A 72,089-nucleotide genomic window follows, 5' to 3' on the forward strand; every position below is an offset into this window, starting at 1 on the left:
TCGAAGTTGGGAGACGTGGAATACTTTGTGTACGTTCCCAAAGTTGGGTGGTATTGCCAAGCGATATGCTACTGGGCCCACTTCCTCCAGAATCTCATAGAGGCCAATAAATTATGGTTTTAGCTTACCCTTGAGTCCAAATCTGGTTATCCCTTTGGAAGGGGATACTTTCAAAAAGACCTTCTCTCCGATGTTAAATTTCAATTCGGTTCGACATTCGTCGGCGTAGGAATTTTTTTTTTTTGCCGGTCTTGCGCTTCCTTGATTCGACTCCGGATTTGTCTCACGAAGTCGTATTGTGTTGTATCGCAGTTGACATTAATATCACTTTTGGCATTGCTACTCCAATTCCAAAAGTTCTATCGCAATTCTTTGCTTGTTCTTTCCCCGTTTCTAGGTCATTTCCCGTTCGTTCTCGGTTGTCAAACCTTCTTTCATGTCATCATTGTAGTATAGATCTTAATTAGTTCGATTACATGAGCAATTTGGTTCATCACAAACTCTCACCGATAGCTTGCAACAAATGTTTTCATGAAGTGCAAAGACTAGGCTCAATTGAGCTCATTATGCTCACTCCCATAAAAGAAAAGATACAACTTCAAAGGGCTTGAGCTATACCCATAGAACTTGAGAATTTCATTGTGGGAAGAGCTTGCCAGATGAAATAAATTGCGAAAGTGAGGGTATGATGAAAAGAATGTAGATGTCAACAATAGGTTGCCAATAATATAATCAAAACGAACAGTCAAATAAAAAAAAGGTTTCGAGTATCCCAGATGATAACAGTAAGACCTGAGATGGTTGGTTACAATTGGATTTGAGAAAGATTAGGAAAAACAAACAATTGCAATTTGCTCGACAACACTGTGATAGAATATCATATCAACAAAATTTTTAGAGTTTATAAGCAATTCAGGGAAACTAACTAATAAAGAGGGCAACAAGAGGAAACTAGCCAAGGAAGAAGCAATATGCCAGCTTTAAATATAGAGCTGTAGAAAAGCTCAAATCAAGAGACAACAGTCATATTTGAATTTAGAAGATGAGAGTACTCATATAAAACAAAGAACTTGTCAATAAGTATGTCTTAAAACACAAAGGGTCAAATTAAAAGGTTTAAGGTCTCACCAGATGGCTGTTCCAATATAGTAAGAGTGAAAATAACTGGTCTCAAGTGGATTTGAGAAAGAAGAATAACAAGGAACTACCCTTTTGGGTCAACAACATCGTGATACTATATCACGTTAATGAATTCACAAAGTTTTTAACCAAATCACGGAAATTAACTAGTAGAAAAGACAATCAGAGCAAACTAGTTCAGGAAGATAGCAAATTACTTTAGACTTGGAGTTGCTAAAGAGCTCAAAGCATGATGGAATAATTTTTAGTGGAATTAAGAAGAGGTTACTACTCATATAAAATAAAGAGCTTGTCAAGAAGCACTTTTGAAAATAAAAAAGTCCACTAATGATCTTTGAAGAATATTATCATTGAAGAGACAATAGTTTAGGGAAACATGTTCATTCTGAAGGCTATAAATAAAGCAGCTCCGAGTATAAGAGTTTGCTGGCAAGAATTCAGAGAGTCAAAGTATTGCTTTTATGCAGAATGAGTAAAGAAGGACCGTAGTCACTGGAGGTTATCAGAAAACATGAGGGAGTAAGCTCAAAACTGAAAGTGATTCACAATCTTGACATAGAAGAGGGAAAGTAATGGCACATTACCTTGCAAAAGAAGTCATTTAAGTTCTTAATTCAACAAAAGGTATTTTGATCAAGAGGGGTGCGAGAAAAATGGAATTCATGGGAATCCAAGTAAGCGTTGTTGATGAATCTTTTTGGTTAACTACAATGGTGATACTCCGTTGTTTAACTCTTTATAGAGGATGGTAAATGAGTTATGGGAAACTTTGGTCACAAGCTACTTTCACCTTACGATCACGCCAGATGACCATATGTGGGGATTAAGACTCTTTGGTACTCTCGGTTCGTCAGAACGCCCATCCTCGTAACACGCCGTTTCTTTAGTCTTGTTCTATGTTGGATTGCTTTTCTCGTGACGAAGTTTATTTCTTATCGCGTCCTTTTCTTTTCATCGCTCGGGAAAGTGAGAAATGTTCATACTGTACTTCTAAGTTCGAGATCATATTGTGTTCTAGAAGGAACGCATAACTAAGTATTCTAAGTTCTTTGGAAATTTCGATTTCCCTATACTAACAACATGATTCAATTACTAACTCAAAAATAGATATCATTTCACCAACTCAAAAAGAGATATCATTTCAACAATTGGTACCATACTCATATACTTTATACTTTCATATTCCAGTACCTTTTTCCATTTAGGAAAGTTACTTCTTTTATTCATGCATTCACAGTCTTTAGCCAAGAAAAGACATATTAACTCTTTCTTTAAGCACGTTACTCAATCAAGAAACATCAACTCTTTCTTTGAACTTAATATTTTCATCTGTTCACTCAAATTAACTGCATGCGTTATTTCTCAATTTCAAACTTTCAAACATCTTGACTTTCTTGTGAAAAAGAACAAGTTACCTTTTTCCTCATTGAGCGAGATTGGTGGGAGTGCTAAGAGCATTTTCATCGATTAGACTATCTAGTGGAACAAGGCTTGACAAAAAAGATTTTCAAAGAAGACTCTCGGGTTCAGAGCGAGAAAGAATGCTCTGACACCACTTTGTCACGACCGCATTTTCTAAGGATAGAAAACACGGTTGATCGCGACTAGGGGAGGATTAAAGAAGCGGGGAAGAAAGGGGAAAACACAAATCGGCCATAGCTCGAAATAAAATCAGAGTTTTGAACAAAATAGACTTGAGTCTTTTAAGATGCACAACGGAAACAAATGAACGTGGTTCCATGTATGAAGACATGAACCTCCGAGAGTCAAAATCTGACTTAATTAAATGTCTTGTCTCAATAGCACTTCCTCCACCATTTCGCTGCTCAACCTGCACAATTTAGAAATATATGCAGGGCTGAGTACAAAAAGTACTCGGTGAACACATTGCCGACAATTACACATATACATTTGAAAATATTGTCAAGCCATCATCACAGTAACACTCGGGGTGTTGTTGAAAGACCCGAGCTTACTAAAAATATCACATTGGACTGCAGTCCCTTTTTTTTCTGTACTTAGCCATATCTGATCACATTGTGCCGTCGAGATGGTGTTCTCGCACGGTCACCTTCTCTGCCCAACATGTCAGAGGTATTCTTGTACCGGGAAGGTGGCTACCTTCCTCGGTCACCTGCTCTGCCCAACATGCAGAGGGAGCTTGTGTACACTAGTCCGAGTGGGGACACCACCCTTACTGGGACCCGAATTCGACCTATATCATCATTCATAATTCACTTGGCCGTAGCCAACAGATAGGCATCATACACAAAAACATTTATGGCAAGACAACATCTTTAAAAATCACGAACATGAATCATTCGTTTCGACTTTACTTGCGGACGTACCCTGGATCATAAAATCACGAACATGAATCATAAAATACAATTTATATTTTTAGTATAAGAAAGCTCACCTGGATCATTTAGTTCCTTTAACTTGAATCATTCGTTCCGACTTTACTTGCGGACGTACCCTTTTGAAAATATCACAATATAATAATACACTAATTTGACTCAAGGACAAAACTACTTAAATTAGAATGCATGCACCCTCATTAAAGTCTTTTATCTCGTTTCTCGGTTTTCGCGTATTTTTTATTATTCGGCGGCCGCCCAAGGTTCCTCCGTTGGCTTCTCGTATTTCCCTCCACGATATCGAATTAAAATCCCAAAATTATTTAAGCGCATAAATAAATCATCGAAATTATTTCCCCTCGAAATTTATATTTATTTCGGCCTTGGAAATATTCTGGAAATTTATTAAACAATTCCTCACAATTAATTCAATTATCAATCCAAATATTTATTTACAAAAATCCAAATTTAATTATTTCCCCACCTTATATCTCCAATTAAAATTTAAATGCCCAACAAAATTTAATTGAAGCCCAACTAACCAAAACATCCCATTTTAATTTAATAGGCCCACTTTCTTTAAACAAACAAAGGCCTAATTTAATAGTCCCTAACCCACCTATTTAAAAAGGCCCAACAATAAAAAAAAATAGCTAAAACTCCAAAATGCTTTCTTCTCCAAAACTCAACACCGATCTCTCTCTCCTCAATTTCTTCCCAATTGAGAAATTCCAAAATTCAAAGAAACTAATCTCTATCTCTCTCTATCTAATTCGTCAACCCCATTCTTTCCCAAATTCACTTTCCTCATCTCTTCTCTCTTAATTCAGCCTCGCTCCTCATTCTCAAATCAACGGAGCTCCAGGAGTAATTACCGCCGCCCCCTTCTCGCCGTCGCTGCCAAAGTCCAGCCGCTGCCTCCGTCAGACGCCGGAAGAGCTGTTGCTGTCGCCGCCGGGAGCCGCTGCTCCGTCGGTGGTCGTGCAGCCCCGAAACATCACCGCAGCCCCCAACTTCAAACGGGGCAGTCCCGATTCACCTCCGAATAGCCCCGACACTAACCCGATTTCAACCGAACAGATCGGTTATCATTCAAAGTATGCTTCTTTTCGTTTTTAGTTTTCAATTCGCAGCAAGGGGGTTTCAATTCGTGATGTTCGATTGGTTTTGATTGTGTTATGTGTGGGAGTGATGTATGATGAACATGATATGTATAACAACGATCAAAGGGAAGGGATTTAGGGATTTATATCTCACTGAACAGATCGGCTCAAGCCAGGCTGTTGGTTTTCTCCTACCTAAATTTGGATTCTTGGTTTCTTGAATTTGATTGAGTAGAAGTTGAGAAGAATAAATCTTGTTCTTGTTGTAGAGGAACGAAGTAGGAGAAAATTGATTTGTGAAAGAGTATTATAGAGGGGATAGATGGTGTGGTGGTGATGTGGGGTGAAGAAAAGAAATGATACAATGCATAAAAGATGGAGTGAAAGTGACGGTGTAGAAGGAATATGATTTGATTTGCCTTTGTCAGGAAGGAATGAATATGATTTGTGTGCACTAATTAAATGCAACATTAAATGATGTGTCTAAAAAAAAATTCGATCCATTGGATCTGCCCTCTCTCTTTTTATTTTATTTTATTTAATTATTTAATAATTAATTGAGTATTTATTTAATTGTTTATTTAATTTGGTGTAGATATAATCGGTTCAAGTCCGTGGCTGCCCGCGCTGAAGTACCCAATTTGCTTAGAGTGCGATGTATTAAATTTTGTTGGATGTATCGGACATTAAAATTTTGATTATGGGTCTTGATTCTTTTATTATACATATATATTTTTTTTATATACTTGGTTGTCGTTAGAAACGACAACGACACTCTATCGTAAACAACCCTCTATCGTAATTCGAAATTAATTACGCAAAAAGTTACTTATATGTGTATAATTACGCCAACATTATTGTTTCTAATAATATCGTTTTAGCGGGTCGTTACATACTATCCCCCTTAAAAGAAATTTCGTCCCGAAATTTAGAAAGTAGTTAGACAAAAAGCTCTGGATATTTTTCTTTCATTTCCTCTTTCAGCTCACATGTTGCCACTTCCTATTCATGGTGTTTCCACAAAACCTTCATTGTAGTAATCGACTTATTCCGAAGTTGTTGCACCTTTCGATCTAGTATTCTCACCAGCTTTTCTTCGTAACTCAGGTCAGACTCTAGAGCGATTACTTCGTGGCGAATCACATGTTTTGGTTTGAACACGTACCTTCGAAGTTGGGAGACGTGGAATACTTTGTGTACGTTCCCAAAGTTGGGTGGTATTGCCAAGCGATATGCTACTGGGCCCACTTCCTCCAGAATCTCATAGAGGCCAATAAATTATGGTTTTAGCTTACCCTTGAGTCCAAATCTGGTTATCCCTTTGGAAGGGGATACTTTCAAAAAGACCTTCTCTCCGATGTTAAATTTCAATTCGGTTCGACATTCGTCGGCGTAGGATTTTTTTTTTTTTTGCCGGTCTTGCGCTTCCTTGATTCGACTCCGGATTTGTCTCACGAAGTCGTATTGTGTTGTATCGCAGTTGACATTAATATCACTTTTGGCATTGCTACTCCAATTCCAAAAGTTCTATCGCAATTCTTTGCTTGTTCTTTCCCCGCTTCTAGGTCATTTCCCATTCGTTCTCGGTTGTCAAACCTTCTTTCATGTCATCATTGTAGTATAGATCTTAATTAGTTCGATTACATGAGCAGTTTGGTTCATCACAAACTCTCACCGATAGCTTGCAACAAATGTTTTCATGAAGTGCAAAGACTAGGCTCAATTGAGCTCATTATGCTCACTCCCATAAAAGAAAAGATACAACTTCAAAGGGCTTGAGCTATACCCATAGAACTTGAGAATTTCATTGTGGGAAGAGCTTGCCAGATGAAATAAATTGCGAAAGTGAGGGTATGATGAAAAGAATGTAGATGTCAACAATAGGTTGCCAATAATATAATCAAAACGAACAGTCAAATAAAAAAAAGGTTTCGAGTATCCCAGATGATAACAGTAAGAGCTGAGATGGTTGGTTACAATTGGATTTGAGAAAGATTAGGAAAAATAAACAATTGCAATTTGCTCGACAACACTGTGATAGAATATCATATCAACAAAATTTTTAGAGTTTATAAGCAATTCAGGGAAACTAACTAATAAAGAGGGCAACAAGAGGAAACTAGCCAAGGAAGAAGCAATATGCCAGCTTTAAATATAGAGCTGTACTCAAATCAAGAGACAACAATCATATTTGAATTTAGAAGATGAGAGTACTCATATAAAACAAAGAACTTGTCAATAAGTATGTCTTAAAACACAAAGGGTCAAATTAAAAGGTTTAAGGTCTCACCAGATGGCTGTTCCAATATAGTAAGACTGAAAATAACTGGTCTCAAGTGGATTTGAGAAAGAAGAATAACAAGGAACTACCCTTTTGGGTCAACAACATCGTGATACTATATCACGTTAATGAATTCACAAAGTTTTTAACCAAATCACGGAAATTAACTAGTAGAAAAGACAATCAGAGCAAACTAGTTCAGGAAGATAGCAAATTACTTTAGACTTGGAGTTGCTAAAGAGCTCAAAGCATGATGGAATAATTTTTAGTGGAATTAAGAAGAGGGAACTACTCATATAAAATAAAGAGCTTGTCAAGAAGCACTTTTGAAAACAAAAAAGTCCACTAATGATCTTTGAAGAATATTATCATTGAAGAGACAATAGTTTAGGGAAACATGTTCATTCTGAAGGCTATAAATAAAGCAGCTCCGAGTATAAGAGTTTGCTGGCAAGAATTCAGAGAGTCAAAGTATTGCTTTTATGCAGAATGAGTAAAGAAGGACCGTAGTCACTGGAGGTTATCAGAAAACATGAGGGAGTAAGCTCAAAACTGAAAGTGATTCACAATCTTGACATAGAAGAGGGAAGTAATGGCACATTACCTTGCAAAAGAAGTCATTTAAGTTCTTAATTCAACAAAAGGTATTTTGATTAAGAGGGGTGCGAGAAAAATGGAATTCATGGGAATCCAAGTAAGCGTTGTTGATGAATCTTCTTGGTTAACTACAATGGTGATACTCCGTTGTTTAACTCTTTATAGAGGATGGTAAATGAGTTATGGGAAACTTTGGTCACAAGCTACTTTCACCTTACGATCACGCCAGATGACCATATGTGGGGATTACGACTCTTTGGTACTCTCGGTTCGTCAGAACGCCCATCCTCGTAACACGTCGTTTCTTTAGTCTTGTTCTATGTTGGATTGCTTTTCTCGTGACGAAGTTTATTTCTTATCGCGTCCTTTTCTTTTCATCGCTCGGGAAAGTGAGAAATGTTCATACTGTACTTCTAAGTTCGAGATCATATTGTGTTCTAGAAGGAACGCATAACTAAGTATTCTAAGTTCTTTGGATATTTCGATTTCCCTGTACTAGCAACATGATTCAATTACTAACTCAAAAATAGATATCATTTCACCAACTCAAAAAGAGATATCATTTCAACAATTGGTACCATACTCATATACTTTATACTTTCATATTTCAGTACCTTTTTCCATTTAGGAAAGTTACTTCTTTTATTCATGCATTCACAGTCTTTAGCCAAGAAAAGACATATTAACTCTTTCTTTAAGCACGTTACTCAATCAAGAAACATCAACTCTTTCTTTGAACTTAATATTTTCATCTGTTCACTCAAATTAACTGCATGCGTTATTTCTCAATTTCAAACTTTCAAACATCTTGACTTTCTTGTGAAAAAGAACAAGTTACCTTTTTCCTCATTGAGCGAGATTGGTGGGAGTGCTAAGAGCATTTTCATCGATTAGACTATCTAGTGGAACAAAGCTTGACAAAAAAGATTTTCAAAGAAGACTCTCGGGTTCAGAGCGAGAAAGAATGCTCTGACACCACTTTGTCACGACCGCATTTTCTAAGGATAGAAAACACGGTTGATCGCGACTAGGGGAGGATTAAAGAAGCGGGGAAGAAAGGGGAAAACACAAATCGGCCATAGCTCGAAATAAAATCAGAGTTTTGAACAAAATAGACTTGAGTCTTTTAAGATGCACAACGGAAACAAATGAACGTGGTTCCATGTATGAAGACATGAACCTCCGAGAGTCAAAATCTGACTGAATTAAATGTCTTGTCTCAATAGCACTTCCTCCACCACTTCGCTGCTCAACCTGCACAATTTAGAAATATATGCAGGGCTGAGTACAAAAAGTACTCAGTGAACACATTGCCGACAATTACACATATACATTTGAAAATATTGTCAAGCCATCATCACAGTAACACTCGGGGTGTTGTTGAAAGACCCGAGCTTACTAAAAATATCACATTGGACTGCAGTCCCTTTTTTTTTCTGTACTTAGCCATATCTGATCACATTGTGCCGTCGAGATGGTGTTCTCGCACGGTCACCTTCTCTGCCCAACATGTCAGAGGTATTCTTGTACCGGGAAGGTGGCCACCTTCCTCGGTCACCTGCTCTGCCCAACATGCAGAGGGAGCTTGTGTACACTAGTCCGAGTGGGGACACCACCCTTACTGGGACCCGAATTCGACTTATATCATCATTCATAATTCACTTGGCCGTAGCCAACAGATAGACATCATACACAAAAACATTTATGGCAAGACAACATCTTTAAAAATCACGAACATGAATCATTCGTTCCGACTTTACTTGCGGACGTACCCTGGATCATAAAATCACGAACATGAATCATAAAATACAATTTATATTTTTAGTATAAGAAAGCGCACCTGGATCATTTAGTTCCTTTAACTTGAATCATTCGTTCCGACTTTACTTGCGGACGTACCCTTTTGAAAATATCACAATATAATAATACACTAATTTGACTCAAGGACAAAACTACTTAAATTAGAATGCATGCACCCTCATTAAAGTCTTTTATCTCATTTCTCGGTATTCGCGTATTTTTTATTATTCGGCGGCCGCCCAAGGTTCCTCCGTTGGCTTCTCGTATTTCCCTCCACGATATCGAATTAAAATCCCAAAATTATTTAAGCGCATAAATAAATCATCGAAATTATTTCCCCTCGAAATTTATATTTATTTCGGCCTTGGAAATATTCTGGAAATTTATTAAACAATTCCTCACAATTAATTCAATTATCAATCCAAATATTTATTTACAAAAATCCAAATTTAATTATTTCCCCACCTTATATCTCCAATTAAAATTTAAATGCCCAACAAAATTTAATTGAAGCCCAACTAACCAAAACATCCCATTTTAATTTAATAGGCCCACTTTCTTTAAACAAACAAAGGCCTAATTTAATAGTCCCTAACCCACCTATTTAAAAAGGCCCAACAATAAAAAAAAATAGCTAAAACTCCAAAATGCTTTCTTCTCCAAAACTCAACACCGATCTCTCTCTCCTCAATTTCTTCCCAATTGAGAAATTCCAAAATTCAAAGAAACTAATCTCTATCTCTCTCTATCTAATTCGTCAACCCCATTCTTTCCCAAATTCACTTTCCTCATCTCTTCTCTCTTAATTCAGCCTCGCTCCTCATTCTCAAATCAACGGAGCTCCCGGAGTAATTACCGCCGCCCCCTTCTCGCCGTCGCTGCCAAAGTCCAGCCGCTGCCTCCGTCAGACGCCGGAAGAGCTGTTGCTGTCGCCGCCGGGAGCCGCTGCTCCGTCGGTGGTCGTGCAGCCCCGAAACATCACCGCAGCCCCCAACTTCAAACGGGGCAGTCCCGATTCACCTCCGAATAGCCCCGACACTAACCCGATTTCAACCGAACAGATCGGTTCTCATTCAAAGTATGCTTCTTTTCGTTTTTAGTTTTCAATTCGCAGCAAGGGGGTTTCAATTCGTGATGTTCGATTGGTTTTGATTGTGTTATGTGTGGGAGTGATGTATGATGAACATGATATGTATAACAACGATCAAAGGGAAGGGATTTAGGGATTTATACCTCACTGAACAGATCGGCTCACGCAAGGCTGTTGGTTTTCTCCTACCTGAATTTGGATTCTTGGTTTCTTGAATTTGATTGAGTAGAAGTTGAGAAGAATAAATCTTGTTCTTGTTGCAGAGGAACGAAGTAGGAGAAAATTGATTTGTGAAAGAGTATTATAGAGGGGATAGATGGTGTGGTGGTGATGTGGGGTGAAGAAAAGAAATGATACAATGCATAAAAGATGGAGTGAAAGTGACGGTGTAGAAGGAATATGATTTGATTTGCCTTTGTCAGGAAGGAAGGAATATGATTTGTGTGCACTAATTAAATGCAACATTAAATGATGTGTCTAAAAAAAAATCCGATCCATTGGATCTGCCCTCTCTCTTTTTATTTTATTTTATTTAATTATTTAATAATTAATTGTAATAGCCGAGACTTAGATTTCTCGGGAGTTATGAAATAAAATACTAGAACTTTTATTGACAAATGAAAGAGTATTTTTATTTCTTGAAAAAGGGTACAATTACAATTTTCAGAATCTCAAACTAAATTACAATCTTTGACAATGAAAATAAAAGTCGAGCTACACTACTACATTTAGAAATCTCTAAGGGCTACTTTGGCCTTCGTCATCGGGCCGTCTCGGCCCCAGATTTTTCAAACGAGCCGGGAGGGCGAGACCACGAGGGAAGACAGCCTCGTTGGCCAGTCGCAACTCCTGCCAAAGCGCACGAAAGAGAACTAGTTGCATGAATAGAGACTGTTGGTGGATTGTGATAGCTCGGCACCAAGCTCAGCAGTTCGCCACCAAGCTCGGCAGTTCGGCAGGGAGCTCAGCAGTTCGGTACGAAGCTCGGCAGTTCGGCACCAAGCTCGGCAACTCCGTGATCTGGAGAGAAAGATCAAAACATGAAGAAGAGCTCGGCTGTTATGACAACTCGTTTCAACAGCCGTTAGATCTCCTCAATTGTTTACAGAGACAACAAGAGAAGTGTATTAAGAAAGGGAAGGGGAAACAATACCTTTCAGAAATGTGAGTGAGTGTTGGATCGAAAGAGGCAAACTCCAGCCAGCAGGCTCCCCTCCAGCTAATACTCTGCAAAAGAAGACAAAATTCATGAATGAATCAGAGTACAAGGCAGCACAAAACACCAAAATCAGTTAAAGGATGCTGCAAGGTCAGCCAACACTCAGCCTCTGCAGCTTTCAGTTACAAGATATGTGTTTATATACACATTCTAAGCCCCTCGGTTACTATACCACACCACAACACCTTCCACTTAGTAGCAAAGTAACAAGCTAAAGAGAGGGAGGGAGAACCGAGAGAAAGCGGAAGGAATCGAGCAAGAGTAAGAGCAGCCTCACTCAGCAATCACAAGAGGTAAATCCTCCAAACCATACTAGCATCATGTAGTACACAGTAGATAGCCAAGAATGAGAACTTAGGAACACATGAGCTCAAGAACATAGGAGTATGCCTTAGAACCCCACATCAGAACATAATCAGTAACATAGAAACGGCTACCACTGGCTCAACCCCTCCATGAAATCAAATCAATCATAGCAGAATGTAAGAAAATCCCCTAATGCTCAAGTCACAGTATCTTTTTCGCCAGCTTCACTTAACAACACTAGAAAGATTTAAACAAGAAACTTAGCTTTGGAGGGAGAATGGCTCTGGCCGAGGTGCCGTGCTGCCAGAGGCGGAAACGCTAGACGAGAGGCAGCGACCCGACGGCGGGGGTGTCAAGAGCGGTGGCGAGCCGAGACAGCAGGCGATCCCGGCATACAGTAACGGCAACGGACCCTACCGTGTTCAGCCTAACCCCCTGCGAACAGCGACGGCGTAAGCCTCGCGAAGCTGGATGCCTCCCCACTGGCCCTCGACGGTGGCGGCTCGACGAGCTCACGGGAAGGGGGGACAGCACCGACGAGGGACTGCTGCCTCGACGCGACGGAGGGTGAATCGATGGTGATCCCGCCGAGGAACGGAGGAGCGCGGAGGGTCGCCACTTCCCTTCACTGGCGAGACGAGACGGAGCCGATGGATGGGAGCACGGCAAGACTCGCCGTGGTTGGAAGGGACCGACGCGGCGAGGATATTCCCAAATCAGGGAGAGAGTTCGCTCTTGCAGGGATGAGCGAGGGTGAGACAACGCGTCGCGCGTCATCGGACCTCCGCCGGAGCTGGAGCTTCGCGGAGGGAGCGGACGTCGAAGAAACTAGGGCTTTCTCAATTTGGGGTTTTAATTTTGGAGAAAGGAGGAAATGAAGAATGGGGAAAAGCCGATGGAATCGGCTGATTGAGGAAGGGAGTATGTTTTTTTTTTTTGGGCCAGAAATTATTTAGTTGGGCTAGATTTAATGTGAAGGGAGTCTTCGGGCCTTTCCACTATTCATCTTTTGGGCCTCTTTTAGAAAAGAATAAAAGAAAAGAGAAGTGGGCCGAAGGATACTTTCTGGGCCAGATTAATAATTTCTAACTGGGCCTGAGAAATTATTTAGTAGGACCATTATTTTGGGTTGGAGCCATTTTCTTAAGATTTTTCCAAGAGTTAATGGAATTAATTTCCTAAGCTACGGAAGAAAATGAAAAGAATGTTCGCCGTGATAAAATAAAAGCCAATAAATAATTAAGCGAACTCTTAGCCCGGAAAGTATTTTAAGATATTTAAATTAATGCGGGAAATAGTTTTCGGCCAGTTTCCGAATAAATTAAATCGCAGATTTAATTAAGAATTAAGATTTCCTAATTTAGAAGAAAGGAAATAAAATAATAAAGGAGCACGCTTAGGCATGCATTCATGCAAATCAGTAAATTTTTTAAGCCTAATTCAAATATACGAATTTTTGTAAAGGAACGTCGTCGCTCGACGCATAATCTCAGAACCGGGAAGCACCTATTTGCAAGAGTTAAGCAATTGAGGTGTGAGCTTCTTTCCTTTTTATTTACAGAACTCTATGAGAATAAGTGTGAATATTTGAATGAGTTGTCATGCCATATTTTATTTTGTGATTGCCATTCATGGTTAAATCGAATTCGGGTCCCAGTAGGTCAGTAAATCCTACTCGGACTAGTGTACACGTAGGGACCGTGAGCTAGCGCTAGGTTGGCCGGTCCGTGGGTCGTGAGCTAGCGCCAGGTTGGCCGGCCCAGTGATCGTGGAATGTGGCCACATTCCCGATTCACACAGCTTGATATGGTATATCATCAGAAAGTTAAAAGACTGCAGTCTATTTCAGAAAGAAATAACAGATTTTAGTGACCGGGACTTATTTTCAGAAAAACCCCGCGTCCACTCAGTTTGGCTGACGACTAAAAGAAAACAGTTTTCGGCATAAGCCACTGGGTATATAAAATACTCAGCCCTGCATATTGTTTTCCTTAATGTGCAGATTGATCGATCGAGGCAGAGGAGGTGTTGGGACAGAAGACCAAATAAGTAGGAAGGTAGCGGGTGTAGTGTGTCTTCATACATACTACATCTGTCTTGGTACTCTTCCGTTGCGCAAATTCAGAACATTCATTTAACAAAGACAATTTCTCATAACTACTCTGATTCAGCATGATTTGTACCCTCAACACACTTCAGATAATGTTTCTTTTGATTTAAGCATCTTATGATGAGTTGAGACAGTTTCAGTATGTTTTAGTCGCGGTAAAGCTACACTTTCTTTGACTAGGGAGATGTGGTCGTGACAGAGTGGTATCAGAGCACTTTTCTTTCGCTCTGACCCAAGAACCTTCCTTCTAAGCCTCAGTCCAGAAAAGATAGTACTAGGCTAGAAAGTGAACAGAATGTTAAGTACAAGATCCCAACACCTCAGCTCGACACGATCAACTGCAGCAGAAACAGGGGTCGACGCCCGCTCGTCCAGAAAAGAAAATTTTAAAGAAAGAAAATGAAAATTTTGAGATTTTCAGAAAAAGGAAAGAATTTTCACAGCCCTTTATGGGAACGAAAATGTTTAATTGAGATTTTTGCAAGATGCAACGTGATAGCTGATACTTTGCATGAGATATGCTTAATGTATCTGTGATTTATGTTTAAAGAGCTTGACATGAATGTATAGATGTCATGGGGACTATGTATGTGAACCTAGAGTGCTTTAGAAAAACACCTTAGGTGAGACTTTCAGGATCAAGTACTAGCAGAATAAGAATTTGTTACCGCCTTCCAGGGCGACGAGACCAACTAAAACCCATCAGTTTGGGCAAGCTTCAAATTCCAAAGGAATTATGAGAAAGAAAAGACGAGCCAAAAAGTACTATTGTACTACTTATGGACAGCAATTAAAGGAAGTCCATTCTTTTAAGCACACAGATAGTATACATATATATATGTATACTAGACGATGAACCAAGAAGTTCCCAATGTCTTTACAAAGACCAAGTTATAACGAAAATAGTTTACCTTCCAGCTTGTTCGGGAGATGCATCCCTACACGGAAAGAGATCGTACCCGCGATCTAGTAAAGTGATCTAATGTGGCGTAACAAGCCCAAGTGGCTACGTGATCCAGAAGCGATACTTATAGCGTGCTACGAAGCACGATGGAGAATGTGATGTTTTACCAGAATCGGCGTTCTAAGTTATCAAGAACGATATGAAAGTATGACCTCCAGCTGCAGTTATCAGTTTAATAGCACGAGAAACCCCATCTTGAAATGTATGGTTTCCTAGAACGCGTTTATCATGTCAGAACTCCACAAGAACAAACAAAGAAGTGTCACATAACTAGAACCGATGAATATAATCAATAGTACTTACTTGGATCCCAGTGAAATTCTTTCTAAGAGTCCTCCCAGAGCACGGTACCCCCGTCTATTCAGACTTTAGTTTGACTCACAAGTAACATGCCAGTATTCATTTCTCTATGCGAGGTTTGACTCACTTCCAGCTTATGGACTGCAGTCCTTTTTGACTCATCGTACATAAAGAGTAAAGTTTTGACTGTTTAAGCTCCAGTCGTAAACCCTAAATTCTACAGTTGTTCATATCCATGATCTTCGGAATGAGCGTATTCCTCAGACATTCTTTGAACCTCCGGGACAACGATGTCCTGTCGGCTATTAAGACCTTTGATTGACTCACGTTCTGCAAGTAGTACGCCACTTTCATTCTCTTCAGGAAAGCGGCGACTCAGTTTCAGTTCCCAAATTTTGGATACCTTTATGTTTCAAGCATCGTTATTTGTTGTTGTCTCCTTTGAGCCCCAATATTGGAGATTTATATCTCGATTTCTTGGACCTATGCAATGAAATTTCATTCTTACGATGCTTACGTTGTGATCCCCAGAGTGATCAAGACAGTTAAACATTTTCCTCAGGGAAGTTCATGTGGTGCTGGAACTTTTTACCTCCCTATTTTGAGATCCTACAAAGGTGAAAATTTTTCGACCTCGATTCCAGCACATGTATTATTCCTAGTCTCGGAATTTTTCTGCAGCTCGAAGTTAAGGCAAGCATATTGCACCTTTCCCTAATGAGCTTGCCCTAGCTGATTTTTCTGGATAGTTCATTTCAGTGCGTTGCCTTAATGAACCTATGAAATCATTGATGTGATTTTGTTATTCCATATCAAGATGCCTTTGAAACATGATCAATGTTCCTTCATTGCAATCGCCTACGTTTATAAATTTTCGTGGTTGATCATCTTAGGCGATGACATGTTTGAACCACTGTCCTTGATGCCCAGATCCTTTCAGTTTCATTGGACAACTGTATTGTCCTAGTTTGCAGCTTACTATGGGAATTTACAGTTAATTCATTTCCATCCAGTTTTCATGACCTATCTCATGATTATTTCTAGCTCCCACCAGGGGTGAGCCTCAGCTTCTATGAGTTTGCCTGGAACCAGTTGAACTACGTAGTTCTTTGAATGAACTCAATACTTACCTTCAAGGTCGTTTATCGACAAAAAAAAATTCACATAAGTTGAACAAGAGATGTTATTCTAGTCCAGTTGGGTATTCAGTAGCCCTTCAAACTTTCAGTCATACTCTCTTGTGTGAATAATAATCCAAGTTAAGACTATTAGATTAATCATCGAGTTATTGATACGAGGCTAGCAGAAAAAGGCATGGTCTCAATTTCTTTCAGATACGCATAATAAATACGTCCCCATGGAGACACGTGCAGGAAATGATGCACCAACCAGAAGCGTCGCATAACCGACAGCAAAGCGTTAAATACTTCGAATCTACGTACCGCTTGTGACCAGCAGGTGGAAGATCGAATATTTTGTTGTATAGAGAAGCAACTAGCCTTGAGTAGAGAAATATCAAGGAATATTTGTGGATTAAATGATGTCCGAAGACGTAAAAGACCTATATGGTAGTTTGAACGATCAAAATGCTTACTCCGAGTAAGATAAGTAAGCCACAAGAACAAAGACTCAATCATGGGCATGTAATGAAAGCCATGGAGAAAGTACGAGTGTATTCGTAGTTTATGTTTGACGGAACAAATCCCATCAGCAAAAGGGATTCGTCTGTGAGGTGGCCAGGAAAAGCTAAAGCTGGAGAGACATTCGGGAAAGAGGAACGCGTGATAGCATCGCTACCCTCACCATCCCTACGATGAAAGGATAAATCGAAATTCTTCTGTAAAGAGTTATCGCGGGAGAACCGAAGTAGAGCTCTATAATATAAAAGCAAGGGAAGACGCTAGCAATAAAACGCGAAGAAGTACTCTATGAAATGCCACCCCCAAATTAAACGGCTCAGAAAGGAGCTGTCGATAGAGTTTTATAGACACGAGATCTAGACCATGTTGGAAAGTCATGCTAGATTATCTCACCAAGAATCGCTTAGTCGAACCAAAAGGGCATGGAGACAATAGCGTTGGGAGAAAGAAGCCAACACATCCACATGCACCGGCCCAGTGTTCAAGAATTAACGCGAGTAGAACAGAGTGTGCGCTAGATCATGACGAAAGAGTCGCGGTAGGCACAAAAGTATCTTGGAAGAAGTGAGAGTAGACTACCTCAGCTAAGCAAGAGGTTACGAGGTTAATATGCAGCTCAACTGACGATGAAATCTAAAACGAGGAATGGTTTCAACAGCCAGACGAGATGAAACGTCTAATGGATGACTCGAATCAGTCATAAGATCTCAGTCACCATATAGAACGGCGCTTAAGAAATAAGATAAACTTAAGATCCAGTTACAAGAATAAGTAGACCTAGGTTTCATCCGACCCAGTGTATCGCTGTTGGGCGCACCAGTACTCTTCGTGAAGATGAAGGATGAAACTTTGCGAATGTGTATCGACTATCGAGAGCTGAACAAGTTAACCCTCAAGAACAAGTACCTTTACCGAGGATCGACGACCTCTTCGACCAGCTGCGAGGAGGTGGTGTGTTCTCGAAGATGGACTTGAGATTGATTTATCACCAGCTAGGAGTTCGACAGAACGGTATACCTAAGACTGCATTTCGCGCCAGGTATGACCAGTACGAGTTTACAGTAGTGCCTTTTGGGCTTACAAATGCCCCAGCCGTGTTCATGAACCTAATGAACTGTGTGTCCCACCCACAGATGGACAAGTTGTCCTAGTTTTGTAGATGACGTGTCCATTTACTCGAGGAACGAGAAGGAGCCCGAGGATGCATTTGAGGGCCACTTTAGAAACGTTAAGAGGCGAGAAACTCCATGCTAAGTTCAGCAAGTGTGAGTTCTGGCTTAATGAAGTGAATTTCCTTGGACACATAGTGACAGCAGAAGGGATCCGAGTAGACCCCGCTAAAGTTGAAGCCGTGCAACGTTGGCAGTCACCAGCGACGCCCAACGAAATTCGAAGTTTCCTAGGTCTAGCAGGGTACTACCGGAGATTTATCAAAGGATTTTCTAGGATAGCGAGGCCAATGACTCAACAGCTCAAGAAATGAATTAAAGTCAACTGGACCCCAGAATGCGAAGCAAGTTCCAGTTGCTTAAGAAAAAAAATTGACCACAGTGCCAGTTATAGCCGTTCCAGAAGCGGGGGGTTGATTATGTGGTGTATACAGATGCATCTAAGGTCAGACTCGGGTGCGTGCTGATGCAGAAGGGTAAGGTGATAGCATTTGCATCACGCCAGTTGAGGCCGCACGAGTTGAACTACCCGACGCACGACTTGGAATTAGCAGTAGTGGTACACGCCTTGAAGATTTGGAGGCATCACCTATATGGAGTTCGATGTGAGATCTTCACAGATCATAAGAGTCTCAAATACTTTTTCGAGCAGGAGGATCTGAATATGAGACAGCGCAGATGGCTGGGACTAGTCAAAGACTACGACTGTGGTATAAACTACCACCCAGGCAAAGCCAATGTGGTAGCAGATGCCTTGAGCAGAAAGACTGCGCCTCAAGTGGCTGCTTTCCTCACACAAGAGGAAGAGCTTATCCGGGAATTTGCCAAGATGCGACTGGAAATAGTAAGAGCCCCGGAGACAGTGGACAGCAGAATTTCCACCTTGGTCATAGAACCAGATTTAAGAGCCAGAATCGTTGAAGCCCAGAGAGACGATGACGCTCTAGAAAAGATCCGTCTCAGAGTAAGGACGGGAAAAGGGGAATACTACCGCGAAGAGGCGGATAATGCTCTCACTTTCAAAGGGAGATTATGCGTACCCGACGAGGAGGCACTCAGAAATGAGATCATGAGTGAAGCTCATGAAACACCATATACTGCCCATCCTGGAGGTACGAAGATGTATCAGGATTTGAAGAAGCAATTTTGGTGGGACGGCATGAAAAGAGGCATAGCGTCGTTTGTAGAAAGATGCCTGGCTTGCCAGCAAGTGAAGGCTTTGCATCAACGACCCTATGGAAAGCTACAACCTCTCGAGATTCCAGAATGGAAATGGGAGCACATAGCAATGGATTTTGTGACAGGATTGCCAAAATCACAGCGAGGAAACACAGCCATCTGAGTAGTTATCGATCGCCTCACCAAAAGTGCTCACTTCATACCAATTCGTATCACACACGGTTCGGACAAGTTAGCACAGATTTACGTGCGAGAGATCGTACGCTTACATGGTGTCCCAGTAACGATCACCTCAGATCGAGATTCAAAATTTACTTCTAGATTTTGGATAAGCCTACAGCGAGAGTTAGGCACTCAGCTAAATTTCAGCACAGCGTTCCATCCACAGACGGACGGACAGTCCGAAAGGACGATCCAGACATTGGAAGATATGTTAAGAGCTGTAGTGCTCGACCGTGGAGTAAGCTGGGAGCCAGTACTTCCACTTATAGAGTTCGCCTACAACGACAGTTACCAGGAAATTTTTGATATGGCCCCATATGAGGCACGCTATGGGAAAAAGTGTAGATCACCACTTTACTGGGATGAAGTTGGTGAGAGAAGGATACTCGGACCAGACTCGGTGGAGGAAATGATAGGAATTGTCCGACAGATCCGAGAGAGAATCAAAGAAGCTCAAGATAGACAGAAATCCTATGCAGATGCTCGCAGAACGGATTTACAGTTCAAAGCAGGAGATATAGTCTTTCTGAAAGTATCCCCATCGAAAGGGATAACCAGACTTAGCGTCAAGGGCAAGCTAAAACCGCGTATTATCGGACCTTACGAGATCCTAGAAACAGTCGGCCATGTGGCGTATTGATTAGCGCTCCTGCCAAGCTTCGGGAATGTTCACAATGTATTTCATGTATCACAGTTGAGAAAGTACGTGTTTGACCCCAAACACATAGTACACCAAGAAGAGATGGTGATAGAACCAGATTTGAGCTATGAAGAAAAGCCAGGAGCAATTCTGGACAGAAAAGTTAAAGAATTGAGAAATAAAAATATTGTAACAGTGAAAGTCCTTTGGAAGCATCACGACCGCAAGGAGGCGACGTGGGAGCTCGAGGACCAGATGAAAGAGAAGTACCCACAGCTTTTTGCCTAACCGAGACAAAATTTCGGGACGAAATTTTTGTTAAGGGGGGGTAGAATGTAATAGCCGAGACTTAGATTTCTCGGGAGTTATGAAATAAAATACTAGAACTTTTATTGACAAATGAAAGAGTATTTTTATTTCTTGAAAAAGGGTACAATTACAATTTTCAGAATCTCAAACTAAATTACAATCTTTGACAATGAAAATAAAAGTCGAGCTACACTACTACATTTAGAAATCTCTAAGGGCTACTTTGGCCTTCGTCATCGGGCCGTCTCGGCCCCAGATTTTTCAAACGAGCCGGGAGGGCGAGACCACGAGGGAAGACAGCCTCGTTGGCCAGTCGCAACTCCTGCCAAAGCGCACGAAAGAGAACTAGTTGCATGAATAGAGACTGTTGGTGGATTGTGATAGCTCGGCACCAAGCTCAGCAGTTCGCCACCAAGCTCGGCAGTTCGGCAGGGAGCTCAGCAGTTCGGTACCAAGCTCGGCAGTTCGGCACCAAGCTCGGCAACTCCGTGATCTGGAGAGAAAGATCAAAACATGAAGAAGAGCTCGGCTGTTATGACAACTCGTTTCAACAGTCGTTAGATCTCCTCAATTGTTTACAGAGACAACAAGAGAAGTGTATTAAGAAAGGGAAGGGGAAACAATACCTTTCAGAAATGTGAGTGAGTGTTGGATCGAAAGAGGCAAACTCCAGCCAGCAGGCTCCCCTCCAGCTAATACTCTGCAAAAGAAGACAAAATTCATGAATGAATCAGAGTACAAGGCAGCACAAAACACCAAAATCAGTTAAAGGATGCTGCAAGGTCAGCCAACACTCAGCCTCTGCAGCTTTCAGTTACAAGATATGTGTTTATATACACATTCTAAGCCCCTCGGTTACTATACCACACCACAACACCTTCCACTTAGTAGCAAAGTAACAAGCTAAAGAGAGGGAGGGAGAACCGAGAGAAAGCGGAAGGAATCGAGCAAGAGTAAGAGCAGCCTCACTCAGCAATCACAAGAGGTAAATCCTCCAAACCATACTAGCATCATGTAGTACACAGTAGATAGCCAAGAATGAGAACTTAGGAACACATGAGCTCAAGAACATAGGAGTATGCCTTAGAACCCCACATCAGAACATAATCAGTAACATAGAAACGGCTACCACTGGCTCAACCCCTCCATGAAATCAAATCAATCATAGCAGAATGTAAGAAAATCCCCTAATGCTCAAGTCATAGTATCTTTTTCGCCAGCTTCACTTAACAACACTAGAAAGATTTAAACAAGAAACTTAGCTTTGGAGGGAGAATGGCTCTGGCCGAGGTGCCGTGCTGCCAGAGGCGGAAACGCTAGACGAGAGGCAGCGACCCGACGGCGGGGTGTCAAGAGCGGTGGCGAGCCGAGACAGCAGGCGATCCCGGCATACAGTAACGGCAACGGACCCTACCGTGTTCAGCCTAACCCCTGCGAACAGCGACGGCGTAAGCCTCGCGAAGCTGGATGCCTCCCCACTGGCCCTCGACGGTGGCGGCTCGACGAGCTCGCGGGAAGGGGGGACAGCACCGACGAGGGACTGCTGCCTCGACGTGACGGAGGGTGAATCGATGGTGATCCCGCCGAGGAACGGAGGAGCGCGGAGGGTCGCCACTTCCCTTCACTGGCGAGAACGAGACGGAGCCGATGGATGGGAGCACGGCAAGACTCGCCGTGGTTGGAAGGGACCGACGCGGCGAGGATATTCCCAAATCAGGGAGAGAGTTCGCCCTTGCAGGGATGAGCGAGGGTGAGACAACGCGTCGCGCGTCATCGGACCTCCGCCGGAGCTGGAGCTTCGCGGAGGGAGCGGACGTCGAAGAAACTAGGGCTTTCTCAATTTGGGGTTTTAATTTTGGAGAAAGGAGGAAATGAAGAATGGGGAAAAGCCGATGGAATCGGCTGATTGAGGAAGGGAGTATGTTTTTTTTTTTTGGGCCAGAAATTATTTAAGTTGGGCTAGATTTAATGTGAAGGGAGTCTTTGGGCCTTTCCACTATTCATCTTTTGGGTCTCTTTTAGAAAAGAATAAAAGAAAAGAGAAGTGGGCCGAAGGATACTTTCTGGGCCAGATTAATAATTTCTAACTGGGCCTGAGAAATTATTTAGTAGGACCATTATTTTGGGTTGGAGCCATTTTCTTAAGATTTTTCCAAGAGTTAATGGAATTAATTTCCTAAGCTACGGAAGAAAATGAAAAGAATGTTCGCCGTGATAAAATAAAAGCCAATAAATAATTAAGCGAACTCTTAGCCCGGAAAGTATTTTAAGATATTTAAATTAATGCGGGAAATAGTTTTCGGCCAGTTTCCGAATAAATTAAATCGCAGATTTAATTAAGAATTAAGATTTCCTAATTTTAGAAGAAAGGAAATAAAATAATAAAGGAGCACGCTTAGGCATGCATTCATGCAAATCAGTAAATTTTTTAAGCCTAATTCAAATATACGAATTTTTGTAAAGGAACGTCGTCGCTCGACGCATAATCTCAGAACCGGGAAGCACCTATTTTGCAAGAGTTAAGCAATTGAGGTGTGGGCTTCTTTCCTTTTTATTTACAGAACTCTATGAGAATAAGTGTGAATATTTGAATGAGTTGTCATGCCATATTTTATTTTGTGATTGCCATTCATGGTTAAATCGAATTCGGGTCCCAGTAGGTCAGTAAATCCTACTCGGACTAGTGTACACGTAGGGACCGTGAGCTAGCGCTAGGTTGGCCGGTCCGTGGGTCGTGAGCTAGCGCCAGGTTGGCCGGCCCAGTGATCGTGGAATGTGGCCACATTCCCGATTCACACAGCTTGATATGGTATATCATCAGAAAGTTAAAAGACTGCAGTCTATTTCAGAAAGAAATAACAGATTTTAGTGACCGGGACTTATTTTCAGAAAAACCCCGCGTCCACTCAGTTTGGCTGACGACTAAAAGAAAACAGTTTTCGGCATAAGCCACTGGGTATATAAAATACTCAGCCCTGCATATTGTTTTCCTTAATGTGCAGATTGATCGATCGAGGCAGAGGAGGTGTTGGGACAGAAGACCAAATAAGTAGGAAGGTAGCGGGTGTAGTGTGTCTTCATACATACTACATCTGTCTTGGTACTCTTCCGTTGCGCAAATTCAGAACATTCATTTAACAAAGACAATTTCTCATAACTACTCTGATTCAGCATGATTTGTACCCTCAACACACTTCAGATAATGTTTCTTTTGATTTAAGCATCTTATGATGAGTTGAGACAGTTTCAGTATGTTTTAGTCGTGGTAAAGCTACACTTTCTTTGACTAGGGAGATGTGGTCGTGACATTAATTGAGTATTTATTTAATTGTTTATTTAATTTGGTGTAGATATAATCGGTTCAAGTCCGTGGCTGCCCGCGCTGAAGTACCCAATTTGCTTAGAGTGCGATGTATTAAATTTTGTTGGATGTATCGGACATTAAAATTTTAATTATGGGTCTTGATTCTTTTATTATACATATATATTTTTTTTATATACTTGGTTGTCGTTAGAAACGACAACGACACTCTATCGTAAACAACCCTCTATCGTAATTCGAAATTAATTACGCAAAAAGTTACTTATATGTGTATAATTACGCCAACATTATTGTTTCTAATAATATCGTTTTAGCGGGTCGTTACAAATGTGGGACAAAATCATTCTTTGGTCGTTTCTCTTTTATAGAGACATCCTTGAATGTTTTATGTTTCACTTTCGATGTGGGACAAAATCATTCTTGGTTGTTTCTCTTTTATAGAGATATCCTTGAATGTTTTCTGTTTCACTTTCGATGTGGGACAAAATCATTCTTTGGTTGTTTCTCTTTTATAGAGACATCCTTGAATGTTTTATGTTTCACTTTCGATGTGGGACAAAATTATTCTTGGTTGTTTCTCTTTTACATAGATATCTTTGGATATTTTATGTTTAACTTTCGATGTGGGACAAAATCATTCTTGGTTATTTCTCTTTTATAGAAAAATCAAACGTAGAGCTCTATCAAACCTTGGTATGAATAAACTAAAGCTCATTATTATAATAATTGAATAAAATTAATCTACTAGAGCTTGTTAATAATTCTCGAGTGTTAAGTTTGATTTGAGACCCTTATCTAAACTGAAGTAAAAGAAGACTAAATAATCATTCTTTAATAGTTTCCAGCTTATACTAATAGATATAGAAATAGTGTTAAAGACTATGATCCCACTACATTAGTGAATCTCAAAATTAGTGAATGAAAATTTTGATAAATAGTTGCTGGTCATGATTAGTATGCAAATAGTTACATGCATCAAGGAAAATAAGCAAAGAGGGAAAAACCCAACCCGAAATTCCACTCCGAGCATACATACGGAGAAAAAAATAAAGTCCATTGGCAGCCACTTGCTTCACAAGATCATATCTTCCTTCAAAGACATACTGAAAAGCCAAGCCATATATCAAGAACAAAATTAATTGATGCTCTCAAAAAATAAGAGTGAGTTGCGGAAAAAAGTGCGTAAACTATACCTGTCCCCTTACTGGCTCATGACCATTCCAAAATACATATGTTTCGATAACGTCTACTCCACCTTCATTGCTCTTAGAAATCAAATCAGGCCACATCTAGAATATATTGAACAATCAGATGGAGACAATTTTGTAAAAGTGGACAAAATGTAAAAGATTGAAATTTTATCTTTCGATGTTCACTGTTTATCTTAAACACCGAACAAAATATAGTAACGAGAACAAATTGACCAAGTAAACGTTAAGTCTTTCGAAGTATGTATTTTAGATTAATGATCAATAAAAAAATAAGTACTAGCAAAGAGCATTAACCAAGAATAATTTTGTCCCACATCGAAAGTAAAACATAAAACATTCAAGGATATCTCTCTATAAAAGAGAAATAACCAAGAATGATTTTGTCCCACATCAAAAGTGAAACATAAAACATTCAAGGATGTCTCTATAAAAGAGAAACAACCAAGAATGATTTTGTCCCACATCAAAAGTGAAACATAAAACATTGAAGGATGTCTCTATAAAAGAGAAACAACCAAAGAATAATTTTGTCCAACATCGAAAGTGAAACATAAAACATTCAAGGATATCTCTATAAAAGAGAAACAACCAAGAATGATTTTGTCCCACATCAAAAGTGAAACATAAAACATTCAAGGATGTCTCTATAAAAGAGAAACAACCAAAGAATGATTTTGATTCAAGGATGTCTCTATAAAAGAGAAACAACCAAGAATGATTTTGTCCCACATCGAAAGTGAAACATAAAACATTCAAGGATGTCTCTATAAAAGAGAAACAACCAAAGAATGATTTTGTCCCACATCGAAAGTGAAACATAAAACATTCAAGGATGTCTCTATAAAAGAGAAATAACCAAGAATGATTTTGTCCCACATCGAAAGTGAAACATAAAACATTCAAGGATGATGCGTCTCTCCCTAAGACGCATGATGGTTGTGCGTCGTTAAAAAAATTTTGAAAAAATTGAGAGACGCTAAAGACGCATGTCCGTGATGCGTCTCATTAAAAGGAGACGCATGAGGTCTCCCAAACCTGGAATAAAAAAAAACTCCAGTACACTTACGGAATCTAAGTTTTATTCTAGAACAAAAAAAGAAAAAACCCTTAACCCACGCTTTTTGTTTGTAATCTCATGCTCAAGAAAAAGAATGATCCATTGTTTGGTTTGATACTAGAAAATAAAGTAAAATGACACATTAGCGATAAGCTATATGCTTTCCTATTTAGAATATCCCTCCCTCCTAAAATAAATCATTTCCATTTTTAACCAAAAATAACACATTTTCTCTTTTTTTATTCTCTCCCTCCACTTAACTCTTTAAATATCATTTTGTCAAATCTCGTGTTCAAAAATGCGCCTCACTTCAAGCAGGGCAGAGGGAGTATGTTTTTACGCTTTCTTCGTGAATCAACCTCAATTTGTTCAACACAGACCATAATATAAAACTCAAACAGCTCAGACATTAACCTCCAACATTATACAGGAAAAAAAAATCAGAAATTGAGAAGGGAAGTTCCATGAAATGAAGCAGTGAACACTCAATTGCTCTCATACAACTAAGTAAGCTGATATACACACATTTCGCATGGATCAGGACGACCAGCGACTCACCAGAACCATAGTGTATGTGTGATGAGATGGCAGTGTTTAAAGAGAACTCACTCACTGCAGTTGTCGCCATCAACTGAGAAAACAAGGCCAATTGGTGTTGTACACAAGTTATAAGGTATACTTATCATCGCCCAAAGTCTTTCATATAGGGCTCGCTTTTGGACTATTGATGGATAAAAGCATAACCAACTTCTTTCATAATCTGGGTACATAAATAGCTATATGCCTATATCCCTCAACTCACAACTAAGTGATTTATTGGTAGAGTTGCACAGTTTCTCCAGCAATTTCTCTCTTCAAATATGATCATCCTTGCTGCAGAGTGATCCACAAACATTTCTTCCAGCTGCAGAGGTCTATCTTCGCTTATTAACAGAAGCGAATTGAGAAGCCGTTATCCGTGCTAGTGACCAGTGATGGCCCAATATCTTCAAAATCTGAATCCAGTTCAAGACCTTCATAATCGTTCCAGTTAACAGAGGAATCCTCGTCAGGACTCCCATGTTTGGAGGGAACCCTCAACTCAGATATAGGAACTGGTAAAGGTTCTTCATTCAAATACTTATCATGAAGCAATTCCATCGCGGTAGCTCTGCTAGCTGGGTCATAGCACAATAGTTTTCTCACAAGAAGAATCTCATCAGGAGACCGATTAACAAGGCATGCTTCTATACCACTGGGTTTTTCAACTTTACAAAATGAGATTATATTGTAGTCTGGAAGATGCACACAACCAGGCCAGACCTCCTCGGTCAAGTTACCCAAGACGCTAAAGATTTTACCCAGCTGATCAATATCTGACGCGCCTGGGAATAATGGTTCGAGACTCAGGAGCTCACCGAATATACAACCGAGTGACCATAGATCAATCTCTTGCCCGTAATTTATGGAACCATAAAGTAGCTCGGGGGCTCTAAACCACCGGGTTCCAACACAGGAGGTAAGAGCACCATTCCCATCAGCCCGGCCCTCCTCAGCTTCATAAGAATAAGACTGCTGGAAGGGATCCTCAAGATCACTTGTCGTGCATGTAGCAAGACAAGAAGCAGCTCCATCATGAGTTACACTTTCTTCATCACCATCATTGTGAAACTCACCCATTCTAAGGTCTTCTGGCTCTGAAGCCCCCTTTCCACTTATCTTTTCCACATGCTCTTGAGGGAAGTGGCCATCTAGTCTGGGAGGAACAGTTTCAGATGATTGAGGAAATCCTGCTTGATTTAACGAAGGCTGTTCGTTGAACTGATTATAAGTGCCCTCATCAAGAAATCCAGGAGCAAGGAGTATCCTAGCCTGACCAGGGAAACAGATGAAATTTCAATGCATGTGTAAACATTGATTTGCCAGGTAATAAAGATTAACCATGACAAAAGCAATTGTACTATGACACTTACCTCTTAAACTGATAAAACTATAATTTTCAAGAGGCCAGATGGTGCCTGCAGTTGAGGTTTGAGCTAACTTCTTGACTCATATACATCAATATAATTCAGGACATACTAATATTTTGTTTAATGCAGCACATATCGTAGCTACTTTAAAAATCAACAACATTGATAAATAACCAAATGGCAGTTCTCATCTTTTTAACTTTAAATTAACAATTACTTAATTAGTTAAGCTGCAATAGTTTTAATACCTTATAAATTTATAATGTAGATAAGGACACATCTCTAAAAAATCCCCATATTGTCAGTAGAGTCAAGGGGTAGCAAGGCAATGATAATGGGTGTTTAAAGAGAAAAATTCCAAATGTTATTGGTGTGTTCAAATTTTATTCTTTATTTTGTTTGAATTTTAAATGACAATGGCGTGTTTCCCCTTCATAGAATACAAAAACAATGTTCTCAGCCAAGGAATCTTTTCTCTAAAATAACCCAACATTACAATTTTGTCTATAGATGTATTATCCCAGTGGTACTACATCTCAGGTAACAAATCTCCTCACCCATCTACTGTGAAGTAGTAACATAACAAGGAAGTTATAAATCTCCCATTCCTCACAAATATCACAATCGACATCATTACAAAATGCTACATTTTCTTTGATTCAATGCAGTCAAAAACAATATGTGAGCATAAGCACGGAAAAAATGGCCAAGAAAGGGGAAATATTATGTTCGAGAAAACGCAACTCTCCAGATTTGACAAGCAAAAGATTACCAACTCTAATGTAACATCAACAAACACTCACTCAGAGGAAAAGCCCTAAATAAATGCAATCAACTTATCCATACCTGACCGAAATCGGCGATTTTGAGAATTCCGTCGGCGGAAATGAGCAGATTCGATGGCTTTAAATCTCTGTGAGCAATCGAATTGCGGTGGCAGGCGTCGACCCCGCGCAAAATCTGCACCATCCAGCGTTTGAGCTCGCCGGAAGTGATCCCGCCCTTCCAGTCTTTCTTGGCGGCCTTGACGACGGCGGAGAGGTCGGTGGGAAGGTACTCGAGCACGAGAACGGCGTCTTCGTCGTCGCTCCAGAAGTACTCGTGGAGGAGGACGACGTTAGGGCAGTTCTGGAGCGTCTGGAGAGCCTCGATCTCACGGAAGGCGGACTGGTAGTCGTGCACCTCCTTCAGGGCCACGATGGTTGAGTCGGATAGGCGCCGGGCCTTGTAGACATCGGAGTAGGCGCCGGAGCCCACGCGCTCCAGGATCTCGTAGTTGGCGGTGATCTCGCGGCGCGTGTGGATGCTCCAGCTCTTCGACGGCGGCGGCTCCATAGTTGAAGATCACTGAATCACTCTTTCTGACTTCTCTCCTATTTCGATTTTTTGGGGATCTGGATTTTTCGCCCTTTCCTTTTGTAGGATCCAACAACAATTCGTGGGTAAATCGATCAACATATATAACCGGTTTGATGCGATTTTTGTATTGATTAGGGTGTCCACGGTAAGGCATACACCCCCAATAGCCCCACCACCCCCAATAGCCCCACCCCAGTTTTGTTGTCCACAGTCTCAAAATTCTATGTCCGCATCTATAGTGGAGACTTGCAATAGCCCTCAAATTTTATAATCAATTTTTATTTAAAAATATTTTTAGTTTCAATCAGGCGAACTTAGAGTGGTTGTGTAGATAGTGAGTGGATGGATTTGGTGAAAATGGTGAAAAATAGGTGGTAGAGAGTGGTATTTATAGAGGAAAAAAAAATTTCGAAAATCAGCAGCGCCGCGGCGGATGTCCGCCACTATGGTCGCCACGCCTATAGGCGCGGCTAATTCCTCCCCGCCGCGTCCTCGCCCCAAGCCCGCCTATCCGTCGTCCGCCGTCCCTCGCCCCCCAATCGGCGTCCACCCCGGGGGCGGACAACTTTCCCACTATAACCCGCCCGCCCACCGCCCCCACACGCGGCTATCGCCGCGTCCAGCCCATAGTGGACACTCTTAGGGTGTCCACAATAAGGCGGACACCCCAATAGCCCCGCCCCAGTTTTTGTCCATAACCCCAGTTTTTTTGTCCATAGCCCCAAAATTTTGTTTCCGCCCACTATAGTGGACACTTCCAATAGCCCCAAATTTTATAATCAATTTTCATTTTAAAATGTTTTTATCAATTGTTTGTATATTTTAAGTCAATTAGAATTAAAATTATCCGGATGAAAATTACTCAAAAACACATAATTTAATTAAAAAAATTAAAACCAAAGACCAATCTTGTTTATTAGCTTTTTAAATAGTACTAAATGGGTTAGACCAAATCATTTTAATTGGAGTAACTTGATCAAATTAATCAAAACACATTTAAAAAAGCCCAATGCAATTCATATAAGCCCAATGCAATTGACCAAATTAATCATAAATTGGAGTCATCTTCTTCCTCGCGGCTTCAGTTCTGATCTGCATTTTTTAATTTAATTGAATTAAAAAAAATAAAAAATTCGCCGACCCCTGCCGTGCCGGACACCGCTGCACTATAGCAGCCCCGCCTATTTGCCGCGTCCGCCCCGGAGTCGCCACGTCCTCGCCCCAAACTCGCCGAATGCCCGTCCGCCGCCTACCGCCCCCATCTCCTCGTCCACCCCGGGGGCGGACATCTCCTCTACTATGGACCGCCCCGAGATCGCCGCGAGGCGCGGCTACCATTGTGGACACTCTTATTATACCATAAAAAACTGAATTTTTGATATATTATAATTTTTGGTACGATGTTGATATGAATTTTCTTATATTGGGGTATACTAAACATACATTATATACGGACATGTTCGGTATCGGTATATTTCAATACATACTTAATCTATAATATACACGATATGTACCAATTTTCAAATGATATTTTCGGAATACGGGTGTAAGAAAGATATGGTCGAACAATATAGTTAACTGAAATTTAATAATCGGTATATACCATAAAACCGGTACGGTAACGATATTCAAATTGTTCTATACTGAAACTTTGATACTGAAAAGTTTGGTACAATAACAGTTTGATATTTTCCCGATATTTTCGATACAGTATAATACGATATGACACTTTTGGTACAATATATCGTACCTTTCCACCCCTAATTTTATTATTTGATGGATTATTATTTGATTTGGATAAAACGATTGATTTTTTTCTCATGGGTTGGACATTTATTAAATACATGAGTCATTGTATATTTAAGATTAAAGTCTAAAATTGATCTTAAAATTTGATCATTTCATTATTTTAATTGCATAACATTATATTTGCTACTTTATGTTAGTAACTTATAAAGTTGGTTGATCCGTTTTTTGGCGTTTTTGACCGAATTATAAAAAACTAGCGGTCAAATATAATCAAGTTATTTATATCCAATTAGTATAATAAATTATGATTAATTAGAATTTTTAAAATTTTCAAAATAATTGACTGTTGATTTGAAAAGTAAATAAAAAAAAACTAAGGAAGATTTCAAAAGGTAAAACCATAATGAATGCATTTTCTCCCATCCTGAATTTTTGTTGAAACCTAGTGTAAGCCATAATGAACGCGTTTCCTCCCACTAGTTATCACTCTCCTTTTACAGTTCTTCCGGTGGTACCCACGAGATAGGAGGACAAAGTTGATAAAACAAAAGAAGCCATCCATCCCCATTCGAAAATGAAGAAGATGATTATGTAGAAAAGTAAAAATGCGGAAAATAAAAGACACTAAAAGCTTTATGGACTACATTGTATTAAAGTTGAATTGAATTCTCTCCATGGTTACACCACCTTTTATATGCTCTAATTCTAGCTATACATGGAAAATATATTCTAATTCCTTAAATATCTTCTTTATTTGATTTTCCATAATCTTTAATTGATTTCCTTCATTATTCTTGCCATAACTTCATCTCTTGTCTTCTTGTTCTCCAATTAATTGATTTTCTTATTCCAACACTCCCCCTCAAGTTGAGTATCGAGTTTTTCGACACTTAACTTGCATGATCTTTAGTTTGATAAATAGTTTATACTCGTATTTAAGAGTTCTTCAATTTCCATTTACAGTTTATGCTCGTATCATAGAGCTTCTTCAATTCATCATTGAAAGTTTAGACTCATTTCATGGAGTTCTTCAATTTTTTTGTTGACGGTTTTAACTCGTGTGAAGGAGCCAATCTAGACAGTTTTAATTCGTGTTCGGGAACTTGTCTAAACAGTTTTTACTCATATTTAGGAGCCATCTGAGATAGTTTTAGCTCGTATCCAGGAGCCATCTTAGATAGTCTTTGCTCGTATCCAGGAGCCATCTTAGATAGTTTTTTTCTGACTGACAGTTTTTACCCGTGTCGAGGAGCTCATTCTGACTGACAGTTTTTTACTCTTGTCGAGGAGCTAATCTAGACAGTTTTTGCTCATATCTAGGAGCCATTTCATTTTTTTTGATTAACTTGAACTGGTTCTTCTTTAAATTTTTGCAAAAGACATTTAGCCTTATTGCAATTCTTCAAGCATTTGGATATATTATTCAATCTTCTTCAAATAAGAAACTGATTTGCAATTCCATCGCCTCTTTCAAGGCTGCACTCTGTCCGGTGAGCTTCTCCTAGGCTGTCCAAACCTTCCCAATAGCTCCACATATTTTATTGATCAATTCTCCATCTTCCTTGATTGCTGCATCCCCCATAGTAATAACAGACGCAGCCACACCAACAACAGCTAGGGTGTTGAGCTTCTCCTTTTAAGGTTGTTCTCTTCCCCATCCAACTGATTATCCACCATCGTTGGTCCTATTTTCGATGGCTATTTCCATAGTCTCAGCTTTCCGGTGACAATCTCCCCCCTGTGACGGATTCTACTTGAAGCCGACACAAGCTGTCAACGGATATTTGGTCTCTCAAAAGAGATTTGAGTTTCCTTTTTCGATTTGCTTCTTTTCTTATCTCGGAGATTCTCAACTCAATTTGGTGAGGAATTGTTCGGTCAGACACACTCTCCTTCTTGGTCGGGCAATTCGTCAACTTCTTCTGGAGATGAATCTTCCGGTAGGTTACTTCCTCTCCCCCTCTACCGGATAATTCTTCGACTGCTTGGCCTCCTTTCCTGATCTTGGCGACAACCTGTTCAGCGATGCCAATTCCAACGAGTAATCGTCGAACTCTGCGGAGCCTCTGCTCCATAGGTCCTTCTTCTCCGGCTAATATTCTTTCTTGATTACACCTCAAGATTCTTTGCTGCGTACATAATTGGCTATGGATGTAGGTTCAATAGCTCCCCATTCAATTCTGCATCAGCCACAATGCGACTCCTCTTGACCTTTCTTCTTCTTCCTTATTCCTCCGTCATTGACGGGCGGACGTTCTTTTGTGCTGCCTTTTCTCAGCCTTCTTTCAATAGTCCTTATGCCAATCTCTCGCCTTCTCGCGGTGGGTAAAATCATTCGACAATGGTAGTGTTCTCCTTCTCTTTCGGATGATTTACTGAGTAAAGACTTCATTTTTGGATCTGCTTCAGATATGCTTTTGTGTTGTATACTTGCACTTCCAACATCAGAGACTGCTTTCTCGGCTCCCTTTCTGGAAGTCTTGGCTTCTCCTTCTCCGATCCTGCTCAGAATGCATCACTGCTTTATCGGCTCCCTTTGCATCTCCGAGATTCATTCCAGCCTCCAGGCATTGGCGTGTGGGTTCATCATTTGTAGGTTTCTCGCCCTCTCATCAGATCTTTGCTAGGGTCAGCGGCAGAACGAGGCTGAGCGCGGGAGTATTCCCGTCGGTAGCAATTGATTTAGGATTTTTGTGATTCAAGCCAAGTTGGGCGAAATACTGATTACATTAATTGGTTGAATGCATAAAACGATAAAAATTTATCTTATTTATAATATTAGAACTACTACCCTAACTTACCGAACAAGATAACAATATATGGAAAGATACGGTGAATCAAAAGATAACTAAATAATTGGGGAAACCTAAGATATGGGGATCGTAACACTCTCCCCCTCGGCCGGAAAAACCAGGGACTCCTCTATTTTCGGCTATGCGACGCTGCTCCATTAGTGACCACATGGCCGGACAGCTTGTGGAAAACTATTCTTGGCGGCGACATCTCTAGCCACCTCAGCCTACTCGGCATTCTCAGCGTCTCCGAGCGTGAGGTTTCACCCACATGCTCTTTTATCAAGGCGGGCCTCTCTCTGGCCAGCTCTTGGTCATTAGACTCCTTTTGGTTTCTCACTGGCATCTGCTCGATCATTGCCTCGCCCTTCTCGGCAACTCATACTCTACAGCGACGGGCTGCTTTCTCTTCTCTTTTCATCAATCTTCTAGGCGCCCTTACGCCAATTCCTCCATCATCTGCTCCAAGAGTGTTTCTATTACGAGCTGTCCGGTTGGTCAGGTTCTTATCCTCTCAGCCGGATAACTCTTCTTTTTCCATGGCCATCTTCACCCGACCATTGCAGTTCCGAAATCAGTGACAACCTTTTCAGTGGTGGATGCTTCGTCTTTTCCGGTGGCTGCCTCTATGGCCAGCGACCATTCTATCGTTGGCTCCTTTTCTGGCGGTCTTCTCTTCAGCCAGCTCTCAGAGCTTCCTTTTCTTCCCAATGACATCCTCCTTGACGGCTCCACTAATGTCGGCAAAGAGCTGTCTTAAATATGGTTGGTATTTAGATCTCAGGGGTGGTTTTTGATTTGGTTTGCTGTTGGTTAGGTGGATTTGAGAAGGATTTAGGTGAAATTCTTGCTACAGACAGGAACATCTTTGAAAGATATTTGGGACAGTTTTGATTTTATTTGGCTGGTAGGATATTTGATCTGTTATGAATTGGAAATATATTCTAATTCCTTAAATATCTTCTTTATTTGATTTTTCATAATCTTTAATTGATTTCCTTCATTATTCTTGCCATAGCTTCATTCTTTGCCTTCTTGTTCTCCAATTAATTGATTTTCTTATTCCAACAGATTAGCTGGGCTTGATTGTCATTTTTTTTACATTCGTGGAAAGTATGTTTCTATTTTTGAGTCATCCCTCAATTTTCAAGAGTGAGTGTGGTCCCTTTTTTGGAATAGTGGTCCAAACACTCTATATTTTGTCCTATATTATGATTGTGTGTTATAATATTTTCCTATAATAGTGATATCAATTTGATGGTAATTAAGATTTGTATGGTAAGTTGATTTGTTGATTTTGCAGGTCAGGCAACATTAGCATGTCGGTGTCTTCAAATGGACTGACAATAACTGGAATTGATGATGGGAGATATTGGAGCCGAATATTAAGTGAGGAATCAAGTTTCATTCGCATTTTGAAGTTTATGAGAAATTTTCTTTAATTTTTCCTAGAATTTAGGATTATATCGGTTGATTGGTTCCTTTTTATGGTTGGTATTAATTGCAAAAGTAAAATATGTAATGTTGCCACACATCTAATTAGGATTACTTCAAAACAATTTGGGTATATAATTCTTGAAGCCTCCAGTTGAAAAAATAATGTAATGAAATACATAATCTTCATAACTGGATGACATGGAAATTTACATGATAATGATATGAGGAATAAAAACTGCAGAAAGTAAAAGCAGAGAGCTAAAATGAAAACAAAATATTAAATTGAATCACACAACACAAGTAGTAGAAGTAGTAGTAGTATAGCATAAATCATAGACTACTACAATACCCTGAGAGAATGAACAGCAAACATTGTTACATTTTGCAGCACAGCACAGCTGCCTGCATTAGGCGACGCAACCACCACAAACAATACCTTTCCTGCACAAAATGTTAAAACTCTATCACTTATTTTGCTCATAGTGGTACCATAGTGATGGTTTTGGTTTGATAAAGTAATTGATGATAATCTATAAGCTTACACAATTGAGCAGCCACTACTACTGTGTCGCTTCTTGCGCGGCGACGCCACTTCCTTTCTGCGTGGAGGTTGAAGCACAACTTTGATTGCAGTATCAAACACACCCTTCACATTCTGCCACCAAACAAAGTAATGAACAAATTCAGAATCCAAACTTGGACCAAGGCATGAATTAGAAATATATAAATATCCAAGTATCCTTACCTGTTGAGTCTTGGAGCTGCATTCTATGTAAGCTGCTGCACCAATCTGTTTCCTCAGCTCCTCTCCCTACACATTGTTGTCAATGCAATCCAATAATAACTATACAACAAATAGAGCAACGAGTCGATAAACACTACGCACTTGGGCTGTGGTGATGATGTTGGATCCCATATGATCATCCCTCAGATCTACACAAGGGAAGCAAAAATGTGAGCCACAACTCTCACACACACCCATCCACAAACCAACTCAAAATTCTTACCTAACTTTGTTCCAACAAGCACAATTGGAACATTGGGGGCAAATCTACGAAGTTCAGGCATCCACTGTAGAAACAAACAAGACTTATTAATCAGAGTTGTGAAGATTAAAGAGAGAGAGAGTGAGAAAAGGGGTGGGTACCTTCTTGAGGACATTTTCATAGCTAGCCCTACTGATTAAAGAGAAGGCCAAAACAAATATGTCTGCGCCTCTGTAACTCAGGGGCCTCAACCTGCTGTAATCTTCTTGCCCTTTCCAACTCAACAAACTAAAATTAGTACAGTTATACTAAAAGGGAAAGGGGGAAATAATATACATACCTGCAGTATCCCAGAGGCCTAAGTTGACAATGCTGCCATCAACAGCCACATTAGCACTAAAATTGTCAAACACTGTTGGAATATAATCCTGCCATTTACAAACCCCTTCAATTCACAAACTAATTCCACTATTCAACACAGAGAAAGAGAAAGAGACTAACGGTAGGGAATTTGTTGCTGGTGTAGCATATGAGCATGCAGGTTTTGCCAACAGCTCCATCTCCCACAGTCACACATTTGATGAATTTTGAAGCACTCATTATTGAATCTTGAGAGTTAAAGGAAGAGAGAGAGAAAGCCCCAAATGCAAATGCAAATGCAGAAGGAAGGAAGAGAAAAGGGGAAATGGTTGGATATAGAAAGAGAGCAAACTTGGAGTTTCAAGAATGGCATAAAAAAAACAAAGCTACGGACAAATTAAGCTCATGTTTTTGTGGTTATGTGTGCATATTGAGTGTGTGTAATGTGTATCTATTTCTATTGCAGAGAGAGAAGAAAAATGGGTGGGATGGATGGTTTGACTCTCGCTTTTTGTCCCTCTCAATAAATTTGAAATATCCAACAGAAACATTTTTTTAAAAATATGCTTTGATGGGACCCGCTTTCCCAAACCAACCCAACTACCACTATACCTGTTTCCTCTCAATATTTATTACTGCTGAATATTTTCAAATTAATAACCTCTTTTTCTTGCATTTATAACAACATTCACTAGTCTAGTAAATGTGCTATTGGTATGTTTGAAATAATGAACCAATCAAAATTTATGTCTAATAATATCTAGCAACTTCATCAACACATATAAGAGCATCCGCAATTGGGCGGATGATAGGCCGCCCGATGCCTCGGGTGCGCCATCGTTCGCCCACTGTGGGTGCGCGGACGATGCCCGATGCATCGTCCGCCCATTGTGGGCGGCGCGGACGATGCAACGCGTTTTGTTTTTGTTTTTCGAATTTTTGTCTATTTAAATCTCGTTTGTCATTCTATTTTTCATAAGAACATTTCTCTCATCTCTCACATTCCGTACGGATATTTCGATAATCTCTCACAAACAAAAATGAACCACGGCGACGACTGGAGTACCTCGGAGGGCGTTAGTTTGGGCTCGTAACCGCCGTCGTTGAGAATGCGTATTTTTTAAATTCGTATTGTAATGTATTATTTTTAAATAAAATGAAGGTTTTTTTTTCCAATTTTTGTAGTTATTTAAAGGGTAAATTGCTTCAAAAGTCGTCAACTTTGCAAATAGTTTGGTATTTCCCGTAAACTTTAAAAGTTGCATGAAAAGTCATGAACTTTACCAGGTGTTGCAAATTTCCCGTACTACCCGACCCGATACATTTCCGGCAAAAAACTAATCCTACGTGGCTCGTCGGAGGCGTGACATGGCAAAATCTCCGGCAGAACAATAAAAGACGTCGTTTTTTAGTTTCAATTAAATTAAAATGTATATCAATTTAGGGTTTATGTCTCTTCTCTCTATGACAGAAATCTCAATTCCCATCGAGATTTCAACTCTTTCTTCTCCATTGCGACATGTAACTGGTCGCGATTCGTCAATCTACAATCCCATCGCGATTCGTCAATCTACACTGCTCTAATACTCCCAATTTAATTAACGTGTATTGTTTTATAATCTACGATGCTACATTAGAATAATCTAATCCAACTTAAAATGATGATTTATTTAGTCGATAATATATAGGATAGTGATAAAAGAATAATTAAACTCTAATGCATAATTAGGGATCAAATTTTGACCATCTAAAAGTAACTTTCATATTTGGTTATGCATTAGGATTTGGTTATTTTTTTAACTTACTCATCCAACTCAATTATGATCAAGTAATAGTATAGGGTAGTAACTTCTAGTAGTATAGTATTTTGATCAAAATTTCGTGACAAAAATATTAATCGAATACAAATAAAATAAACTCAAAATTCTATGTCACTTTGATTAGAATTCAGTTCATTGCCAGCTTTAAGGTTTATAACATTGCCTTCGAAAATTTGGACAAGTTAAAAGGCTACTTTGGCCATTCGAATTGAAATGGACGTTAATTGGAAAAATATTTTACAACAAAAGCCAACATACATTTCACTATTGTTCATGCGTCTACCACTTTTGTCGGGGTTTTTGGGCTTCTATACTGTTTTCATAAAAATGTGAGTTTTTCAGTCTTATTTGAAAAGGTTTATGTTTTTATATGGTATACAGATTAAGTTATAAAGTGATATGAAAATTGACTTATTTTTTGGTTTTGTTATAGAAAAATATTTTTGGGTTTTTTGGGTCTTCCATGTGTTGTATAAGTTGTGTGGTGTTCGTATTCATGTCAACCATATTCTTATGGTATCGTAATCGGATTTTGCCTTCTCGTATCGTGTTGTGTCGTTATCGTGTTCACACAATTAACTTAAATATCTAACATACTTTACTCAAGCGCAGAAAACCGAATCTAATGTGATTTTTTTAAAATTCCAACTAAGTTTGTAATTCCTGTATTTTCTACAAATACTTTATTAATGCCATAGTGGAAAAGATTTTCATGAATTATATATAAGTACTAGATTTTTTATTCAAATACTGGAATTACTTTAATAGAAATACCTCCAATTTACATTGCGCCTATACGGTACAAATAGTTAGATGGGCTTAAGTTGTAAAGCCTTTTGGGCCGCACAATTTCTGTAAGTTTGTTCATAACAATGTAATATGAATATGATGGTAGTAAATAAATTTGTAATTGTATTCTTACTATAATTTTATATAAAATAATTTCAAGTTATAATTGTATAATATATTTTCAATTATTTTCTAATAGAATAAAAAATTGATATAAAATCACTCCCTATCCTAAATTTGTAAATTGAAAGTAAATCAATAAAACATTAATTTAAAGAGAATGAAAAATTACACAAACTTAAATTTAAATGTACCATAAGAAAAACGAAAATAAAGCTAAAAAAGAAAATGAAAGAGAAAAGAAACGAGAAAAAGGAGAACGGCTAAAATATAAATTTGGGATTTTCTGTGAATGCATTATGTATTTTCATGTGTGTAGTTAATTATTGTCGTGTTGAAAGAGAGATATGTCTACCAAATATTTAGATTTTCAATTCCAATTTCAAATGTTATTGTAAAATCAAGCGATGGATTTAGAATTGGAAGATCTATTTGCAATTCCAAAGCACCGATGATGCCAAACATACCCTAATTATAATTTAAGTTTAATATATAATAAATTATATTTTAAACACGTTTAGTACATAATAAAATAAACATTTATTCCTTCTAAAATTAGTTTTCGCAACCACAAAAACTCCCCACTTTCAATGTTCTATAATGCATAAGATTTTGAAATGACTAAACTAATATTATGCTGCCAAATTATAAATTAACGGTTGGTAGTTGTGTTTTAAAAAACTAGAGGTACATTGACGAAAAGAATATTTTCAATCTGATGAATTGCTTAAACTAATAACAAACTTAAACATGCAATTTGTACTTATATACTCTAGACAAAATAGTAGGTATGTGATACGGTTTAAACTGTTATTTAATTCCAAAGCCAAACAACAAATTTTCATTTCGACAACATCAACAACATTTTGTCACTTATTATGTACTCCATGTATATACTTAATTTTGGGCTTGATTATTCTGGAAATCACAATGAAATTAACTATACTCCGTAAAAAATTAAAATGAAATAAAATTTTTGCCTCTCATGGACTTCAAAGGCCGCACTCCAAAACAAACCCTCATTTGCTAGTACCGATTTGCTTGGTAAAATGGCTTTTTTGCTCGCAAATGACGTATTTGCGAGCACTTAGCGAGCACAAACTTTTCTTACATTTTTTTAGGGGATTTTAAGTTTCTTAACGAAGTATACGTACATAGGGTTCGGAAATTAATCGTTTCAAAATTCAAAATGAAGTGGTAGTGCAAAACACTACAACATGAATGAGCATGTAAATCAATATTCCCCAAGTGACTGCATAATTGTGACCCTTGATCCGATACATGCAATGCAATAAAGTCATTTTTGTACAGTGTATATATAAAGAATCTTTTATCAAAATAGGCCTCCCATTTCCCAACTTTAACTCGGTGTTGAAAGGCTAAAGTGAGTGGAAAAGGACATAAAAGGAAGAAAGAATACCTAGTAAAGAGGGGCCAGAAAGCCAGGTTAGAAAGATAAAGCTTCTCAAACCATTTTACATTACAATATTTTATTATTTTATACTATTCCATCTTAATATTCTCATTCTATATAGTTTTAGTTGTAACAACTTTTGCATTAGGAGATCAAGAGAGTAGAAGTGTGTACGAGGCCATTCTCAAGAGCTTGAAAGAAGAAAGAAAGAGGGCTTAAAGCGAAAGTGAAAAGACAAAATAAAAGGTCTCTCTCGAGTGAGTAAAATAGAGAGTAGAAAGCAAATTAAGCCATTTGAATACTTTTGATTTTATCTTTAGTGAAATAGAGATGAATGAAGGGATTCTTCCGCTGCAGCAAATGGTGGCCGCCGGTGCCAACAACTGGTTTACCACTAACGGCCACCCTTTGCTGCAAAATCATACCTCTCAGCCTCACCAATCACCCGCGCCACCACCTCCCTCGTGCCCCGCCTCTCAGGAGTTTCCACACTCATGGAGCCAACTAGTCTTGTAACTCTCTCTCTCACTTCTTGATGCATGGAATAAATTGGAGGGTGTCATGCATATTAATATTCCAAAATGTTGATTAATTATAGGAAAAAATTGCTACTATTATTTATTTCCAAAACCCTTGTAAAAATTAGGTTATACTCACATGCTGAATTGCTTTGATTTGATTAAATGTGCAGAGGATTTGCTGGAGAAGATGATAAGACTATGGAGCAACCGAAGACCTACGTCGGAAATCTTGAATTCCGGCCTCCCAAATCATCCGAGGTAAGATAAACCATCAATGTGAAATTATTTAAATTATCGAGCTAGATTATAGTTTTGTGATTAAATTGTAAAAATATCAAATTAATCATAACTTGGATTTTTTGGAATCGGTACTTAGATTTTGATGAAGTGCAAGAGTGGAGCTGCCAAGAAATCGAAGATGAATCCAACGACTTTAGCCCAATCTGGCATCAAGGTAACTCAAAATCAAGTCAATTTTAGAGTCACCCACTTTATTTTTTTTGTTGGCAGCTTTTTTAATTTATGATCAAGTTTTTCATTTTATGTCATAATAAAGTTGTCCTTTCTTGTTTGTCGTTTCTCAATATATGCATATTCCCCTTGCTGGTATTAAGCATATAGTCCCACATAGAAAGAGAAATGTTTTTAGATGTGATGTTGAATTAATAATTCTATTACTTAATTTTGCTGATATCTCTAAATTGCGACCTTGATTTGATTTTCAAAATAGGCGAGAAAGGAAAAACTGGGAGACAGGATTACAGCCCTTCACCAGCTCGTCTCCCCTTTCGGCAAGGTAAATAAATTCAATATACTAAATATTTATTGGCCCCACAATTAGGGTTAATTTTTTTATTTTATCATAATTATGTGAAAGATCATTTAATAGAATTTTGTGTCCTCGAAAATTAGGGTTGAAGTGAACATATATATCACTTTCATGAATAGTACTATATGATGTCAAGCTTCGTATATTTTGTTTGTAAATTTAAAGGAATTCATTCTAAAAATCTTATTGCAGACTGACACAGCATCAGTGTTGTTGGAAGCAATGGGATACATTAGATTCCTTCAACGTCAAATTCAGGTGACATTTTGTTGCACTTAATTTCATGATTTTTTTTAATGTTTTTTCCAAGCTAGGAGAAAATTCTTGTTTTTTTTGTATGTATGAAATTCCCCCTTGAAATATGCAGGCCCTTAGCCTACCGTACTTGGCCACTGGATCAGGAAACATCACCCAACCACAACCACAACCACATGTAAGTAATATATATACATACCAACAAATATTTTTTTTACATACTACTAATGAAATTAATTTTTATATTTGATGGTGTTAATTAGAAATGTGAAGAAGATGGGAAGATGGATTTAGAGAGTAGGGGGCTGTGCTTGGTTCCATTATCATGCACACTAGATTTTGGGAGTGAGAATGGATCTGATTATTGGGCTACATGAATGAACTTGGGTAAAATTATTGATGTGAGATCATAAGCAGTGAGTTCTTAAATTTCATGAGATTCACTGGGCATGATGATGATATGCATTTTTTTAGTTTAGATTAGGTGGGACAGAAATGTTGCACGTGCTTGCAACCAAAATTTAGAATAACTTTATGTATAATTGTGTTTTCTGTGAACACATGGTCCACCAAACTATATAAATAAGAAAACGCTCTTGGAATATTTGTAATTAAGTTTTAGGGGATTGATCTCTAATTTGGAAATGGATAATGGATATCAATTCAATTGCATTGTTTGTCGTTTATTACAATTTATAGCGAAAAGAAGCGAATGCAGCACCGTATTTTGCACTAATTCTAATGAATAAATTCCAACAGAAGTATCTCTGTTTTACGAGAATTGGGTAGTAATCTTTTCTCTGTGTCCTCAGGTAAGTGAGTGTTTTTTTTCAAATTTTTCTTAACTTTTTTTTATAAAGAATAGTGATACAAATATGCCACAAGAATGACTGTCGTATCTATACGTCATGGGGCAATGTCGAAAGGCCGTCGTCCATAATTGAACTTGCAAATATCAGCTTCTTCTCGTTCATATGGCGGTGGCGACCTTCCAATGGTATGTATCCCTAGGGTTTCATTTATCACCAAGGATGTGATGTTATAAAAAACTATCATATCGGCAAAAAAAACAAATTTAATCTCTCCATTTATTTATCTATTTTGTTTTATCTGCACTTATCTATTTAAACACCACGTTCTTAATTCTTGTGCATTAAAGAAAAGGCTTACTCATTGTGGGATAGAGGGCGTACTAATGATATGGCAATCCATGAAATGCTAAACTTAAAACAAAATAATTAATTTAAAGATAATAACAATGATGAAAAGGGAGTGTGTGACGCAGCTGCAATGCCACAAATTACACTGACTTCATGCTGTTTGGTTCTACATATACACTGTTTCTTGAATAATGACTCTCAACATTTATCAAGAGGTATAAAAGTAAAAGGGTGAGCGACATGTGTATCTTATTTTTGTTAGAAAAGCACATGTTGTTAAGAATCAAGACTGGTCACAGAAATAATGAACTTGATCCAACGAACTTCTAAAGCAATAACGAAAATTTGTACTATTTCAAAAACTAAAATCTCTACAAAAATTTTGTACTTTCACAATCAAAATTTCTCCCTCCAAGTTTCGACATTTGCAACTGCGTTTTGTTCTAACAAAAAGAATAAAGTAAATACCTGCTGATAGAAATCCATGGATTCCATCTTAAAACCAATTGGTAATAGGAGGAGGGGTTCATGAGACTTACATACTAGTTTCAGTTTTATCTTGACACCGATGTGAGACAGTTATATGTTATATTTTTAGTTTCAATTGCCAACACCCTCCCCCAAACCCTTCAAGGTGAACCTTGGAGGGGTTGGACTTTTTTCTAATCGATTGGACAATCGGCCCAATTTTTTTTCGATCGGTTGGACCACTTGGCCCAAATTTTTAAGTCCAGATATACTGCTGGGTCAGTCATTTTTTCGGTTTCGGCCCGGATATACTGCTGGGTCAGTCAAATTTGACCCACAGTCGGCGACCCGCTCTGATACCATGATAGAAATCCATGGGTTCCATCTTAAAACCAATTGGTTTTAGGATGGAACCCATGGATTTCTATCATGGTATCAGAGCGGGCCCAAGTCGATGATGGTTTTCTCTTATCTCTTATCTACCTCACGAGTGGAAGACCGGTGTCCTTTCCGGCCCACATCGATGATGGTTTCTCTTGCATTGCCTACCCACGTGATGGAAGACCGATGTCCTTTCCGGCCCACACGTGAGGGGCGTGTTAAATTCTCTAAATTCTGTCCCACATCGACTTGGTGAAGATCCCATCTAATCTATATAAGTGTGGATAACCCTCCCCCTTATGAGGCCTTTTAAGAGGTGAGTGGCCCATTTCTAATACCGGCAGTGTAGAGATAGCTCCACTGAGCAGCTCATATCAAAATTTACAGGTCTCACTCTCCGAAATGAGAGTGGAATTTCCCCACCGCGCGTCTCAGGCTTGCTCTTCGACTACTGCATCACGTGTCTCCCCAAGAGTTTGATGTTCTCCCCCAGTGCAGCAACAGTTTGCTTCACCAGGTCCTTCACGAGCATCGTATCGTTCTTGATGTAAGGTTGCTCCAGAAGAGCCAGCTCTCCGAGCCTCTTTGCGATTCTTCCATCAACAATCTTCTCTCTTATGCTCTAGGGCTTCGACTGAAGATCCTCCCTCTGCATCTCCAGCTCTCTCTCTTTGGTAACAACACTTTCTGGGACATCTTCAACTGATACGTACTGCACCTGTGGGGAGGCCACAGCTTGCATCGCCAGATCTTCAACCAATTCTTTGAAGTTTTCACTCCTCGGTTTCACAGTTAACTTCAATCAGAACTCCGATGTGGGAATCATGAATATAGGATCCGATTCTCCCTTCAGCAGCGATTTTTTGTCAGCTGCTGCAAGCCCCTTCTTCCTCAGATACTCGTGTGCCTTCTCAAGGTCTCCCCGGCCCCAGTTTCTGAGAGAGCTTTCTTGCAGTCCATCATTCCAGCTCTAGTTTCCTCGCGCAGCAGAAACTGCAGCTTTTGGAGTCCTTAAAGTAGCCATCAAACCATATTAGCTTATTTCATAAGAAGAAATAGATACTTGTAGAAGATGAGGACAAAAGATAAACACAGCAAGATCATTCAACACTATGAACATCCAAGCAGGCGAAAGTAAGATTAGAGCAACTACTTAGTGAGATTAGAGCTGCTAAAACTCAGCAGCCTAAAATCTGCTCTCACATCTTTACTGCATGTCCAGTTTTTTTATTCATTGGTATCAATAAATACGCATCAATTTGCACAAATAAATGCTATGAAAGATCATATACTTACTCATGTACGGTTTCTTTGGTCTCAGAAGCAGCAGGCTCCTGGTTTGTAGATGTTGAAACTGGTTTAGCCGCAGTCTGGGCAGCAAAGTTCTGCCTTTTCTTTTCTAAACCCTCCCCGAGGTTGTAGCGGATAAACCTCTTGACTTTTATATTTTCTCCAATCGTTGCAATGGTCTGCTTCACCCAGTCCTTTACCACTACTTTATCATCCTTGATAAACGGCTGTTCCAGTAAGGCAAGCTCGGATCTAATTTGCTCCGGCTTTGACAGTAGATCTTCCTTCTGCATTTCTGTTTCTTTTTCCTTATCAACAAACTCTTGTGAAACATCTTCTGGGCTAAGATACTGTACTTGCGGCCACTTGCATGGCCAAGTCTTCAACCAGTTCTCTGAATATGTCACCTCGAACGGTGAGCTTTGAATCCTTATCTCAATTTTTTTTATCATCTTTCCATATTCTTGCTAAACTCGCTAATGACTGTAATTTTTTCCAGTTGTTTGAGTTTACAGTTTCAGTTTTACTTTAGAGCATCTCCAATGGCGGACGTCCGCGACGGGCGACCGGGACGTCCTCCATTGTGGCGTCGAAGGTCGGATACGGACGTCCCGTGAGGACGTCGGGTGTCCTCGGACGTACGGGCGACGGGCGGGCGGACGTCCGCTTGGGTCGGACGTCCGGTAATTAATTTTTTTTAAACTCTATATATACGGCTCGTTGAACTTCATTTCATTCGCACCACTTGTGTTAACAAGTTTCTCTCTTCTTTTACTACAAATTTCATTTCTACTTAATGGAGAACGATAGGAACTCCCCTGCCACGAGCGAGTCGCAGACTCCGGCGTTTCCCATCGACCTGGAGGGAAACGTTAGCGGAAATGCGACAACAGTTCCGACAATGTCGGGGATGGGTGGAATGGGTGGGATGATGTCCCCTTATATGTACAATTGGATGGGTGGGATGGGTGGTATGATACCCAGGGCTGCGGGGATGGGGGCATGACCCCAAATATGATGATACCGGGGATGGGGATGGAGATGGGGATGGGGGGCATGACCCCAAATATGATGATGCCGGGGCCGGGGATGGGGATGGGGGACATGACCCCAAATATGATGGGGATGGGTGGGATGATGGCGGGGATGATGCCGGGAGAGGGGGTGGCAGGGGCCCACAAGCGGACGATGTCTATCGGCCAGTTATCGATATGCTGTCTACTGATACCCCCTCCACTTATGTTCCGGAGACTCAGTTCACCAGCTTGGAAACTTTCTCTTTAGAGGAGTTGGGGCTATCTCCAGTCAGGGAGACTCCAGGCAGGGGGAAGGGACGTGGCAATGGCAAGGGGAAAGCCCCGGGCTCTTCCTCGCGAACGGTGGCAGAGGAGGAGGGTGAGGATGAGACTGGAAAGAGGACGGTATGGAGCCCGTGGGAAAATGTCGCGCTTGCGAAGGCTTGGGTTTCAGTAGTCGAGGATCCCTATGTCGGTGCCAACCAACATATTGACAGATTGTGGTATCGCATCGCTGAAGCCTACCACACACACAAACCGGCTGGGGCGAAGCGTCGCGTTCCCGAACAGTGCCGGAAACAGTGGGAGCGGTTGAGGCCTAAGCTTAGTCGATTTGCGGGCCTCTACCAAAACAATCTCCGCCAGGCAAGCAGCGGTATGTCCGAGGAGGATGTCCGGAACCGTGCCTTTGCTCAGTACCCCGACAGAGCCTTGAAGTTCAAACAATTCGATCAGTGGGAGGCCTTTCTCGTGGTGAAAGATTCCCCAAAGTTTTGTGGGGGAGTCGAATCGGGCTGGGCGAAACGGACGAAGATCAACGCTTCTGGTGAATACAGCAGCAGTGCTGGTTCGCACGAGCTCCCAGAAGCCGACGAAGTGTCCCCGCTACCTCAATCAGACTCTCGCCGCCGTCGTCGCCCGGTTGGGCAAAAGGCTGCGCAGCGGAGGGCTAGGGGAAGCAGCAGCGGGTCATTCGAGGTCCAATCGGAGGCCCCTGCTCCCCCAGAAGATATCGACCGACTCGCCCGCGCGCAGTTAACGACTAACTTGGTCCGGACCATGCATAGGTGGCATAACACGACCGATCCGGTGTACAAGAGGATGTTGAAGGATGTCATCGATGGATGTCGGCGCGATTTGGGGATGCCACCCATTGGAGATGATGGCGCTGAGATTAGCGGCGGGGACGACGGGGCTGGCACGGGCGACAGGGGCGGCACGGGCGACGAGGACAGCGCGGAGTGAGCCGGGGATATTGGACTATGTATTTTTCTTTTTTTGAATGACTATGTATTTTATTTTTTTTCTAACTATGTTTTTTTTATGTTTTATGACTATGTATTTTTGCCCGTATTTTGCTTTCACGTATTTCGTGTCAAAATTATAATTCCGTTTTTACATAATTACATTATTGTGATTTTTTTTATTGTGGGAAGTCCTAGTGGGAAGGGCGATGGGAAGAGCGGATTGTGCAGGGGATGTCCTAGTGACGTGGCAGTGGGATGGGAAGTCCTAGTGACGTGGCAGGAGGTGTTTTTGGGATGTCCTAGTGAATGTCCGAGTGGGACATCCGCCCATTGGAGATGCTCTTATAAAGGTATTTTTCCCAACAATTTCTATCATAGCAACATGTATAACCCAATTTTACCTTTTTTCATATTTTAAAATTTAAAAGTAATAAAATTACAAAATAGCATGATTAAAAACACAACTACTAAAATTAGAAATGCAAAAATGAAAAGTATTAGTTGTAAAATAAAAGTACAACACGCCAAAGTCTCAAATCAGCGCAAGGCATCTGGATCAAGTCAATGCATTTGACGCTCTTCCTCGTCTTTATCCTCTCTACACAGTTTCATAGTGGACTTCGCCATCGATGCAGAGGTAATTGCTTTACGCTGGGATTCATGCCCTCCGCTTGGATTGTCCCGGTCAAACTTCACGCCCTTCCTCTTGAACTTTTTATTGGCAACTTTTTGGCCTATGGAATGACTTTTTGAGTGCCAAAACTCTCCTTTATATGAATGTTTAAGCTGAAGGCATCACCTTGTTGCTGGTGTAGTTGTCGTGAGCTTTGGCAAATGAGCACGACAACTATATTGATTCAAGCTTCAATTTATTAATTGATTTGATATATGTAAACGAGCAACTGACGGAAACAATATCAAAATCGAGTTGTGATTTTTATGAACTTTTTCGCACGGGGAGTTACTCCCTCCGTCCCCCACTAATTGGCACCGTTGACTCGGCACTAAGAAATATAGTGGAAAGTGAATGAAAAAAGTTATATAGTGTAATGTGAGTCCTACTTTTATATATTAATTTTATAATAAAATGTGAGTGGTGAGTTAGTGAAATGTGGGGTCAATTACCAAAAATTCGTAAAAAGTTAGGATGTCAATTAATTGAGGACGGACGAAAAAAGAATTTGGTGCCAATTAAGCGGAAAGTAATATAAATGGTTAATGAAAGGATGAAACTTATATCTAATTGTTTATTGCTCTTCATAAAAAATAGTTTTATCTTAAAATAGTCTTATTTTTTCATTTCATTCTTTCTACCAAAATTGGAAAGTTTTCCGCATTTATTTCTACCCCCATCCTTTAAAAAAATATAAACTATTTTAAGAGTGAGCATTCGGGTTTCGGTTCGGTTTTTTTCCAAAACTGAAAAACCGAATTTAGTTCAAAACCCAAACCGAACCGAAAAACTGAAAACCGAACTTCAAAAACTGAACAAAACCGAAAAACCTGAAATTTTCAAAAAAAACCGAAAAAAATATGGAGTATACATTAATAGGGGAGCATTAACTCCTATTGCCACCTTAGTGTTAAGTTTCAATTAAAAATCAACCATTAGATTACTGGGATGGACTGACTAGATTATTAGGAGATATCTAATCCCGTGTTACATTATTAGTTCAAATCGGTACATTATAAGGGTATAACGGTAAAAGAACAAAGGATTTAACACGTTTCAAAACGGAAGGCGCGATAATTCAGAGGGATTCATTGAAACCGAATGACCTTCCATCTACTCACTCTCTTTCTCTCACACACAATACCTCTCTCATCCCTCAACCCAAGATCAAAACCCTTTATCTCCCATTTCCATCCATTTCTGAACCCTAGCCGCTTCAAAAATCGGAGAAACTCCACTGGAATAGTCGATTTTTGCCGGCTTAACACCCTTCGATCGACGCAAAAACGTTTTAATCAGTGGAAGATTTGCAATCGACAACAAGGTAGGGTTCCAAAGTTTTGATTTTTGGTTAGAGACCAGTCCGAGAGTCGATTTTAGCCGGAAAACACCACAAAGTCGTCGATTCAGAGATTTCTACTAAAAAAGTGACGATTTTGGCAAACATTTGGTCGATATTATTGAAAATCATAACAGTTTGTTCATTTTTGTTTAGGCTTTTGTTCATTATTCACCCTTTTAGTTAATTTGTGTGTTAGATGTGTGTATTGGTCGATTTTAGTTGTCCGAAACACTCTTACCATTCTCTAAAACATGTTGTCGTTTTTTCTGTAAATCATGTTCATTTTTGTTAGGGTTCTATCCATTATTGAAGTGTATAGTTAATTATTGCTTTTAATTGTGTATTGCTCGATTTTGTAGAGGAAATCTTATTGTGTTGTGATTTCTGATCTGTATCATAGAACAACAATGTCGAAGAGAGGGAGACCGTTCAAAATCCAACCAACCGAGAATGCAGGTGAGCAATCTAATGGAGTAAGTGTACATTCTGGTAGGTGGTGGTGTACATTATGTTGTTTTTTTAAGCTAAAGCTATCAGTTTCATAGTATGCTATTACCTCTGTTGAATTTTATGTGCCCCTGAGTTGTGTTGCCGTGAATGGGTTGATGTTTTAGTACGTTTGTGCATTTTTTGCTTGCTTTTGTACATTATAATTCTAAAAAAATGTTTACATTAATTTAAATAACTGTAACACATTATTTATCCAGTTGTATGCATTACATTAGCTTCATGTGATACATTATTGTCAATGTCGCGGATAAATAATCCTGTTCTGATGTCTTACTCTCGACAGCAACGAAGCAACCAAGGATGGATTTTTGATGAAGCAGTTGATGATGTCATTCCTCTTGCCATTGCACATAAGTTTCGCCAGCGATTGGCCGAGGCAGAGTCTAGTTTAGCCCAGGAAGAGCTTGTGCAGAGAAAATGTAGGGGGAAGAAAGAGAACCACCTTTACTGCAGACAGTGCCCGACAGAGTTTCTGAACTGTTTGAAAAGGCTAACTCCACGAAAAATTGAAGCAGTAAATGAATAGGGTTTCAGAGCCATACTCAACTTCGATATTACAGAAATTCATGGTTACCTAGCTCATTGGGTTCTATCTAGATTTAATGTAGCTCGTTGCCAGATTCCACTGTCTAGAGGTGAGAGCCTGACCCTGTATGAGGAGGATGTGCATCTTACATTAGGCTTTCCCAAAGGTGAGATGCCCATTCAACGCCCAACAGATAGACAAACCAATTTTCAGTTCAACGACTATGTTGCAATGCGATGTAATAAGGGGTGGTTCAAAATGACCCCTGGAGACGTTGCGGAATTGATGATGCAAGACGTTGACTGCGGTGCAGATTTTAAGAAACTGTTCATGTTTATGCTCGAGAATGTTGTTATAGAGACACCGTCCGACGACAATTGCAAGCCAAAGATTCTGCATTTTATTGACGATGTGGACGAGATTAGAAACATGAACTGGTGTGGGTATCTGTTATCGGTTCTAGAGGCCACGTATCCCAATTGGATAGATGGTCAAAGTGCGTCGTTCACCGGTCCTATTCATTTCTTAGTGGTGAGTGGAATAATAAGTGCATTATAAGCCATATTTCATACATTACTAACAAATTACAGTATGCAAGATGTGTTAGGTGTAATACATGCATTATATATATAGTTTGTTACATTATTTATCTGTTATTATGCATTATCTATATATGACAATCTTGTTGTAGTTATGAACTATGCATTATATGAACTTCTTGGTACATTACTGATTTGCATGAGAAAAATTTAATATGTGTTTATACATTAGTGATATGTTATCTTGCATTATGTGTTATTGTTCATACATTACTGACATGTTACCGTAATCATGAATGTTGTAGCTATTAAAAATGCATTATACATTTATTTTTGTTTATTATTGATTAGTTACATTATATGTGTATACGGTTACATTACTGATCTGTTACATGATTTACATTAGTTATATGAATCTGGTTTGGTGCAATTGATCATGACACAGTTATGTGGTTATTGTCAGTGCGCATATATAGACCATATTGTTCATTGTCGGAGGAGAGTGAGCCGTGCCTGGCCTACAGTAAAAGGTTGGACTGCTGAGGCACTCAAGCAAATGGAGGAGGTAGAGCGAAACCAGTTCGGATCAGGGAGATTGGAGGACAGGATAGACAAGGAAAAGTATCTTCAAGAGGAGGAATTGAGGAGGTTGGAAGGTTAAAGTTTATCATTCTTATGCAATGTGTTGTCATTTGTATTACAGGTGAATGAAAAGAGAAAGGCCAAGGCAGTTGACAGTGGGCATGAAAAGATTACGACCACCAATAAGGTTGGGACCGCAATGACTGTCAAGGTATTTTCATCAAAACGAGGATTCCTACAAACTATTGTTAGCATAGGGATGAAATTTCATGATACAATCAAGGTTTCACATGTATCATATGCATGTATTGGTACATTATATGCATGAATTGGTATATTATATCAGCAATGTTATACATGCATTATATACACGTATTGGTAGATTATTTGCACTACAGTTGCCTACATTATTGTACGTGAATCATCTGCATGTTTGGCTACATTATATGCTTACTTGGTACATTATATGCATGATTTTGTTCATTATATGAATGTATTGCTACATTACATAGTTGGTTCCCTGCATTAATTTATTTTGTATTTTTCAATAAGGAACCTGCTGCTCAAAAGAGGAAAGGTGTTGAGATTGGAGTTGAAAAAACTACAAAACCAACAAAGGATGGAGCTGCAGAGGGTGGGAAGGGAAAAGAGTTGGTCATGGAAAAGGGGGGTGCTGCAGGAAAGGGGAAAGGCAAGTAGATCCAAATAGATGAGGCCGAGGATGTGGTATAACCTAACTTATTTAATAATTACAGTATATTGGGTTGTTTGTTATTTGTTGTAAACATTGTGTGCATTCGTCCAGGAGGCTAAGAGTCAAGCAACCGGTCGTTTGAAGAAGGCAAGTCTCGTTGCGCGTTCTCCATTAAACTAGAGGGCAGTTCGAATTACACAGCCAAGCCGAACAATGTGGACAAAGAACTGTACTACTAGGTACTTGACACAGCTGAACGAAATCAGTAAGTATTGCAGTTAGGGTTTTGCTTTTGCGTGAACATCAGTTAATTTGTTGAACTATTAATGTTGGTCATGGATTCTGTTGTCTACGAAGACAACTTTAACAGAATTGTGCAGAGTGAGTTCAACTCTTTGGCTCCGTTCAAGCCAGTGTCGCTTGGTATCATTGCTGCTTGGAGCTTGTACCTTAATAATATGGAAAAGCTCAAGGCTCCGGAGACGGTTTACAGGATTTTCTTCTCAACACGTCCCTGCGTGAGTACAAACTTTATTATGTTATAAAACAGTTACTTTGATAATTAAACATGATTAACTAAGTAGCACAAAAAAATTATAGACACACACGTGGTGGACGCACCACCTGATTTGGAAGAAAAAAGGTTGTTCGAGGCATTCTGGACTTTTTTTTATGATGAAGCGCTGGGTACAGGTGACATTCAGTGGGAGAACTATGACTTGGTGAGTGATGTAGGAATAATGTATATTATGCTGTTAATGATGGTGCAATATAATGTAGAATATAATTTACTTTTGCTTGTGCAGTTTTTCTTCCCAATTTGGGGTAGCAGCCTCAAATACGTAGTATGTTTCGACCTATCTGATGGTAAAATGAATATCATTGACAATAGCCTGGCTGAATCTCATTCCTCATTCAATGCCAAATACGGAAAAACACCATCAATGCTGGTATATAATTCAACTTCTGTTGTGATGTCTATATTATGTTACATTGCATTATATTGCTGGTAACTTACATTATTGGGAGTTAATCGCACATTATCTGTTTATGCAGAAACAATTCCTAGCCGATGCACTTACCAAGTGCAAGGTAACAAAAATGGCGACTCAAATCAGAAAATGCACTACCCACGTGGTAACAATGCCGTGGAGGAACAATATAGTCTCAATGGAGAAAGGGGTGTATGTGATGCACCATATAGAGACCTACTTTGGCGAAAGGAGAAAGAGTGAGAGTGCGGGTTCACTGCAAAGGGGGGAAAGAGCTTGGACATGTTGCGAATCAAGTTTGCAAAGACACTACTTACATGTGCACACAACACTAGAGGTGCCATCAACCAAGCTTGCCGCCACTAGGCATTGGAAAAGCCGCAAAGTTCAACTTTGATAAGTGGGTCGACGAATATGGGCTGGAGTGATGTTCTGGATGCCGAATGGAAAACTTTGTTTTTATACACTTTAAATCTATTTTGTGATAACTTATGTTGGAAACAAACATGAATGACTTGGTACTAGTTTTGTTTTGCACCAAAGCAACTTTGGTAAACTTGTTGGATTTGGAATCACATTTTGGTATTAATTTATGAGATCATTATCTGTGAACATGTACTGGATATTATTATACCTCATTTCTGTTAGTGATACATTTGACGGTGTCAAATGACTTAAATAATGTACCAAAATCTTTGTAATGTAGGATAAGGGAATAATAATGTAGTTTAAACTACTTGAATTTGATTAAAATGACTGTAATGTAAAATAATAGAAGAATGATGTTAAAAAATAATAATGTTACGTAATGGATAATAATATACTATAACTAAGTAATAATGTACCAGATGTACGCACATACTGCATATTACAACATTTCCTCATGTCTCTTAGTGATACAGTTTGAAGATGTCGAATTTAATAATGTACCAAAATATTCGCAAATGTAGGATAAGGGAATAATAATGTACAGAATCGGTATAATAATAGAAGAATGATGTTAGCAAAATAATAATGTAGCGTAAGTGGATAATAATGTGCTAACAATGAGTAATAATGTACCAGATGTCAAAATCATTCATAAATGTATTATTCGAAACAATATGAATAGAATGTACCGAATAAAAAAAACAATGCGAACATCATAAGTAATACCAGTATTTTGATAAAATAATCAACATTTCCTCTTTCCCTTGCGCAGCTCTTTCTCGTTCACCATCTCTTTAAGCATTGGACAGTTTCTAGAGTCATGATGGCCCATCTCATCGCAAGCCTTACACCGTCGAAGGGGCCTAGTAGCCAGCTTTTATAGCCTCTTCTCTCTTCGAAATCAGACGACTAGCGGAACTGCTAGCGTGGCCCTTTGTTTTGACAACATTCGAAGGATGGACTTAACCACTTCAGGTCTTGCCATTCCATAAACTCTTCAATCATTCTCCCATTTTCAGAGAAGACGTTGTAGGAGTCCCAAATTGAAGAGACTACTAGTTCTTCAGCACCACCTACGAAAGAACGAAGCATCATCAATGTCCGTCTCAAATCGTCGAAGAAAACCATAGAACATCGAAATCTCTTGCTTTGAAACGATTTTCCTGTCATCACCGATGGATTTGGCAGGTAAAGTGTCATCAAACTGACGCATGGACAGCCTCGGCTAACGGATTCTTCATCTATCTACTTTGCAATATTTATCTGGAATTTTTTTCACTTCATTGTTCCTGAACAAAAAAAAGATATGGCTGCACAAATATCCCTGCCTACCGAACAATTTGCAATCGCAACGAGTATGACTCATCAGTCTTATCGTGTCTCACAAAGTACGAATTACGATTGTTGTCCCCAAGTTGTAGGTGTCAACCATATCTGTAGATGAAAAACCCAGAACGCGGCATCTATCATTACCCTCAATAATTTCCTCTTGTATTTTCTTGAACATACTATCGGTGTACATCGTCGAAGCATGTTTCTCGAATGGCAAGGTAGTGCCCAATATGGGCAGGGCAGTTGCATCGTGGTAGTCCAATTTTGTTCTACTATTACGCTGAATTCCAGAGCATAGTTGAAATTCAAGTAGAATTCGGCAATGTTGGCGGGTGGCTTCAAAAGGTTTTTATAGAAGCTGTTCTCCGATTCAGATATGGAGGTAGTCCTAATCATCGACCCAAGTGGAAATCTCTGAAGTACGCAGGTATCCAGACATGCTTATAGTCGTACAAGGTGTTGAACCAGCCAATCTCTTCCAGGCCATGACTTCAACTACTCCATTCTACTCTCTTCGAATTCGTGGGTTCATGCAGGTCCGACCAGACACATGCATTGAATTCTTTCTTGAAATCTTCGTCCCTCAGTAACCTGTTCGGAACTTTGGTGGCCAACTTATGGCTAATATGTCCATACACCATCTGTGGCGAGTCCGGACAAGAACCTCTTCATTAGCTGATCTCATCCCCAAATCTTGATCTGTTACAATCATCTTTGGAGCAACACCATGCATTCAACGAAATGTTTGAATAACCAAGCAAAAGCCCCTGTTTTCTCGTTGCACACCAACCAGCGACGAAAGTTACAGGTCTTCCATGATTGTCCTTTTCCGTGAATGGCGTGAAAATCATATAATACTTGCATATCATAAGCACAGAAAAAATGCATCATTAGCTACGAATAATGTATAAGAGACGAGTGGTAATGCAGAGAGTAATGCACATATCCCAGTGTTGTAATGTAAACCGTAAGTAATGCAGTTTATTAAGTAATAATGTATACCTGTTTGTGTTGTAGGTAGAGTCAAACGCCACAATATCACCAAACATATGACAATTCCTCTTCATCAAACCATCGCACCAAAACAGAGCAACCAACTGGTTACTAGCATTAACCTCATAGTGATATGTGAACGCCTCAGACAGTTCCTTCTTCTTAGCAATATCATCCAACACCATTTGTACGTCGAACCCATGTGCGTATCCTTTGATGTCTCGAGAAGTGTTCCTGATATCCTCGACATTGCACCCAGCAAGATCAAATCCACCGAGAATTTCCTTCAACACCTTGAAGGTAAGTGTGGGGCCTATATTAGCCTTCGAACAATCAAGAATGAATTTGTGATGTACATCATCTAACTTTCGATTAAGTGACATAAACTGCTGATGCGGAACCTCAACCATATAATGGTAATGGTTATGAACCTCGTTGAACTCCTGGATAATATAACCTGGAAGTCCTCTTTCGGAGAAGAACTTGAACGATATGCTCGCTTTACAACCACAACGCTTAGATAATCGTGTGCATTTCATAGAAAAACCAGAACGTGCATTCAATTGGTTATCGCCGTTTGTCTTCTTGCTGTCTTCCCTATTGCATATGTCATAATACCAAGTAGTAACACCTTCCGTCTTCCTTATTCTTTGTTTGCGCGTATCAAATCCAACAGCGTGAGCATACACATCGTAAAACGCGAAAGTGAAATCTAGTGATTGGAACTTTTGACCGACGATGAGTTTCAATTCTGGAGAACACTCGGGTACAACCAACACTGTAAAAAATCACAACAACAACGGCTCAGAAAAATATACATTACATAATACATATCGTACATTACTGAGTCAATAAAATACATTACACTGAAATATTTGTACATTATATTTAACAGTTAAAACTACTCCATTGCCTAATTGATATCTAAACCCTACAAGAATGACACAAACTCGTGAACTTTGGCGACGTTGTGTTACTTTCTCCATACTACACCCTAGCCCCAAGGATTTCTAAACCCTAGGGGAATAAATTAAAAGTTGCGCTTTTCATGTCAAACACTGCCAATGTTAAACACGACTAAGAAAAATATACATTACAATTCACACATCATCCATTACTGAGAAAATAAAATACATTACACTGAAATATTGGTAATTATATTTATCAGTTAAAGCTACTACCTAGCCGAGATGGTATCTAAACCCTAGAGGAATGACTGAAACTCGTGGACTTTGCCGGCGTTGTGTTACTTACTCCATACTACACCCTAGCCCCAACGATGATGAACCCTAGGTGAAAAAATTAAAACTTGCGACATACAATCAAGCTCTGCAACTCTTAAACTACTCATGAACTTGAATCAGTTTAATAAAGATACACACAATTGTATAACGATTAGTAAAACAAATCGATTTTTAAGTAAACAAATCAGTTTAATAATCAATAAAGGAACACATTAATTTACCTTCTTTCATTGTTGAAGAAAACGAAAATTTTGCATGACTGCTCCAACAAAAACGATTTTTAACGTGGAAAAAAAATCGACTAAATTTTAGAGAGAAAGTCTTCAACGGCGTTGGTCTTCAATAGAGAATGTCTTCAACGGAGAAGAAACGATGAAAGTTTGGAGAGAGAATAAAGATTCGTGTAATTCAAGAACAAAAACCGCTGAGATCTTTTGATGGAGAAAATCAAGTGATGTGTAATTTTCAAGTTCAAATATCAAGTGCAAGATCACACAAGTTTAATAAAAATAACTCTAATATTACAACGATACTGCAAGAATACAGCGTCGAATGTAGTACTTCGAGTGTCGAATCACATGGAGGCGTTTGATTATTTAACAAGAATTGACAAGATTAATAAACTAAATTTAAGAACTAAAGTACGAAAATGGAGTTACTCAAGAGATAAAGAACGATTGCTCCTAACAACATTCAGATGAATCACTATTGTATTGATTCTATATTCAAGTTCATATGCTATTGAGAACGATGATCAATTTTACACTCTAAAAGTATTGAACATACTTAAAGAATTATAGTACTAATGCTAGCTGAACACATAGCCAAAAGTACATACTCATTAGACTAATATTCCTGCGGAAGCGCGATAAATACTAGATTAACTTCTCAAGACTAACAAATATTATGGTTAGTTGAACACTTAACACATAAACATCTTCTCATCAAACTAAACTCCTACGGATGCATAGTAAGTATTAATTCAACTTTGAAGGCTTTTTTACATCAATATTCACTTGTACATTTATCTCTGAACAGATAAAATTAACAAGTTTTTCATCTAAGTTTTCATCCAATTTCCAAGTTAAAGAGACGTTGGAAAGAAGCAATTAATATACTACATTTGATGCATCAAAACATAGCATAAATAAAATCCGAACCATAGACGAAAACCAAAGCGAATGATTAAATATAGAATCTCTACAATCAATTCATCCTACTAGTGTTAGGAGCAATGAAGACAAACTAGCCACACATGCTAAAGAAGAAAAACCGAAAGATTAATGGTGTTCTCCGGGAGTCGATGGTAGTCCGTCTCCGAGATGATGAAGATTGGATTCCGAGGTCCTTCTTCTTCTTCTTCTTCTTCTTCTTCTTCTTCTTCTTCTTCTTCTTCTTCTTCTTCTTCTTCTCCTCTGATTTCTCTCCAATTTCGTATCTCAAAACCGTCCTCTTTCTCTGTCTAATCCTCCCTTTTCTTCTTTCTTCCCACAAAACTGCTGAGAAAACTGCTGAAATGCAGTTGAAATTGATCCACCCGGCCGGGTGGATTTTTGCAACTGAAAATATCACCCGGTCGGGTGGCATGCCTCTGGACTCTCTATGCTTCGCGAATCTCACCCGACCGGGTGAATTTTTAGCACACAACTCACCCGGTCGGGTGGCATGCTCTGGACTCCGCGTGTAATAAAAATTGCACCCGGCCGGGTGGAATTAGCAGGCATAAAAATACACCCGACCGGGTGCCTCCCTTTGAGAGCTTTCTGGGCAGTTTGGCGAATTTTTGCACAACTTTTTCACCATCCGGGCTTCATTCCTACACCATAAAACATACTTTTGCAAGCATCAAACTATATAAATCATGTAAAGTTAGGGGAATAAAAACGTACAATTTGATTCGCATCATCAAGCAACTTACCATAACCAACTCAATTGTGTATACCAAGAATAACCTTTTCGGTTTATTTAAACATTTTAATTAAATACATGAGGCATTATTTTCGGCCACCAGATCTAGAAATTGAAGGGCCGAGATTTAGTTGGAAAATTGAACACAAATTAAAAAAAAGATATGAATACATCCCTACATAAATATATATATATATATATATATATAATATTTATTTTATATATACTAATAGAATATAATATATACATATATAATATAAAATTAATAGAATATATAATGCATATTATACAAAATATATTAAAAGAATATGTATTATATATATGATATAATATATTAAATTAATAGAATAAATATATATAATATTATATTTAAAATATAATTCGGGTTTTCGAATTTTTTTTTTCGCCCGAACCGAACCGAAAAACCAAAATTTTTGAATTATTAAAACCGAACCGAACTGAAAAAAACCGAACCGAATTTCAAAATTTCGGTTTGGTTCGGTTCAAATATTCGGTTTTCGGTTTTTTTGCTCACCCCTAAACTATTTTCATTTTGGTTTGTTCCTTAAAATTAGAAACTTTTTATTTAGGAAACACTCTTCTCTTTGATGAAGTGAGGCTCATTCGCCACTAATAATACATCAATTACTTCTTTTTTCTATATCTCCTTTTTACCAATTGTGCATTCAAAGCAGTTTCATTTCAAAAGTTAGTATCAGGCTTTATGCATTTTTTCTCTTTCTCACTCCTACATTATCCACATTTTCTGCTTTCCTCTCCTACTTTACTCATTTTATATATTTATGTCTCATAATTTCCAGAATTCATATTAAAACTGTGGTGCTTATTAGTGGTGCTTTCAAAGTGTGTGTTTCTGCGACTTGTTTTTGGGGTGTCTTTTGGTTGAAATTATAATAGAGTAGGTATGACTTTTTCTTTTGTTTTTGTCTTGCTTCTTGTCTCGCTTGCCTAGCTTTTCGGCCCGAGCATTGGATTTTGCCATGTTTGATCTAAACTAAAAAAAAGGTTAAAATTGAAATAAAATAATTTAGTTGGACATGAGAAACTATTGTAGTTACGTTAAGTCGTTAACAATATTGTGATATCTGATAACAATAATGGAATGTCTATGCAAAAATCTCAACAAATGAATTTTGTAACAACCTATATATCCACATTAAGAGTATATTGTAATTCTGCGAAATGAAATCATAATGAATAAAATGCTAGTATATGATTCAGTCAGAAGGTTCACCAAAGACAATAGCATAAATGTTGGATAGGAGTACCACTGTATTTTTCTTCCAAGCCCGTGAAAACTCCAAGCCCAAAAAACTATTAGGTCACCCAAATATCTAACAGAAACATAAACCACAATTGGGTACATATCATTAAGAAATTTGGGATATTTTCATTCTAAAAAAAAGTAAAAAAAGAACCTTATCTGTGGTTATAACTAATAATACCTTATGTTCAAGTATTAATGGTGATATTTTTTTAGCTTAGGGATCGCGTGCGTGTAAATGATATAATTCAGGAAATGAAGTTCACTCTTGGTGTTATAAAAAAGGATAAATTGAAGATGCAATTATGAGAAATAACATTTCAGCGGAATCATCTCATAGAATATATTCATATAAAACATTATATATATATATAGGTGTGATTAAATACAAACTCTCTAAAATACAAACTATACAAACTATGTCATCGGAGTGTACAAATTATGTCACCGGAGTGTACAAATTATGTCAACGGACTGTACAAATTCTGTCACCGGGGGTCGATGTCAACGGAATGTACAAACTATGTCACCGGGGGATGTACGGAGTGTACAAATTCTGTCGACGGGGGTGTCCAAATTCTGATTTTTCGATGTCAAAATGTTGATATTAGAAAAATCTCTTATATTAACCGTTGATTAATTGTATTAAGTGAGTATGATTAAAGTTTGTATAGTTTGTATTTTAGAGAGTTTGTATTTTATCACACCCCTATATATATATAGATATATATATATAGGAAAATGATCAATACAAAACTGATCTCAATACAAAATCCAGACGAAATCCTGACCATGAGATTTGATAATCCAATGGTCAATAATTAAACAAAAACACGGAGGGTCATTGTAAAGCAGTCTTATGTCATATTATAAACTTTGGGTTTGAGGTCATGTTAAGATCATTTCATGTCATCCTTACTATAATGACGTAAAAATAAGCTTACAATGACCTAAAAATGACTTTTGTATGCTTGGTCTGCATTTTTGTATTAAGAAAGAGTTTGCATAGATCAAAACCTATATATATATATATATATATATAATATATATATATATATTTGGAGTGATTATACTTTTGGCATAATCTTAAGTAGCCTGAATTGGAAATTGGCAAGAAATTCCAAAAATGTTAAAAAGAATTTCAATCTCTCTATCTAATACTCATACAAATTCAAAACTCATGCCCATAGTTAAACTATAACAAACCTAATAATCTATTACTACAAACTAGTAGTATTAAAATAAGAGTAAGTATGCACTTTAATATCTTCCAAAATCACAAAAATAGAATTAAGTAATGAAGTAAACAAACACAATCATGCTGCTAATTATAATAGGAGTGATCAATCTTTTAGAAGAATCTTGGATGCATGATTGTTTAATAAAAAGTTGGGAAACAATAATGTGATCTTAAAGCATCCACAGTGGGACGGATGTCCCGGCGGACATCCCGACGGACTTCCAAAAAACACCTCATGCCACGTCATAAGGACATCTCACTACACTGCCACGTCATAAGTACATCCCACTACACAATGGCAGACATCCCCAAGGACATCCCGACGGACATCCCACAATAATAAAAATTCACAATTTCACCAAATTAAACAATTTACAGAATTAAATAAAAAAATAAAAAAGTACATTTCATTAAATAAAAAAATATTAAAAAGTACATTTCAACAAAAAAAAATAAACAAATTACATTCTAAATATCAACGACGACCCCTCCCCATCCATATCTCTTCAATAATATCGTTCTGGAGTCGAATATGGGCTTGTCGTTGGCGCATGTCGGCAAATACACGGACTCGATCGGCCTCTTCATGGGGTATCTGTAACACCCCGACTTTTCCTACCTTTATACTTTTTCTCTCGAAGACGTCGTTTGTATACTTGAAATTTTTTAAAGCTTAAGTTCTTTGTACGTCGATAGGAAATATGAAGCGAAGTAACGAGACATGTAATATTGACGATGAGAAATTTTATATATATATATATATATATATATATATATATATATATAATATATATATATATATATATATATATATATATATATATAGGGTCATGATCTATGGCAAACACCTCGTAACCATATAAATAGGAAACAAATAATAGCCACAAGATCAAAAACATCAAGGGCTAGGATTTAATTTTGAATTTAATGAATATTAGTTCCCTCAATCACAAATTACTCCACAATAATAAGGCGGGGGTATAATGGTCAGTGCACATCCAAAAGTAGATTACACATTGGCATTGAAAAAAGAAAACGCGGTTTATCTTATCCACCTATTCCTTCTTATGCAAATAGTTCTCAGCTCTCCTACCGCCGATTCGTCCGATTGAAGAGGAATGCGATTGGAAATTATCAATATTTTCGCGATTAAAGGTGACTCTTTCCCCGACGAGGGAATCTGCATCGGGTTTCTCCAATATTCACTATTTTCCGCGGCCAAAAAAACAACGCCACGTCAACAAGGCGGTTCCGGAAGGAGCCTCATGCGGTGATCAAGGAGGAGAAGAGAAGGGAGGGGCGATGGCCAAGGGCGGGCAGCTCTAGGGAATCTTGTCGCACATGGTCGTGGACATCTGACCACGAGCTGGCACACAGAGGTGTAGATCTATGATATGATTGCCTGCATTTCCCAAGTTATCTTCTGTTTGTCTTAGTTTTGATTACTATCCTCTTGAGTTGGCCGGTCTAGTGGCTTGGAATGTGGCCAATTCCTTGCATGAGTTCAGATATGGATGGGATTTGATGATGTTGAGGTTGATGACGATGATGATGTTAGTGAAATGTTTTAGTGACTCGGGCTCTTTCAAAGTTTAAACCCCGCTGTCACTCGTTAATGGTATGATAATAAATATTTTTATTGAAAATATTTTCGACATGAGTCCACTGAGTGCATCAAGTACTCAGCCCTGTATTTCTTTTTAAAAATGTGCAGTTGAGCTGTGACGAGCGCGGTGGGTGTTGAGCATTAAAAGTGAAGAATGTCTATCAAATGTCTAGAATATGTTGTGTCTTCATACATAGCATTATTCTACTCTCGAAATGCTTCCGCTAAATATTGTTTCTTTGAGTTCGTGTTGTATTATGAGATATATTCATTTAGAGTGTTGATTATTGAAATGATACTCTGATTTGTTCGAGCTATTCCCATTTATTGGTTGAGTTTCGTGCTTTCCCCTTTCTTTCCCACTTCTTTCATCCCCCTAGTCGCGATCAACCGTGTTTTCTATCCTTAGAAAATGGCGTGACAGTATCCCCATACGTACATTGGCGGTGGCCACGCCGTGGCTTAGACCGGCAGCATCAACATCATCATTGGCCCAATCAGTCAGTACTGGACCTCATCTTCGACAAATCATGGTTGTGCATGATAATACATGCGTACATGATATCAGCGATGCTGTCAATGTACCACAACGTGATGGACCCTTCACTGCCGCCCATCGAGCCTGGAGCACACCAAATGCCGCCTCCACATCCTTGCGCGTTGCTCTCCTTGGCCTGACGACCCGCAAAATAGACCTTCTTTTCTTCAGTGGGGCATCTGATCGTCTTTACAAAGACGGGCCACATAAGGTATATCCCATCCGCCAATAATAGCCCATGTTGTGCTGGTTGCCGTTGGCGACGAAACTGACAGCCGGACCAACACCCATACACTGGTCGTTGAAAATGGGCGATGACTGGAGGACATTGTTGTCGTTGTTCGACCCAGCTACTCCAAAATACGCATGCCAAATCCACAGCCGGTAGTCAGCTACCGCTTCAAGGATCATCGTGGGATTCTTGCCCTTGAAAACCGGTAGTGTTAGTACCCCCTTTCCAGGCGGCGGGGCAGTTCTTCCACTCCTAATGTATACAATCTATGCTGCTCAACATTCCTGGAAACCCGTGCTGACTTGTGTGCATATCCATCAGAGCCTGGAAATCTTCGGGGGTAGGCTTCCGAAGATACCTATCCCTGAATATCTCCCTAACGCCCTCACAAAAATACTTCAGACAATCGCTGGCAGTCGTCTCGCCGATGTGGAGGTGCTTATCGAACATGTCGGCCGTACCTCCGTATGCCACTGCCTGATTGTGGCAGTGCACTTCTGTATGGGCATGTGGCTGGGGTTTACCAACCGCATCCTCCCTCATCCCGAAATACTCGTATCGACTCTCTAAAGCGCCCACGATACGCAGAAATAGCGTACGATGCATCCTACACGTCGCCGGAACATGTTCTCCCAAAACCGCGGCTGCGGAGCGAAAGTAGTCCTCATACAAACCGACGGTGTGCAGCGATGTGGTCTCGGGGTACTATAGTTCGACGATGGATAGGTCGAGGTACCGCCGGCTTCTGCTGCTGCAAGGCCACTTGTATCGCGCGATTTATCTCCATAGATGGAACGGCCCGCAACTGTTCTCTAATTCACCGACGTACGTCATCAGAAATTCCACGACTACCACCCGGCACCACTACCACCTGCACCACTACCACTACCACTGCCACTGCCACTGCCACTAACCATTCTGGATATATAAAAGAAACATAGAGAGAGAGAGAGAGAGAAAAACTCGTTAAAACAAGTGGTGCGAATGAAATGAAATTCAACGAGTCGTATATATAGAGTTTTTTTAAAAAAAATGAAAAATCGGGACCTCCACCGGGAACCCGCAATGGCGGACGTCACGACGGACGTCGTCGGAATGCCGCGGAACTCCGGTGTCCGCAACGGACGTCCGTATCCATCCCTCCCATGCCTAATGGCGAACGGCCGCCGTTGTGGATGGTCTTAAGCTCGGCCAATCTTTTATAGACTTTTTGTGCGACCAATATACTCACCAGCACAAGAATCTTGTATTATGCAATAAATCATGAGATTAAGGTTGATATGGTGTCACACACCCATGTGGGTGCGTACACATACATTTAATAAATAAATAAATAATTAGGCGCCAGCATCCTTTGAAAAATTGGTTTAATTGCTTACATTTTGGGGGTAGCACTGTAGCATGTGCCCACAATCTACAGTAGATATTCTTCTCACATCATATGTACACAAATGCATATGTGCGAATCTTTTATCTTAAACAGATTTTCATCCAACATAATCCCTTGTTTCCTTCTCTGCCTTTGCTAATTTTATAATAGTATATATAACTAAAAAGGCTTGCCTTTGGCTTTTGTATTTTATTCATTTAATTCGACTTTCGTAGTCATTTTTAAGTCTTCATTTATGTTGCTAAATTATTACACTGATTAATTGTTACTATATAATGCAAGGGACGTCAAATTTGAACTTGACTTAACTGGGTTTTCAGATTAGTTGATTTGGGGTCACTCTAAAACAGCTAATTTTTATTTTTTTTCGGAAGTATTTTAATATTGTGTTATGTGTGTGTGAATGTATGAAAATTAGTTTGGTAATAACTTTACCTGAACATCAACTTATAGGCTTACACACGTTCACTCTTCGTATTTATGATTCGAAGTGCAAGATTTGATTCCAATTTTTTTAGAATATTATTAAAGTAAATTGACACGTTATTGTACTAAAACATGTGTGTAACGCTAGAGCTTTATTTTGTTTTTATGGAGTACATAGAAATTTGCATGTTTCGCTCATGGTTCTTGCAAAATTAATTAGTTGTAATAAAAGGACTATTATTAGATGTATATACGAATAAAAAAGATTAAATGGAGTATAATTTACATATTGTTCGATCAATTTCGTGGTTTTTTTTTTTATTTAATTTAAGTGTAGTTCATGTGATATACGTTTTGGTTAAATAAAGCAAGGATAAAGGAGGCAGCCGAACTAAAATTTTTATATATAGGGGCATGGAAACTGTAGGATATGTCAATATCACAATTTTGTTGCTTAGATTTTACAAATGTCGCTTTTGCATCATTGTACACGTCAACATTTCAACGAAAATAAGAATTAAAAATTGTGAGATTCATCGAACCTTCTCTGGATTACAGTCTCATTATCTCCATTAATTTAGTAATCAACTAATTTCGCAATAGTTAGTGGACCAATTAATAAAGCTATTCAATAAGTAGACTTGTTTAACAAAAAGTAATTACTTTCGCTTTCTATCATCACCGTTTGTTTCCAACATTCAAAGGATTATATCCTCATGTACAGACTATTATTGGTGATTGAGATTCAAAATGGTGTTTGTTCATATATATGATATACTACACCATCACTTAGAATATTTTTTAGCATGATATTTAAAAAAAATAAAATTTAAGTGGGAAAAAAATATAAAGTAAAAAAGAAAAAAAAGTATGAGAGAGAATAAAATTTTTAATCAAAAAATGACTCAAATAACTTAGAATAGACTACAAAATACGATTTAAATAACTTGGGACTGAGATAATATCTTACAAGTGTTCGGATATATGATAATATACATATGATTACGAATACGAGAATCAAAATTCTGATGCAGAATTGTACCCCTTCTTCGTCCGTCATAAGCGAGACGTTTCTTTTGGCATGAGATTTAAGAAAATGATGTTTACAGAGTTAAGTGTATAGCAAGTAGAGTAGGATAGAGAATAAAATAGAAAAAGTGAAGATAAAATAAAATAGGATATAGAATCAAATAAAATAAGAGAAGGTAATTACAGTATTATATTTTGCTAAAAAGAAAATGATTCATTTTAGCTGGGATGACACAAAAATGAATACTACAAGTTGTTTACGATAGGACGCAGGGGCGGACCCATGTATAAAATGGGTAGGGCTAAGCCCTTAATAAAATTGTATTGTAAGTTTTTTTATATATTTTTATAATTTATCTAAATTTAAGGCAAATTATTATGTAAAAGCCCTTATAAATAATCTAAAACACTCAAAAATATACTTTAAAACAAAATTTAGAAATCACAGCCCTTATCGTTATTTATTTCTGCGTCCGCCCCTGGTAGGACGGATGGAAAACATTATAATTTGTTTCTCGTGCACTTCCTCTTACTCACACGAGCCTAGCAGTGCATCATTGTGCCTTGCTTGACATAGGTTTTTATTCACGTCTCAAGGCGAAGAGGCCCGTGGAATCGGGTGGAGGTTCGTGTCAGTGTTGGAAGGAGCATGACGGTGGCTGGCGATCGCCCTTCGCGATTGAGAGGCAGTGGTTCTAAGGCTTCTTCGAGAAACCCTATTTCATTTGTCCCGCAGTCTAAGGACATTAACAACTAAACATACTAAAATTGCATTTCTCTAACACTCTGCATATCATCACTTCTCTTTTTCTCCGAAATCATTTTACTTAACGTTATTCGTGTATCAAATCTCATATTTATTTAATTCATTCTTCTAGAGTAATTTGCAATTGTATATATTTATATATATATTCTCATACACTCATACTCCCTTCGTCCCATAAAAATATGTAATACTTTCCATTTCCGTTTATCCCATAGACACTTTCAATTTTTAATGTGTTAAATTAAATTAAATGTATAAAATAAAAAATAATATTAAATGTACGTTACACTATAGTAGTGTTCACTTTCACCGATGTATGTAGCATAATATTTTTCATACATAGGTGCCATTTGGTTATCAACTAATTATCTATCATATGATCATAATTCATCTAGGATTAAGTTGTAAGATTATTTTAATTGTAGTGGGGTGAGTAGGACTAATTATCATATTTTTATCCATTTAGAATTAAGTTGTGAGATTCAATCTCATGAACCAAATATAATACATATTTAATCATGAGATATAATCTTCCAAAAAAATAATTCCATAATTGTGGTGTATAATTTAAGTTAATTTCTATAGTACTATTCATTTAACTACGTAATTAGTACTATCATGCATAGCGAATCTAGCTAATTATTATAAAAATCAAGTTAATTTTCACATACAATTACAAATTCACTTTCAAATTATAATAGAATATTAAATATAAATGATAAATCATACTAAATCCGATAGAGTTAAAGTCAAATCCCTAAACTTAAAAACAAAACTAATGGGATATATTGAGAATGTGTTAGAATTCTTTTGGTCTTAACATAAATGAAATGTTGGATGTTTTAATATAATGTGTCTGTGCAATTGTGCAAATATAGCAAATCTTAAAATTAAAATTAGAATTAAAAAATAAATAAAACATAGCTGCCAAGTAATAATAAAACAATTGACACGACAGCGTTATGGATTGTATTTGATGGATTTATAGCTTTTGTAATTGCGTGGGAGTTCACATGTTTTAACAAAATAATAAGAGGATGATTCTCTCTCCCACTTTCCACCACACAACACAACTCATATAATATGTCCCACAAATCATGCGTGGAACAGCTCGATTAGATTTGGTGCATGGCAACTCTATATAGTTTTATTTAATTTATTTAATTTATAATATTATCATCGATCTATTATTTTTTTATGACGTAAACTCTAAGGCCCATAAGTTAATTCTTGAAGCTTACAAAGATACCATACAGAATATTTTTTTGCAGATATGTGGCATTAATATGTAAATGATTCGGCCAATCATATATATGTAATAAAATCTTTCTTTCTCCAATTGATATCTATGGTTATGAAGACGAGGAAATCTTTCACCTTTAGTGACAATCCCCAAACATTTAATTTCCTGCAGGATTTTCTGCAATCTAAATGTCATAATAATGTTGGATCTACTAATATATTGTAACATTAATTTTCCCTAAAAAAAGAATGGGAAAAAGGGAAAAGAAAGTATACTACTACATGTTATTAGTTATTACTTCCTTCTCTTTTACCTATAAATATTACATTAATTTCATGATCATATAACATGTAAATGATTCGGGACTTAGCCATGAAATTGCCCAAAAAAATATTTAAAAAATAAACATTGGGTCCAATTAAATAATAAAATTTTTGTGAAGAACGTGGTGCAGAAGCGCGTGGGTTAGGTTTGAAATCTTGGGAAAATATTGTGTGCATAAAATAAATGAGTTGCAATCAGAAGACAATCCCTTTCAAACACCATACCTTTTCTCTCTAAGCAATAATATACAATAATTATGGAAGTTGTCAAAACGAGCTCACACTATTTTTTTTTTAAAAAAAGAAAAATATAAAGAATAAAAATAGAAGCATAGTATATAAACAGAATGAATCACACAAAATCTACACACAATCAGATCCAGCGATGCAATTATTACCAACAGCTTAAAAGGCTAATTCAGAAGATCTCATCTCACTGCAAACAACAAATCAAATCCCTAATTTTTTCGATCAAAAAGTAAAGGATCGGAAAATGGGAAGCAACTACTTCGGCGAGCACAATTACTTCGGCGGCAGCGATAGGGGGATGTCGTCGTCGTCTTCATCATCGTCGTCGAGGAAAGGGAAGAAGAGCGGCTCCGATAAGCCTAAGCAGCCGCAGAGGGGGCTTGGGGTTGCGCAGCTTGAGAAGATTAGGTTACACAGTCAACTCGGATGCACATATTTGCCTTCTCTTCAACACGCCCCTTATGCTTCTAGTTTCACTCAGGTTTGTTTATTTCTTCTGATTTTGTTTTTTTGATCTATATGTATATTTCTATAATTTCATGGCTGGAACTGTGCAGGAGGATGTGAGGCTGCAAACAGCTCATTCTTCGTCGTCGTTCTCGTATTCATCGTCCTTGCCTCCTTATGGCTTCCAGGGCCACCATGGAGTCATGGTAAGACTTGTTTGATTAATACATAATTAATTGAGAAATTGGTAGATCGGTGTAGTTGTTTGGATGATGAAGATCTCAGTTTTTTTTTCTTATTATGGTAAATTTGTAAATGTTAATTAGCCACTATTTTTTTGAGTTTGTAAACCCTAGAATATTATAGAGAAGACTTAATATTCAACAATTTGATTGCTGTTAACGGTGAAGATTGTAGATGCTTTGGTAATATTAATTTGATTTTTTTTGTTTTAATCACATTCAAAACTGTTCAAAGATGCTAATTACTTGACAATTATTTTCAGATGGGATTGCCAGATTTAGATAGGGCAAATCTTGCACATGGAGATTCCCAACCCACCAATGTTGCAAGGTAATTTGCATAAAGATTCTTGATTTCTTTTCATAAATTGGATATTATTCCAAACATGGGATAGTCTAATCACTAATGAAATATTTTGTTCTCATTAGTTTCTTTTCTTGGATTGAAATCAGATGGCATCAGGGCAATGCAGGCTACGGAAGTCATAATTTTGTTGAGCCCAGCATGACTAGATCCTTCTTCGAACCGCCTGCTCAGGTAACAATCAAAATCAAACAAGTTTTTAAACATAATTTGTGATATCAAGGTGGAAATTCTGATCATGTTTCACTATGTTTTGATTGATGTAGAGCTCCCACAATATGAGAGATGGTTCAAGTAGTCAGAAGTCAGACTCGAGTAGCTCACAAGAGATAGATTTGGAGCTCAAACTATCGTTGTGAATTTCGTCTAATGCAACTTATAGCGTATGTGGATTTTCGCCTGTAAGTTGGAGGATGCACCCGTCCTTATAAATCCAAATAGCAATTATATGCACAAGTTTAAGAGAAACATTGTGTATTTGATTACAGTTTGATAGATTGCTATGTGATTGGAATTGATAACCTCTTATAATGAAATGAAGTTTGTCAATTTTCTTCTCTAGCTTTAAACTAATTTTGTTTTAGCTATGTGTCACCAGAATACAGACTTAGAAATACTGATTTTTTGTACTTGCATGAATTCATATAGACTTTTGTGCATGTCTATTTAATGCCTGGATGTATTCTCAGAAAAATAAATGCAATCATGTGTGATCTGGGAAGCTTTTCTGGTATTATTGGATCACAAAATATTCTCATATCCTTACATCTATGTATATGTATTCTCTTTTGCTTGTTGGAGGACAAAGGGAAAAACAAAGATTAGATACCTTTTTCACATTCCTCTTGTCTGAGGAAAACACACAGAAACTAGGATAAATCCACATATAATATAATAATTTCTGTTTATTTAAATCTATGATCATATTCTACAGCAGTACTATTGATTTTCCTTTTCACTTTTCAGAAATTGGTATTATTAAATATA

General features: G+C 38.6%; 5 protein-coding genes and 2 long non-coding RNA genes across 8 annotated transcripts; 3 read left to right on the forward strand and 4 right to left on the reverse strand.

Moving 5' to 3' along the window:
* Nucleotides 1–8,691: 8,691 nt before the first annotated feature.
* Nucleotides 8,692–10,832, reverse strand: LOC121741486. Its single transcript, XR_006037882.1, has 3 exons — nt 10,512–10,832; nt 9,319–9,378; nt 8,692–8,732 (listed from the first exon to the last, which is right to left on the reverse strand). It is a non-coding gene; the product is annotated as an uncharacterized LOC121741486 (long non-coding RNA).
* Nucleotides 9,532–23,921, forward strand: LOC121741487. Its single transcript, XR_006037883.1, has 2 exons — nt 9,532–10,356; nt 23,777–23,921. It is a non-coding gene; the product is annotated as an uncharacterized LOC121741487 (long non-coding RNA).
* A 2,555-nt stretch (nt 23,922–26,476) lies between these two features.
* On the reverse strand, nt 26,477–29,425 carry LOC121742242 (cyclin-dependent kinase F-1-like). Its single transcript, XM_042135328.1, has 2 exons — nt 28,812–29,425; nt 26,477–27,867 (listed from the first exon to the last, which is right to left on the reverse strand). Exons 1-2 carry the CDS (start codon nt 29,298–29,300, stop codon nt 26,944–26,946), a joined length of 1,413 nt encoding a protein of 470 aa, XP_041991262.1. The 5' UTR covers nt 29,301–29,425; the 3' UTR covers nt 26,477–26,943.
* A 6,136-nt stretch (nt 29,426–35,561) lies between these two features.
* On the reverse strand, nt 35,562–37,147 carry LOC121811439 (rac-like GTP-binding protein ARAC7). The gene is made up of 8 exons (XM_042212294.1): nt 36,790–37,147; nt 36,629–36,716; nt 36,450–36,559; nt 36,310–36,373; nt 36,189–36,235; nt 36,048–36,113; nt 35,845–35,957; nt 35,562–35,743 (listed from the first exon to the last, which is right to left on the reverse strand). The coding sequence occupies exons 1-8, from the start codon at nt 36,886–36,888 to the stop codon at nt 35,710–35,712; spliced, it is 621 nt and encodes a 206-aa protein (XP_042068228.1). The 5' UTR covers nt 36,889–37,147; the 3' UTR covers nt 35,562–35,709.
* Nucleotides 37,148–40,867: 3,720 nt separating this feature from the next.
* LOC121811130 (transcription factor bHLH68-like) lies at nt 40,868–43,000 on the forward strand. Its single transcript, XM_042211929.1, has 7 exons — nt 40,868–41,303; nt 41,483–41,570; nt 41,689–41,766; nt 42,043–42,108; nt 42,334–42,399; nt 42,509–42,574; nt 42,660–43,000. The coding sequence occupies exons 1-7, from the start codon at nt 41,122–41,124 to the stop codon at nt 42,771–42,773; spliced, it is 660 nt and encodes a 219-aa protein (XP_042067863.1). The 5' UTR covers nt 40,868–41,121; the 3' UTR covers nt 42,774–43,000.
* Nucleotides 43,001–56,248: 13,248 nt separating this feature from the next.
* Nucleotides 56,249–58,045, reverse strand: LOC121810665 (protein FAR1-RELATED SEQUENCE 5-like). Its single transcript, XM_042211417.1, has 3 exons — nt 58,036–58,045; nt 56,580–57,348; nt 56,249–56,276 (listed from the first exon to the last, which is right to left on the reverse strand). Exons 1-3 carry the CDS (start codon nt 58,043–58,045, stop codon nt 56,249–56,251), a joined length of 807 nt encoding a protein of 268 aa, XP_042067351.1.
* A 12,135-nt stretch (nt 58,046–70,180) lies between these two features.
* LOC121741050 (protein SPEAR1-like) lies at nt 70,181–71,659 on the forward strand. 2 transcript variants are annotated; one of them, XM_042133738.1, is made up of 5 exons: nt 70,181–70,530; nt 70,607–70,702; nt 71,002–71,069; nt 71,168–71,276; nt 71,369–71,659. In XM_042133738.1, the coding sequence occupies exons 1-5, from the start codon at nt 70,294–70,296 to the stop codon at nt 71,459–71,461; spliced, it is 603 nt and encodes a 200-aa protein (XP_041989672.1). In that variant the 5' UTR covers nt 70,181–70,293; the 3' UTR covers nt 71,462–71,659. The 2 variants fall into 2 exon arrangements, with proteins under 2 accessions (XP_041989672.1, XP_041989673.1); XM_042133739.1 differs by having other exon boundaries at nt 71,192–71,276.
* Nucleotides 71,660–72,089: the final 430 nt, after the last annotated feature.

Source organism: Salvia splendens, chromosome 7, assembly GCF_004379255.2.
Source record: "Salvia splendens isolate huo1 chromosome 7, SspV2, whole genome shotgun sequence".
NCBI lineage: Eukaryota > Viridiplantae > Streptophyta > Magnoliopsida > Lamiales > Lamiaceae > Salvia > Salvia splendens.

Coding starts and splice junctions, on each gene's coding strand:
- LOC121742242 (XM_042135328.1), bottom strand. CDS start 29,300: ATGGAGCCGCCGCCGTCGAAGAGCTGGAGCATCCACACGCGCCGCGAG. Junction 27,868..28,811: donor AAATCGCCGATTTCGGTCAG/GTATGGATAAGT, acceptor TTCCCTGGTCAG/GCTAGGATACTCCTTGCTCC.
- LOC121811439 (XM_042212294.1), bottom strand. CDS start 36,888: ATGAGTGCTTCAAAATTCATCAAATGTGTGACTGTGGGAGATGGAGCT. Junction 35,958..36,047: donor GCAGCTCCAAGACTCAACAG/GTAAGGATACTT, acceptor GTTTGGTGGCAG/AATGTGAAGGGTGTGTTTGA. Junction 35,744..35,844: donor AGTAGTGGCTGCTCAATTGT/GTAAGCTTATAG, acceptor CATTTTGTGCAG/GAAAGGTATTGTTTGTGGTG.
- LOC121811130 (XM_042211929.1), top strand. CDS start 41,122: ATGAATGAAGGGATTCTTCCGCTGCAGCAAATGGTGGCCGCCGGTGCC. Junction 41,304..41,482: donor TCATGGAGCCAACTAGTCTT/GTAACTCTCTCT, acceptor TTAAATGTGCAG/AGGATTTGCTGGAGAAGATG. Junction 42,109..42,333: donor TCGTCTCCCCTTTCGGCAAG/GTAAATAAATTC, acceptor ATCTTATTGCAG/ACTGACACAGCATCAGTGTT.
- LOC121810665 (XM_042211417.1), bottom strand. Junction 56,277..56,579: donor TCTACCTACAACACAAACAG/GTATACATTATT, acceptor TGATTGTAACAG/ATCAAGATTTGGGGATGAGA.
- LOC121741050 (XM_042133738.1), top strand. CDS start 70,294: ATGGGAAGCAACTACTTCGGCGAGCACAATTACTTCGGCGGCAGCGAT. Junction 71,070..71,167: donor CAACCCACCAATGTTGCAAG/GTAATTTGCATA, acceptor TGTTCTCATTAG/TTTCTTTTCTTGGATTGAAA. Junction 71,277..71,368: donor TCTTCGAACCGCCTGCTCAG/GTAACAATCAAA, acceptor TGATTGATGTAG/AGCTCCCACAATATGAGAGA.